General features: G+C 40.9%; 2 protein-coding genes across 2 annotated transcripts; both read left to right on the plus strand.

The window, feature by feature from the left end:
* The first annotated feature begins 17,864 nt into the window (after positions 1-17,864).
* LOC139367210 (insulin-induced gene 1 protein-like) lies at positions 17,865-30,747 on the plus strand. Its single transcript, XM_071105402.1, has 6 exons — positions 17,865-18,208; positions 18,407-18,754; positions 19,629-19,753; positions 20,796-20,962; positions 26,069-26,168; positions 28,364-30,747. Exons 2-6 carry the CDS (start codon positions 18,421-18,423, stop codon positions 28,391-28,393), a joined length of 756 nt encoding a protein of 251 aa, XP_070961503.1. The 5' UTR covers positions 17,865-18,208; positions 18,407-18,420; the 3' UTR covers positions 28,394-30,747.
* Positions 30,748-54,278: 23,531 nt separating this feature from the next.
* On the plus strand, positions 54,279-57,159 carry LOC139367211 (homeobox protein engrailed-2a-like). Its single transcript, XM_071105403.1, has 2 exons — positions 54,279-54,828; positions 56,649-57,159. The coding sequence occupies exons 1-2, from the start codon at positions 54,345-54,347 to the stop codon at positions 56,963-56,965; spliced, it is 801 nt and encodes a 266-aa protein (XP_070961504.1). The 5' UTR covers positions 54,279-54,344; the 3' UTR covers positions 56,966-57,159.
* Positions 57,160-60,948: the final 3,789 nt, after the last annotated feature.

Consider the following 60,948-nt stretch of genomic DNA (forward strand, 5'->3'; position numbering starts at 1 on the left):
CAGGAAAACAACCTCTCACTCAACATCAACAAAACAAAAGGAGATGATCGTGGACTTCAGGAAACAGCCGAGGGAGCACCTCCTATCCTCATCAACGGGACAGCAGTGGAGAAGGTGGAAAGTTTTAAGTTCCTCGGCATACACATCACGGACAAACTGAAATGGCCCACCCACACAGACAGTGTGGTGAAGAAGGTGCAACAGTGCCTCTTCAACCTCAGAAGGTTGAAGAAATTTGGCTTGTCACCTAAAACCCTCACAAATGTTTACAGATGCACAATTGGGAGCATCCTGTCGTGCTGTATCACCGCCTGGTACGGCAACTGCACCGCCCACAACCGCAGGGCTCTCAAGAGGGTGGTGCGGTCTGCACAACGCATCACCGGGGGAAAACTACATGCCATCCAATACACCTACAGCACCGGGGAGGCCAAAAAGATCATCAAGGACAACAACCATTCGAGCCACTGCCTGTTCACCCCGATATCATTCAGAAGGTGAGGTCAGTACAGGTGCATCAAAGCTGGGACCCGAGAGACTGAAAACAGCTTCTATCTCAAGGTCATCAGACTGTTAAACAGCCATCACTAACACAGAGAGCCTGCTGCCTACATACAGACTTGAAATCATTGGCCACTTTAATAAATGGAACACTAGCCACTTTAATAATGCCACTTTAATAATGGTTACATATCTTGCATTACTCATTTCATATGTATATACTGTATTTTATACCATCTATTGCATCTTGCCTATGCCGCTCTGTCATTGTGCATCCATATATTTATATGTATATATTCTAATTATATTCCTTTACTTATATTTGTGTGTATTAGGTAGTTGTTGTGGAATTGTTAGATTACATGTTAGATATTGCTGCACTGTCGTAACTAGAAGCACAAGCATTTCGCTACACTCGCAATAACATCTGCTAACCATGTGTATGTGACCAATAACATTTGATTTGATTTGATTCATTTACACATTAAAATACAAGTTATTATACACAACAATACACGAAAAGCAAAACACAATCATAAATAACAGACACATCCCCTCAGTAAAAAAGTTCCCTAACTACCGTCTGAAATGCCCAAGCGGCACCAACTCCTCCAATTTTAAAGTGTATTGGAGATCATTTCACATGCAAGATGCAAGGAAACCAAAGATGGATCTACTGAACTCTTCAGACACCTAACCAACCCTGTGAATGTGTTTGATAACTTGTCATTTTAAATCTTAACAGTGGTGTTAAGTAAGTCGGAAGTTTGTGGATCTGGGCTTAGTGAACAAAAAGAGCGTAATGATGTGATCTACGTGACTTCAAAGAGGTCCAGCCAATCTTTGGATAAAGAATACAGTGATGAGTAATAAATTGCCTTCTGTGATAAAATGAATGGTGCTATGAAAAATTGCATCCAGGGGTTTAAGAGTAAAGGCAGCTTCTTTTTGATAAATAGTATCACCATAATCAAGAACAGAGATTGCAATCTGGCTCTGAGGTGAAATATGCAGTTGTTTTTAGCATCTCGCTCATTGATGTTGAAGTACAAAGGGGTGGAGGATTGTGTCCCTGCCACACCCCCAAGCTCCAGGGCTGCAGCCTGCACCATTGCAGTCTGGATGGAATACACTGTTTATCATAAAAATCCTCTCACAAGACAAAATGGTAGAGAGCAAAATGAGCAGGTCAGTGAGATCTGAAGAACAATGTGTTGGGGGGGGATGATGGGGGTTTCGATAATAGATTATGAGTGAAGAGGAGGGGGAGAGTGTGTGGGGGAGTGAAGAGGGAGCTTTGAAATGATTGTCAATTCTATTGATTTAAACAGAAGAATAGCTAGCTCCTATGTTGTCTGGCTGCTTTGGAAATGTACAACATTTTTAAATATTATCCACTCAAATTAACCTCAGCAAACCTGCATCCATAGACACAATTTTATAATATAATAATATGCCATTTAGCAAACATTTTTATCCAAAGCAACTTACAGTACTGTGTGAATACATTTTAGTATGTGTCACACCCTGACCATTGTTTGCTTTGTATGTTTCTATGTTTTGGTTGGTCAGGGTGTGAGCTGGGTGGGCATTCTATGTTACATGTCTAGTTTGTCTAGTTCTATGTTTGGCCTGATATGGTTCTCAATCAGAGGCAGGTGTTCGTCATTGTCTCTGATTGGGAACCATATGTAGGTAGCCTGTTTGGTGTTGGGTTTTGTGGGTGATTGTCCTTAGTGTCCTTATGTCCGTTTTATGTTGTGTGTATGTGCACCAGTATTAGGCTGTTTCGGTTTTCGTTCCGTTTATTGTTTTGTAGTTTTTGTATTGGATTCGTGTTGCTTCAGTTTCATTAAACATGGATCGCAATAGCCACGCCGCATTTTGGTCTGACTCTCCTTCACACCTAGAAAACCGTGACAGTATGTGTGGCCCCAGAGGGAATCTAACCCATAACACCATCCTTGCAGGAGCCATACTGTCACGTCTACTCCCCCACTCCAGTGCTCGAGTCGCCGGTCTACTAACCACCGGTCCTGGCAACCATCATTACGCACACCTGGACCTGATTATCACCTTGATTACTCTCCTTTTATTTAGCCCTCAGTAGCCTCAGTCATCAGGCAGTATTGGTTTTGGTCACATTCATTACGCTTCTCCTGTTTTGTTTAACTGCCTTTTCTTATCATTAAATTCACCTTCTGCACCTGCTTCCTGACTCCCAGTGTATACGTTACAGAATACTGCCTCTCCATATGTAAGCACCAGAAGAAAAAGACATCTCCCAGACTGTCGGCAAACAGGGACACCTACTCCACCAACACCATGATCAGCTGGCGCACCTGGGTGCGACTATGGATGAGGTCCTCTGCATCCTCCACCACCTTCGAGAGGATTCATCTCCAACTAGCAGAGGGCCTCCTACCACGGGTCATACCAGAGAGCCAGCCCCCCAGCCTATCAGCAGTCCGCCCAGGTCAGCGATGCCTGACTGTCCCTCCCGGACAAGTATGACAGGACTCCACCCAAATGCCGTGTTATCCTACTCCAATGCTCCCCTATTTCACCCATCAGACGGGAGCCCCCACCACAAGATGTCCAAGTTTGCCACTGTCATTTCCCTGCTGACCGGGCAGGTGTTAGAGTGGGCTATGGCCGTCTGGGAGAAAGGAGAGGAAGAGCTGGGTTCTTACAAGAGGTTAATGGCTCTGTTCAGTGCGGTCTTTGACCATCCACCGAAGGGCAGGGAGGGAGGTGAGCAACTTCTCCAACTCCGGCAGGGTGCCCAGACCACTGCGGAGTACGTCCTCACCTTCCAGACCATGGAAGGTGAGGGCGGATGGAATGAGCCAACACTCTGCACCCTATTCCGAAGAGGACTGTGCAAGGAGGTCCAGACTGAGTTGGCGTGCCGGGACAACAACCTTTCCTTGGACGCGTTCCTCGCAATGGCAATCCATCAGGACAACCTTCTTCAGGAGAGCCGGCGCCACCCTTGCCTCTTGCCCTCCTCCTTTGGCCGCTCTGAGGCAGAGCCTGAACCCATGGAGGTAGGGGCCCCACACCTCCCCTCGGGAGACCGACAGAGCCAGAGACAGCTGGGGCTTGGTTCCTATTGCAGCCTGCAGGGGCACCAGCTGCAGTGGTATCTGTCCCAATCTGAAGTCCATAGGGGCAGAGGGGCGGTCCATCTCCCAGGGCAGGCATGAGTATTCCATCATTATTGCTTTCCGACAAACTGTTCCTGGTTTCCATTTCACTGGCTGTCCCTCGGTGTGTTGACTCTACAGCCCTAGTGAATTCCGGTGCCACGGGGAATTTCATAGACAAATCCTCGCTTCCTCCATGAACATCACCTAGTACCCGCTCTTCTCTCCTCTTCTGGTCCAAGCCCTCAACCATTGGGATCCGGCACAATCACGCACAACACAGCACCACTCACCCTTACCATGGGACCCAGGCACCAAGAAAGCCTTCCCTTCCTCATCATCACCGTACCCATAAACAAAGTCATCCTCGGCCTCCCGTGGCTCCAACGTCATGACCTCACCATCTCCTGGTCAAGGATGAAAATTACCCTGTGGTTCCAGGTCAGTTGAGAGACATTTGGTTGCCCTCCAGCTTGACATCCCAGAGGTTTACCAGGATCTCCGGGAGGTTTTCTCCAAGACCCGCACCACCTGTCTCCCTCCTCATCGCCCCTGGAACTGTGTCCTCAACCTGCTTGCATGCTCCGCGCAGCCACCTCTGTCGGTGGCTGAAACCGAGGCCATGGAGGAGTACATCCAGGAGGTTCTCCAACAGGGTTTTCATCCACTCATCCATCTCCTCTGCATCGGCAGGCTTCTTCTTTGTGGCCAAGAAGGACGGAGGTCTACGTCCATGCATAGATTAGACGCCTCAATTCCATCACCACCAAGTACCACCACCCTCTCCCGTTGGTGCCGGCCGCTATCGAACAGTCCCGCGGGGCCAGTTTTTTACTAAACTGGACCTGCGGATTGCCTACAATCTGATCCGCATCCGAGAGTGGGATGAATGGAAATGGAAAACCTCGTGCCTTCAGCACGATGTCTGAGCACTATGAGTACTTGGTGATACCTTATGGATTAGCCAATGCTCCGTCGGTGTTCCAGGTGTTTGTGAACGAGGTGTTCCGGGACATGCTCAGGCACCAGGTGGTCGTGTATATCGACAACATCCAAGTCTAGATTGGGATGCCTCCTGGAGAACCGCCTGTATGTCAAAGCGGAGAAGTGCCAGTTCCATCAGGTCACTGTCTCCTTTTTGGGGTACCGGATCAGCCCGCAGGTTAGTGAGGATGGATGAAATGAAGGCCGAGGCAGTCCGGTAATGGCCAGTCCCAACCACCGTAAAGAGGTTACAATGGTTTTTGGGGCTTGCCAACTTCTACCGCCACTTCATTAAGAGCTCCCTCCTCTCACCTCAAGGGCGGTCCCCATAAGTCGGTGTAGAGACATTCAGCCTATGACGCATTCCACCTACTGAAGGGGCATTTCACCCCGCCCTGTTACTGAAACCCCCAGATCCTACGCTGCCCTTCGTGGTGGAGCTGGATGCCTCAGAAGTTGGCGTGGGGGCCGTCCTGTCAAGGTCCCGTCAAGGTAACCCACAGAAATTGTATCCATGTGCATACTACTGTATCCATGTGCATACTACTAAAAAAAACTGTCTCCTACAGAGAGGAAGGCGGTGAGGTTGGCATTAGAGAAGTGGAGACACTGGCTGGAGGGAACCAAGGACCCATTTCTCATCCTTAACAACATCGGAACCTGGAGTACATACAGACGGCGAGGCGGCTGAAACCTATGTTCTCACGGGGGTAAGGTTCGGCTGTTGACCTGGGTGCACACATCCCTCGCCGATGGACACCCAGGTATCACCCGAACCATTCACTCTCTCTCCACAAAATACTGGTAGTCCACCTTTGCGCAGGACGTTGCCCGCTATGTCAACTCCTGCTTCATATGTGCTCAAACCAAATCTCCCCAGCACGCTTTAGCAGGGAAATTCTTTCCTCGCGCTCCCCTGCCGGAAGCTGAATACCGTTTTTTTGGTGCCCTTCAAAGTCCTCCGGAGGGTCAACGAGGTAACATATCGATTACAACTCCCCACCAACTACCGGATCTAACCCTCTTTTCATGTTTCCCTCCTCGGGCCGGTGGTTCCTGGTCCCCTGGCTGGTGCCGTCCCATACAACACCCCTCCGCCTCCTCGGGACATCAATGGGAACACCCCCACAACATCAGGTCACTCCTGGACTCCCAATGACGTAGGGGTCGGCTCCAGTAACTGGTGAACTGGGAGGGGTACAGCCCAGACGAGTGCTGTCGGGTCCCGACGGCCGACATCCTGGACCCCAACATTGTCCGGGATTTCCATCTCTGCCGACGGACCGGCCCGCTCCTCGCCCTCGGGGCCGTCCTCTTGGCCGACATCGTCCTGCGTTTGGGGCCGCGCGTAAAGGAACGGGATACTGTAATGCCTACTCCCATGCGTGACATCGCGCTTCTACTAACCACCGGTCCTGGCAACCATCATTATGCACACCTGCTCCCCATCGTTACACACACCTGGACCTTATTATCACCTTAATTACTCTCCATTTATTTAGCCCTCAGTAGCCTCAGTCATCAGGCAGTATTGGTTTTGGTCACGTTCAGTGCACTTCTCCTGTTTTGTTTATCTGCCTTTCATTATCATTAAACTAACCTACACCTGCTTCCTGACTCCCAGCGTATACACACAGGACCACATGTACCTATGTCATACTGGAACCTTACTTCAGCACAGGGCAGTAAAGAGACTTGTATAAATGGCCTGAGGCAGTAACACAGTATTATACATATGGGATGTTGCTCTAATTTCATCTGGTTCCTTAAAAAAATTAAGTAAATGGAAACTGATTTCAAGTCTTAATCTTGTATCTGCAAGGACAGATGAGGATGTCTTCCTTAGCTTGTTAAATTACCTATATGTAATCAAAATACTGTTTTAGTGGAATACAACATAGTTTGTTGCATATTGAAACCATGCAAACACGAACTAAACTTCAGTAGAAACCATGATCACACAGTTGCAACGCTAACTCTATCCTTCCAACCCTTATCAGGCAAATGTGTGGCTCCACTTTTCTCCCTGCTGTTTTCCCCCCACTGTTAACACTGTTTTAACCGGTCAAGTGGAAAAAACATGACCACAGAAGGCAGGTCAAGTTTACTCTTTAAAGTTATGTTTCTCTCTCACTGGCACTCACTGGCACTGCGAATGTGCTGCCTCAGGTAAAGGTGGTGTGATCTTAATGATGTTCATGTAGAACACTGCTCTGTGGTTATAGGTGGTCAGGGGAACAGTTTTCTTATCTGAAGACAGAGGTCTATTTTCTTAACAAAGTCTCTTTGCACAAATTAAAGCGTAATCTTTGTTATCACTAAAACATTGTCTAAGCTCCAGTTTAAAAGCAGTCACAACCCTAATCATCTCAAATCTAGAAAACAGTGGCAAAGCAACATCATTAACAAAAACATTTAATATTTATATCTTAGAAACACACACCCCTTACACACAATTGAACACACTCACATACAAACACACACACACACACACACAATCAATGAATGGGGACTCGTGTTGTGAAAACCTGTCTGTGATTGGTCAGCCCTGACACCTGAGGAGACTGCTGGGATCTGATTGGCTGATAATCATGGGACCTTCAGATCCTGTTTATTCAAAAAGATAGGTTACATTAGGTTAAAAATACGGAGCAGGAAATAAGAGTAACCACATAATGAAAATAATGTGCAGAAAAAGCACATTAATTCTGTTTGAATTCAGACTAAACAAATACAACAAGGGAAAATCTAAACTATTTTACAATGAAAACTATGTTACTATGTTTAGACTGTGAAAATCCTCTTTCTGTGCAGTTTTATGCATTCCCATCTTAGAGATAACTACGAAGTCTGTATTGAGTGGAAGGAAAAAATATAAGAAAATGTATCCATAAAGAGACAAACAAGGAGGGTTGTTGAGCGGCTGCAAGGGACAAGTCAGGCATGGAAAACGTTGTGGTGATAAGAACAACAGTTATCACTCTGAGCCAATGATGAGGGATATAAATAACTACTCTCATCACAAGTATGCTGTCCCATGCTTGTGTTGAGAGTGTAAAAGCAGAATATTATCTGGGTGTCCGTCCCAATAGGCACCCTATTCAATATATAGTGCAGTATTTTTTGTATCGTATATCCTGATGCCTAATCACCTTACTCTTATAGATATCTACCTCTTACTCCAGCATCCCTGCACATTGTAAATATGGTACTGGAATTGACTGACCCTGTATATACAGTGCCTTCAGAAAGTATTCACACCACGTGACTTTTTCCACATTTTGTTGTTACAGCCTGAATTTAAAATTGATTTAAAAAATACAAAATGTCACTGGCATCCACAAATAACCCCATTATGTCCAAGTGGAATTATGTTTTTTTTTACATTTTTACAAATTAATAAAAAATGAAAAGCTGAAATGTCTTGAGTCAATAAGTATTCAACCCCTTTGTTATGGCAAGCCTAAATAAGTTCAGGAGTAAATATTGGCTTAACAAGTCACATATTAAGTTGCATGGACTCCCTCTGTGTGGAATAATAGTGTTTAACACAATTGACTACCTCATCTCTGTACCCCACACATACAGATAATTGTAAGGTTCCACAGTCAAGCAGTGGATTTCAAACACAGATTCAACCACAAAGAACAGGGAGGTTTCCCAATGCCTCGCAAGAAGGGAACCTATTGGAAGATTAGTAGATGAAAATATATACATAAAATGCAGACACTGAATATCCCTTTGAGCACGGTGAAGTTATTAATTACACTTTGGATGGTGTATCAATACACCCAGTCACTACAAAGATACAGGCATCCTTCCTAACTTAGTTGCCAGAGATGAAGAAAAACACTCAGGGATTTCACCATTAGGCCAATGGTGACCTTAAAACAGTTACAGAGTTTAATGGCTGTGATAGGAGAAAACTGAGGATGGATCAACAGCGTTGTAGTTACTCTACAATACTAACCTAATAGACAGAGTGAAAAGAAGGAAGCTTATACAGAATAAAACATGTTCCAAAACATGCATCCTGTTTGCAACAAGGCACTAAAGTAATACTTCAAAAAATGTGGCAAAGCAATTCACTTTTTGTCGTGAAAACAAAGTGTTATGTTTGGGGCAGATCCAAAACAACACATTACTGAGTAACACTCTTTATATTTTAAAGTATATTGGTGGCTGCATCATGTTATGGGTATGCTTGAAATCGTCAAGGACTGGGGAGTTTAACAGGATAAAAAAAATCTATGAAATGGCAAAATCATAGAGGAAAACCTGGTTCAGTCTGATCTCCACCAGACACTGGGTGATGAATTCACCTTTCAGCAGGACAATAACCTAAAACCTAAAAGTCCAAATCTACGCTGGAGTTGCTTACCAAGAACACAGTGAATGTGCCTAAGCGGTGGAGTTACAGTTTTGACCTAAATCTACTTGAAAATCTATGGCAAGACCTGAAAATGGTTGTCAAGCAATGATTAACAACAAATTCGACAGAGCTTGAAGAATTTTGAAAATAAGAATAGACAAATGTTGCACAATCAGGGTGTGGAAAGCTCTTAGAGACTTACCCAGAAAGACTCACAGCAATTCAGCTGTAATTGCTGCCAAAGGTGCTTCTACAAAGTATTGGCTCAGGGGTGTGAAAACTTATGTAAATGACATACAGTTGTAGTCGGAAGTTTACATACACTTAGGTTGGAGTCTTTAAAACTGGTTTTTCAACCACTCCAAAAATTTCTTGTTAACAAACTATAGTTTTGGCAAGTCGGTTAGGACATCTACTTAGTGCATGACACAAGTAATTTTGCCAACAGTTGTTTACAGACAGATTATTTCACTTATAATTCACTGTATCACAATTCCAGTGGGTCAGAAGTTTACATACACTACGTTGACTGTGCCTTTAAACAGCTTGGAAAATTCCAGAAAATTATGTCATTGCATTAGAAGCTTCTGATAGGCTAATTGACATTATTTGAGTTAATTGGAGGTGTACCTGTGGATGTATTTCAAGGCCTACCTTCAAACTCAGTGCCTCTTTGCTTGACATCATGGGAAAATCCAAAGAAATCAGCCAAGACCTCAGAAAGAAAATGTGGACCTCCACAAGTCTGGTTTATCCTTGGGAGCAATTTCCAAATGCCTGAAGGTACCACGTTCATCTGTACAAACAATAGCATGTAAGTATAAACACCATGGAACCAAGCAGCCTCTGGTCTGATGAAACAAAAATATTTGGAGGAAAAAGGGGGAGGCTTGCAAGCCGAAGAACACCATCCCAACCGTGAAGCACGGGGGTGTCAGCATCATGTTGTGGGGTGCTTTGCTGCTGGAGGGATTGGTGCACTTCACAAAATAGATGGCATCATGAGGACGGAAAATGATGTGGATATATTGAAGCAACATCAAGACATCAGTCAGGAAGTTAAAGCTTGGTCGCAAATGGGTCTTCCAAATGGACAATGACCTCAAGCACACTTCTAAAGTTGTGGCAAAATGGCTTAAGGACAATAAAGTCAAGGTATTGGAGTGGCCATCACAAAGCCCTGACCTCAATCCTATATAAAATGTGTGGGCAGAACTGAAAAAGTGTGTGCGAGCAAGGAGGCTGACTCAGTGGCACCAGCTCTGTCAGGAGAAATGGGCCAAAATTCACCCAACTTATTGTGGGAAGCTTGTGGAAGGCTACCTGAAACGTTTGACCCAAGTTAAACAAGACAATGCTACCAAATATTAAATGAGTGCATGTAAACTTCTGACCCACTGGGAATGTGATGAAAGAAATTAAAGCTGAAATAAATCATTCTCTCTACTATTATTCTGACATTTCAGATTCTTAAAATAAAGTGATGATCCTAACTGACCTAAAACAGGGAATTTTTACTAAGATTAAATGTCAGGAATTGTGAAACTGAGTTTAAATGTAGTTGGCTAAGGTGTATGTAAACTTCCGACTTCAACTGTATTTCCTTATTTAATTTTCAATAAATTAGCAAAAATTTCAGGAGGGATATCACTTTTATTGCTTATCATATATCTGATTCCCTCCTCAGATTTGCATATTTATATAGCTATGCCTACTATAAAGGTATGAGACTGCAATCTGCCTCTGAGGTGAAATATGCCGTTTTTTTTCATCTCTCTCTTTGATGTTGAAGGACAAAGGGGTGGAGGATTGTGTCCCTGCCACACCCCCAGGCTCCAGGGCTGCAGCCTGCACCATGCCCTTTGTTAGTCTGGATGGAATACACTGTTTATTATAAAAATCCTCTCACAAGACAAAATGGTAGAGAGGAAAATGTATGCAGTACTGTCCTTGAGCTGTTCTTTCCTACTAATGTTCTGTATTATGTAATGTTTCATGTTTGTGTGGACTCCAGGAAGAGTAGCTGCTGCTTTTGCAACAGCTAATGGGGATTCTATTAAAATACCAAATACTCCCAAAAAATGAACAGGTCAGTGAGATCTGAAGAGCCATGTGTTGGGGTGATGATGGGGGGGGTTTGGATAGTAGATTATGAGTGAAGATGAGGGAGAGAGTGTGTGTGGGAGTGAAGAGGGAGCTTTGAACTGATTGTCAATTCTATTGATTTAAACAGAAGACTAGCTAACTCCTATGTTGTCTGGCTGCTTTGGAAATGTATGAACAATTGAAAAATGATTCACTCAAATTAACCTCAGCAAACCTGCCTCCATAGACATAATTTTATAATATAATAATATGCCATTTAGCAGACATTTTTATACTAAGCAACTTACTGTGTGTATACATTTTTGTATGGTTGGCACCAGCAGGAATCTAACACACAACACTATCCTTGCAAGAGCCATACTCTACCAACTAAGCTACACGGGACCATATGATTAAGGCAGCCCCCCCGCACCTATCTGATTCAGAGGGGTTGGGTTAAATGCAGAAGACCCATTTCAGTTGAATGCATTCAGTTGTAAACTGACTAGGTATCCCCCCCCCCCCCCCCTTTCCCATGTATGTCATACTGGAACCTTAATTCAACGCAGGAGAGTAAAGAGACTTGTATAAATGGGCTGAGGCAGTAACACAGTATTATACATAAGGGATGTTGCTCTAATTTCATCTGGTTCCGTACAAAAATTAAGTGAATGAGAAATGAGAACTGATTTCAAGTCTTAATCTCTTATCTGCAGGGGCAGATGAGGATGTCCCCTTCATAGTTGGTTAAATGACCAAAATGTAAATGTAAAAAGATACTGTTTTAGTGGAATACAACATAGTTTGTTGCATATTGAAAGCATGCAAACACTAACTAAACTTCAGTAGAAACCATGATCACACAGTTGCAACGCTAACTCTATCCTTACAACCCTTATCAGGAAAATGTGTGGCTCCACTTTTCTCCCTGCTGTTTTCCCCCCACTGTTAACACTGTTTTAACCGGTCAAGTGGAAAAAACATGACCACAGAAGGCAGGTCAAGTTTACTCTTTAACGTTATGTTTCTCTCTCACTGACACTCTTTCGCAAGAGCTGTCAGGAGTCAAACAGTTCACCTCATGAGTAGATGGAGCCACAAGTTCAATATTCACATGGGATGCATCCCAAATGGCACATTATCCCCTACATAGCACTATATAGGGAATAGTGGGCCATTTCTTATCTGAAGACATAGAGGTCTATTTTCTTAACAAAGTTTCTTTGCACAAATTAAAGCGTAATCTTTGTTATCACTAAAACATTGTCTAAGCTCCAGTTTAAAAACAGTCTCAAATTGAGAAAACAGTGGCAAAGCAACATTAAGAACAAAACCATTATATATTTTTTATCTTAGAAACACACACCCCTTACACACCCCTTACACACACACACGCACACACACACACACCACACACACACATGCCCACACACAAACACACACATGCACAAATGCAAACACACGTTAAGGAATGTGACTCATGCACTGTGAAGGCTTGTCTGTGATTGGTCAACCATGACACCTGAGGAGACAGCCGGGAGCTGATTGGCTGATGATCATGGGACCTTCAGATCCTGTTTATTCAAAAGGACAGGTTACATTAGGTTATAATAACACGGAGCAGGAAATAAGAGTAAACACACAATGAAAACAATGTGCAGAAAAAGATAAAAGCACATTCATTCTGTTTGAATTCAGACTGAAGGAATACAAAAAGGGAAAATCTAAACTAATTTACACCATGTTACTATGTTTAGACAGTGAATATCCTCTTTTTGTGCAATCCCATCTTAGAGATAACTATGAAGTCTGTATCGAGTCGAAGAAAAAAAGATAAGAAAATGTATCCATAATAAAAAAAGGAAGGAGGGTTGTTCAGAGGGCGTAAAGGACAAGTCAGGCATGGAAAACATTGTGGTGATAAGAGAAACAGTTATCACTCTGAACCAATGATGAGGGATATAAATAACTACTGTCAACACAGGTATGCCGTCCCATGCTTGTGTTGAGAGTGTTAAAGCAGAATATTATCAGGGTTGCGTCCCAACAGGCACCCTATATAGCGCAGTACTTAAAATAAAATTAAATATATACCTTGCCTAGTCCTTACCTTACCCCTATACATATCTACCTCGATCACTACAGCATCCCTGCACATTGTAACTGACTGACCATGTGTATACAGTGCTTTCAGAACGTATTCACACCCCTTGACTTTTTCAACATTTTGTTGTGTTACAACCTTATTGTCACTGGCATACACACATTACCACATAACGTCTAAGTGGAAATATGTTTGTCAAACAACACATTACTGAGTACTCTCCATATTTTCAAGTATATTGGTGGCTGCATCGTTAAGGACTGGGGAGTCTTACAGGATAAAAAATCCACAGAATGACAAAATCCTAGAGGAAAATCTGGTTAAATCTGCTTTCCACCAGTCACTGGGAGATAAATTCACCTTTCAGCAACAATAACCTAAAACACAAGGCCAAATCTACGCTGGAGTTGCTTACCAAGAACACAGTGAATGTGCCTGAGTGGCCGAGTTACAGTTTTGGCTTAAATCTACTTGAAAATCTATGGCAAGACCTGAAAATGGTTGTCTTGCAATGATCAACAACCAGCTTGAAGAATTTAGAAAATAACAAAATGGACAAATGTTGCACAATCAGGGTGTGGAAAGCTCTTGGAGACTTACCCAGAAAGACTGACAGCTGTAATTGCTACCAAAGGTGTTTCTACAAAGTATTGACTCAGGGGTGTGAATACCTATGTTAATGACATATTTCCTTATTTAATTTTCAATAAATTAGCAAAAATGTCAAGAGGGATATCGCTTTTATTGCTTATCATACATCTGATTCCCTCCTCAGATTGGCATATTTATATAGCTATGCCTACTATAAAGGCATGGTGCAATCTGCCTGAGGTGAAATATGCTGTTTTTTTATTTCTCTCTTTGATATTGAAGGACAAAGGGGTGGAGGATTGTGTCCCTGCCACACCCCCAGGCTCCAGGGCTGCAGCCTGCACCATGCCCTTTGTTAGTCTGGATGGAATACACTGTTTATTATTTAAAAAATCCTCTCACAAGACAAAATGGTAGAGCGCAAAAGGAGCAGGTCAGTGAGATCTGAAGAGCCATGTGTTGGGGGGGATGATGGGGGTTTGGATAATAGATTATGAGTGAAGATGAGGGGGAGAGTGTGTGTGGGAGTGAAGAGGGAGCTTTGAAATGATTGTCAATTCTACTGATTCAAACAGAAGAATTGCTAGCTCCTATGTTGTCTGGCTGCTTTGGAAATGTATGAACATTTGAAAAATGATCAACTCATAAATAGCCTCAGCAAACCTGCATCCATAGACATAATTGTATAATATAATAATATGCACTTTCGCTACAATAGAGCCATACTCTACCAACTGAGCTACACAGGAACACATGTATGTCATACTTCAACCTGACTTCAACGCATGGCAGTTAAGAGACTTGTATAAATGTGCTGAGGCAGTAACACAGTAATGTACATCAGGGACATGGCTCTAATTTCATCTGGTCCCATTAAAACATTTAACCGTAAATGACAAATGAAAACTGATTTCAAGTCTTAATCTCTTTTCTGCAAGGACGGATGAGGATGTCTGCCTTCATAATGCCATGCAGGATTGAGGAAAAAAATTGTCAAGTGCTCGTTTGATAGATCAATTTACGGTTGGCGCTAACAGTCTTGCTCTCTTTCTAATATGATGCTATTTCATTCCTCTTTTTCGGTCTAACAGCAATCTATGGCACGCTTGATCTGCTTTTCATTTGATGTGTCATGACATTCTGCTTTAAGTTCTGATGAAGGGGAGACCTCCTAGGCGAGAGAGAGAGAGAGAGAGAGAGAGAGAGAGAGAGAGAGAGAGAGAGATAGATGCTATTATGTCAAATCATTTTAATGGTTATTATCAGGGCATTAACATACGTTTTTTAAATTTCAGTATCCACATAGTAAATGTACTTGTTAAAGTCAACATGCTTTAAAGTGTTGTAATTCCTCAGCCTCACATACTGTAATGAAATAGTATTCTGGTAAAATATTCTTGTGGTAAAAATAAATGGTGGTATTTCCCTTAATCACAGGGAAAAAGGACAAATTATTTATTTGTGAGAACAAGCACATACTCCTTCCTAGCGTGGAGCAACAATGGAGGAACAATGTACCCATATGTCGTCCATAGGAAGACATTGGCGTTATTGGGCTACTCTGACGCTTGGTTCACCTTTGGGGGCGGTTTCTGTTCACGTCCTAACCTTCTCTCTTTGACTTCCTTCCCCTTTCTCAAACTGTGCAGCCTTGCCAACCAGGTTTCAACCCAACTTGTAAAAAAGGGGAGGAAAGACTTTGAAAGTACTCAAATACTGAACAACCACAGCAAATTTTCCAGTGTAAAAAAAAAGTGTTGAGTCTGTCGACCCTTATAGTGTAAAGCCTTATTCAAATATTTCCCAGAGTGCCTTGACAATCGAGTAAATTGGGTTACCACCCATGACTGTATTTGTTTGTGACAGAAACATCATTGTTGCATTCATCCATGTTTTTGTACAATGGACTTCACCAAGTGGGATCCTATGTGAATATGGTATCATTAAACAATATATATATATATATTATATATATTTAACACCAACAACTGAGATTATTTTACACCACTGAGTGTTAATTTAACTCTTTACAGTGTTGATTTAACTCTTGAATCAACACTAGAAATGTTACACTGAAAAATCAACACTAGTTAACACTGGCCAATTTGCTTTGGGCTATGAAAGGGACACATCTGCAGGCTTCCATACATTTCAAGAACCGTTTAGAATTCTGAAGAACTGTAGATGCCATGTCAAGAACCCCACACTTAACTCAAAGGTTACGGTAACATACTGTACTTTAAATAAAGTAACTTACAGGTAACTGGCTGACCGTAAACTATCTTAAAAACTACTGGATTATTTTACTGTGTCATGTTATATTTGACATAGTGTGAGTGCTTGTCTGCAACAGGGCCTTTTGCATATTTTTGGGTGGGGGACTCTTGAACTTTTGAAAAATATTGTTATTGTTCATAACACACACACAGGAGCAGAACTGTCATTACGCTTTGAAACTGCTGTCATAATTTATCTGGCATTAAATCCTTAGGAGAAATTCCCAAATGTTTTAAATAAGTCACATCTATTTTTTTTGAAATCTCAATTCACACATTAGAGATAATTTTATGCCAAATCAATTTGCAAGTGAAAGTGTATTAGATGAAATTAAGATGTTTAGCCAAGGGATTAACCAAAATAGTTCAGTGGATTTATCCAAATTATCAGCCAAGAAGTTAAAAAATATGGCTAGTGTTTGCTCACTAGCTGCTGGCACTTTGTCGAATGCAATACCACGGGTGAATCATTGTTTTCATGCAAATTGGCTACCGAAATTAAGAGTGTGACTTCTTAACCTAGAGCTAATTTGGCAGGCAAAAAGCACATACTGCATTAATGAGATCGGATGTATTTTCAATTAAGTTGAATTAAAATCATTTTTAAAGTAATTGTTTACTGTATATGTCTCCAGGAAGTTTTCTGTGTTGTTTTTGTGATTTTATGTACTGCGGATACACAGAATGAGTTAATCATCAGGATGCTTATTTGCACTTAGGCACTGTTGAGGGGATTAGGGTTCTGGTTGCCATCTAAATATCAGCTTCAAAGCACCTTCTGAAACATACAGTAAATGGATTTCTTTGTTTCTGACAAGATTGTTACTGTGTGTATTCTGACAACAATGGAGTCACTGTTGATAGACACACCAAACAAAGGAAACATATACACATATTTCAAATCAAATCAAACTTTATTTGTCACATGTGCCAAATACAACAAGTGTAGACCTTACTGTGAAATGCTTACTTACAAGCCCTTAACTAAGAGTGCAGTTTCCATCTACCATGAGAATTTATTTGATAGAATTCTGTTATTAGCATTGAACATGTACACTGAGTAAACAAAACATTAAGAATCCCTGCTCTTTCGATGAAATAGACTGACCAGTTGAATCTAAGTGTAAGCTCCGATACCTTATTGATGTCACTTGTTAAATCCACTTCAATCAGTGTAGAGTAAGGGGAGGAGACAGGATTAAAGAAAGATTTTTAAATCTTGAGACAACTGAGACATGGATTGGTTATGCGTGCCATTCAGAGGGTGAATGGGCAAGACAAAATATTTAAATGCCTTTGAAAGGGATATGGTAGTGTGTGCCAAACGCACAGGTTTGTGTCAAGAACTCCAACGCTGCTGGGTTTTTCACACTCAATCGTTTCCTGTGTGTATCAAAAAAATAGTCCACCACCCAAAGGACATCCAGCCAAATTGACACAACTGTGGGAAGCATTGCAGTCAACATGAGCCAGCATCCCTATGGAACGCTTGACGTGTCCCTAATGTTTGGTATACTCAAGTGTATATTTGGACAAGGCAAATTCTCCAGTGTCTGGCTGACCTGGTTTTTTACCAATCTGCCTGGAAGGTTTGTACTGGAGTGGATCTTTAAAAGATCACCTGCAAGAATTGATGTCGGGCCTTTACGAACTATCACACTAACTAAACCTGCCTGTTGAAGTAGACCTGTGTAAAATGTACAACCTGCTTAATCGGAATGACTTTTGAATACGTTTGTTTCGTTTTCAATTGTATGTTTGCTCACTTTGTTTGAAGTAATTCACTGTTCACTGGTTTACGTATCCTACTCCACCCTTCCACGAATACAGACAGACAGCACGAACGCAAGCGCCAGACTCTTGTGGCTGTCCTGAACGAGGGGGCGGTGGGGTGTCGTTGCGTCATATCACCCGCCTCGCTCCCATTGGCCGACACTACTCACCCGACACAGCTGTGATTGTTTTCTGCAGAGGAAGTCTGTCTCTGCTGTTAGGAATGATATAGAAGCTTTTTCTCTCTCTCACCCAAACGATGATGTGACCAAACACCGTGATAACAGTCTGAGAGCAGCAAAACGCACAGCATTGTCGAATGAACAAAATCGGGTCTCGCTCGATCAGACAGTGTGAACGTCTGAAGAACAAGGTAAGAAGAGAAATTATATCTGCTTTGCTATTGTCAATTTATAGGATAATCATAGCGAGATTGTGGCAAATCAGCTTGAGAAAAGCATGGGCTACAAAGGTCAGTCTGCTCTATACACAAACAGTCTTAGATTAGATCCAATTTAATGAGGCATACCTGTGTTAGCTACAATCTAATAACGCATCTGTTGTTCTCCAGCGCTGAAGTGCCAAATGCCAAGACTAGAAGAACACTGCTGGAGACGCTCTTGTACATCGAGGGTGGAATCTAAGAATTATTATAGGGAAAACTGGGTCGCATCGAAGGCTGAAGAAATGATGTCAATTATCACATCAGTGCTTAGCAATGTATACGGCTCGCTGCACAGTGTGCAAACAGCAAACTTAATCAGACGGGGTCTAGTCCTTTTCACCGTGGGAGTATTTCTTGCATTGGTGCTCAACTTGCTACAGGTTCAAAGAAATGTGACTTTGTTTCCCGAAGAGGTGATGGCAACTTTGTTTTCATCGGCGTGGTGGATTCCCCCTTGCTGCGGCACGGCAGCTGGTGAGTTGTTACTTTTCCTATAGTTTATCATTCTGTCTGAGTGAATGAGATTGCTATGTAGGCCTACTTCTAATTTGGAGAAAGGAATGTGAATTGGGCTTTTAGGGGGGAGCTTGTGTGTTTCATGATGCCATTATAGGCTACCAACTATAACCTGGACTACATAATCATTTACAGTTTTTTTCCATCATTATCATTGTTATTATCCATTATGTAAGTGTTCTCGCAGCCACGAGGCCATATAATGATGAGTGTTTTGTCTGGGAAAACCATACAGTAGTATTTATATTGCCCTCCAATGCTCCAATAGGCTTCCCTAGAAACAGCCGGACATAGAGAGTCATTATGGGTGTGCTGCGTTTTCATTGGCTGCTTTCATAACGGGTGAGCTGTGGAGGCGGTCCATAATTGGCTGTTGCCTCGAACATGCCACTATCGAAAAAGAGAAACAAGGAAGTCGTGTGCACTGTGCAGTCAGAATTAAATAAATTATTTTCACCACCAACCCGTCTCCCATGTTCTTGAGAAGTAGGCTACATCGGTTCACACTTAAAATAAATACGAATGTAAAAAATGTTGGAGACAATTGATCCAACGTTTTTATTTCAGTGATATACTACAATGTTCCAGACTTATCTTTTATCACTCGGTTGCAGACATGTTTGTGCAAGGACTGATAAGAGATAAATAATCATGTGTGCCTGAAAGTGAAACTAGAAAGCAATCATGTTGTTTGTTTCATTTCTGCCATTTTTTACCCCCAAATTGAAACTCAAAGAAATTCAGAATGTTCAAGCCCTTAAAACAACATGAGCCAGTTTGATTTGTATGTAGACTATTCAGTGATGTACTAACTCAAATGTCCTTTCTGCAGCTGTTGTTGGCCTGCTATACCCCTGCATCGACAGCCATCTCGGAGAGCCCCACAAGTTCAAAAGGGAATGGGCCAGTGTCATGAGATGCATTGCAGTATTTGTTGGCATCAACCACGCCAGTGCTGTATCCTTTCTATAACAATGTCACAATGTACACACTCTCATGTTATCTTCAATCTAGAGACGGACTGACACATATGATGACACCAGTGATGTTTAGCACGTCCAGAGCTTAAACAAGGATGTTGTGGACTAATTAATGTGGAATACATAGATGAGTAACATTCTGTGATTAGTTTGATATACACTCCTTTTGGGGGCCATAAGCAAGATTTGGTCGGGAGGCCCCCCCCCCACCTTGCAGGCAAAACGTTTTAATGCCCCCTCTTGGCAAAGCATTTTGTTTATTTTTTTGTGCACAAATGTATTTTCTGAAATTCTTCACATTTTGCCATTACGTATTCCATGTTCATATGATATCTGTGTGAGATGGACAATAACAAAAAAATCTATGGGGGCCCCTGGAGGTCAGGGCCCCTGAGCACATGCCCTGCATGCCCGGTCGTTAATTTGGTGATGATTAGGCATACTGCAAGGTTTAGATAGCTGGCTAGACTACTTTACCTAGCAATTGAGTGACTGGCATAACAAGTGGAAAACTGCTGATGCGCTACCAAATTTTTGTAAGTTGAGACCCCGATGGGGTTCCTTTTTTTAGGTTGAGGGCCCCCATGCGACCTCTGGGCCAAACGCGCAGCATGTAGTCTGCGTATAGGAAGAGGCGTCACTGTACACTCCATTGTTGTTTTGCTACTTTTACAGCCTTGAAGGCAGTTCATCTAGTGTCAGTGGGACAGTGGATGGAAGTCCCAACTGCATTCCTGCTTGTTTTGACTCCTTGACATACTTTCTAAGTATGTATGGAACTTAGTTGCTTCAAACATACACTGCTTGTGCCACCCACACTAACGCTTTGCTGCAACAGTCAAACAAATACAATCTTTTTTTTAAATGCATTTTGAAACGTATTTTAAGGGATTCTTTACTGAGCAGATACTGAGAGAGGATCACAGATAGGGAGAGGTTGTGTCAAAGGGCAGTAAGCTAGATTGGAACCTATGCAAACAAATAGTCTTATTTTTGCCCTTAACTGCTCCATCTCACAGAAACTAGACTTTGCCAATAATGTCCAGCTGTCCCTGACCCTGGCTGCCCTTTCCCTGGGACTATGGTGGACCTTTGACCGCTCGAGGAGTGGCTTCGGCCTGGGCATTGGGACGGCATTCCTTGCCACCGTTATCACACAGCTGCTGGTCTACAACGGTGTATATCAGTAAGTCAAATCATGCTTTTATTTTTCCATGTTACTCTTAAGAGCCAATTTATGCTTGATCCGAAAATGTGGTCAGAGACTCCGTATGGATGGTGTGATGCAATTACGGCGCCTCCGGAGTCACGCAGAGACCAAATTGAGCTCTGTGCTGCATCGCTGTGCACCTCCCAAATGTTGTAACAATGCAGAGGGCTCCGTATATACAGCTGAAGTCAGACGTTTACATACACCTTAGCCAAATACATTTAAACTCAGTTTTTCACAATTCCTGACATTTAATCCTAGTAAAAATGTCCTGTCTTATGTCAGTTAGAATCACCACTTTATTTTAAGAATGTGAAATGTCAAAGTAATTGTAGAGAGTGATTTATTTCAGCTTTTATTCCTTTCATCAGTGGGTCAGAAGTTTACATACACTCAATTAGTATTTGGTAGCATTGCCTTTAAATTGTTTAACCTCTCTAGGGTACGTGGGACGCTAATGTCCCACCTGACCAACATCCAGTGAAAGTGCAGGGCGCCAAATTCAAACAACAGAAATCTTAAAGATAAACTTGTTGTTAATCCCACCACAATGTCTGATTTCAAAAAAGCTTTACGACAACAGCATACCATGCGATTATGTTAGGTCAGTGCCTAGTCACAAAAAAAGCAATTTTTCCAGCCAAAGAGAGGAGTCACAAAAAGCAGAAATAGAGATCAAATTAATCACTAACCTTTGATCTTCATCAGATGGCACTCAAAGGACTTCATGTTACACAATACATATGTTTTGTTTGATAAAGTTCATTATTATTTCCAAAAATCTCTGTTTACATTAGTGCGTTGTTATGTTTTGCCTCCAAAACATCTGGTGAAAGTGCAGAGAGCTACGTCAATTTACAGAAACTCATCATAAATGTTGATGAAAATACAACTTATGCATGGAAATAAAGATATACTTCTCCTTAATGCAACCACTGTGTCAGATTTCAAAAAAGCTTTAAGGAAAAAGCACACCATGGAATAATCTGAGTACAGCGCTCAGACCAAAACAAGCAATACAGATACACGCCATGTTATGGAGTCAACAAAAGTCAGAAATAGCATTATAAATATTCACTTACCTTTGATGATCTTCATCAGAATGCACTCCCAGGAATCCCAGTTCCATAATAAATGTTAGTTTTGTTCGATTAATTCAATCATTTATATCCAAATACCTCCTTTTTGTTTGCGCATTTAGTACAGTAACCAAATGCGCAAGCACTAGGTCCAGACAAAGTCAAAAAAGTTATATTACAGTTCGTAGGAACATGTCAAACGATGTATATAATCAATCTTTAGGATGTTTTTATCAGAAATCTTCAATAATGTTTCAACCGGAGAATTCCTTTGTCTTTAGAAATTAATGGGAACGGAGCTAACTCTCACGGGTGCGCGCCTGACTGAGCACATGGCCTTCTGGCAGACCCATGACTCAATCAGCTCTCATTCTCTCCCACTTCACAGTAGAAGCCTGAAACAACGTTCTAAAGACTGTTGACATCTAGTGGAAGCATTAGGAAGTGCAATATGACCCCACAGACACTGTATATTGGATAGGCTAAGACATGAAAACTTACAAACCTCAGATTTCCCACTTCCTGGTTGGATTTTTTTCTCTGGTTTTTGCCTGCCATATGAGTTCTGTTATACTCACATACATCATTTAAACAGTTTTAGAAACTTCAGAGTGTTTATCCAAATCTACTAATAATATGCATATCCTTGCATCTGGGCCTGAGTAGCAGGCAGTTTACTCTGGGCACGCTTTTCATCCGGACGTGAAAATACTGCTCCCTACCCCAAATAAGTTAACTTGGGTCAAACGTTTCGGGTAGCCTTCCACAAGCTTCCCACAATAAGTTGGGTGAATTTTGGCCCATTCCTCCTGACAGAGCTGGTGTAACTGAGTCAGGTTTGTAGGCCTCCTTGCTCGCATGCTTTTTCAGTTCTTCCCACAAATTTTCTATAGGATTGAGGTCAGGGCTTTATAATGGCCACTCCAATACCTTGACTTTGTTGTCCTTAAGCCATTTTGCCACAACTTTGGAAGTATGGTTGGGGTCATTGTCCATTTGGAAGACCCATTTGCGACAAAGCTTTAACTTCCTGACTGATGTCTTGAGATGTTGCTTCAATTTATCCACATCATTTTCCATCCTCATGTTGCCATCTATTTTGTGAAGTGCACCAGTACATCCTGCAGCAAAGAACCACCACAACATGATGCTGCCACCCCCGTGCTTCACAGTTGGCTTACAAGCATCCCCCTTTTTCTTCCAAACATAACGATGGTCATTATGACCAAACAGTTCTATTTTTGTTTCATCAGACCAGAGGACATTTCTCCAAAAAGTATGATCTTTGTCCCCATGTGCAGCTGCAAACAGTAGTCTGGCTTTTTTTATGGCGGTTTTGGAGCAGTGGCTTCTTCCTTGCTGAGCGGCCTTTCAGGTTAAGTTAATATAGGACTCGTTTTACTGTGGATATAGATACTTTTGTACCTGTTTCCTCCGGCATCTTCACAAGGTCCTTTGCTGTTCTGGGATTGATTTGCACTTTTTGCACCAAAGTACATTTATCTCTAAGAGCGGTATGACGGCTGCGTGGTCCCGTAGTGTTTATACTTGCGTACTATTGTTTGTACAGATGAACGTGGTACCTTCAGGCATCTGGAAATTGCTCCCAAGGATGAACCAGACTTGTGGATGTCTACAATTTATTTTCTGAGGTCTTGACTGATTTCTTTAGATTTTCTCATGGTGTCAAGCAAAGAGCAAGAGGCACTGAGTTTGAAGGCAGGCCTTGAAATGCATCCACAGGTACACCTCCAATTGACTCAAATGATGTCAATTAGCCTATCAGGAGCTTCTAAAGCCATGACACAATTTTCTGGAATTTTCCAAGCTGTTTAAAGGCACAGTCAACTTAGTGCATGTAAACTTCTGACCCACTGGAATTGTGATACAGAGAATTATATGTTAAATAATCTGTAAACAATTGTTGGCAAAATTACTTGTGTCATGCACAAAGTAGATGTCCTAACCGACTTGCCAAAACTATAGTTTGTTTACAAGAAATTTGTGGGGTGGTTGAAAAACAAGTTTTAATGACTCCAACCTAAGTGCATGTAAACTTCCGACTTCAACTGTACCTCCTCATTGAAATGATTGGTTAATGGTAGGTGGGGGCGAAAGGTCCTGTATATAAACACGGAAACTCACTTCCTTGACAACTTCCTTCACAACAGCTCTGCGAAGCACAGTAAGTATGAATGCTCTGACTTCTGCAGAGGCCTTATCACAGTAAATGCTGCACGGCCAATGCAGACGTCAGATTGACCATGCAGCACGAACTGTAAAAAATGCATGGATAGGATATTTTGGTGAGATGATAATAATAATATATGCCGTTTAGGAGACTCTCTTATTCAAGGAATACATTTTTCATATGGGTGGCACCAATAGGGAATGAATCCATATTCCCGACGTAGCAAGTGCCATGCTCTAACAACTGAGCTACACAGGACCATATTATTATGTTATTATACAACGGGTGGGTCTAATCCTGAATGCTGATTGATTAAAACCGCATTCCAGCCGGTGTCTATTCCACAAGTTGCCACAGGCATTTTAATTTACTCTGTTCCATCTGACTGCGAAATCCATTGTCTCATCAGCCCAGCCAGGCAATTTCTAAATTTGATCTCCACTATAAAATGCATCAAGACATTATCTCACATTTCTATTAGACTAACATTTAGTTTTCAACAGCGGAGATTTGTATAAACCTTGCTGTCTGTCTCTCCAACATTTGCAACATTGTTTCAATATTTAAATTCGATCTGCTGCTGACCTATAGTAATGAACGTGTCAGGACGAGACAGGCAGAGTCAAACAGTCAATCATGAATCAGCTGGCATAATTTTTATGGATTTATACAGACACTGTCAATTGATAAAAGGTAAGACAAACCCCAGCTAATTTGCAGTCTTTCCAGCTTCAGTTTGAAGTGATTGTGAACCTATGACTGTGTTGTTGGCTAGCTCCTCTGAACAACATTGTCCTGACGAGTGAGCACATCTTCTATTCCAGGTGAAATCGCTCCTCATTAGCTCATTGTTATGGATGTATCCAAAAACAAATCACTAGAAAACTGCTTATGCAAATGCAGCTACTTTGCTGTTATTCTGTCTGCACTTTTTGACTTGACTGTAAGTTAGCCGTAGTTGGCTAGGTAGCAAGCAAGGCATAAGAACGTTGCCAGCCAGTATGGCAATGGAACATTTAGAAAGAACGACTGGGTCGCGTCCATAGATACAGAACAGCAGCCTTAGATTTGTGTCGGGACTATATCTTGTGGAAGGATTAAATAGTATGAATAAATTAATCAAAATAATGTTTTTAATGAAAATATGTCAATCATTATTTCAATATGTTGGTAACCCGTTGTATAAAAGTGATAATACCCTCAAAGCCAGTATTTGGAGGATATATTGGCACGGTTTGCAACAACACCTACCTTTTCGTGGACATTATGGTATCATTTACTTACCTCATAGTTTGAGAATAGCCAGTGAATCAAATGAGGTGTCTTTTAAAAAAAGATATCTGCTTTGTGAATGACGTATTTAAGTATATTTTCTGGAACTGGTCCCAGTCACTTGATTCCATCAAAGAGGATCTGACCGATGAAATGAAAGCAATTCTTTTGGAGTCCCCCATGCCTCTATGCCCAATTATTGGCCCTCCTACCTGCCTCCTGTGGAACCTCTTCAACAATGTCCTGGGAAGGAGGAGCACTCTGTTGCTTCAGTGAGGGTTCTTACAAAGAGCTGAGTTCAAAAGGCCTCCTCAGCTTCTGTTGAGTGAAGGGAAGAGGGAGAGAGATGAGATGGAGAGGCAAGATGATTTTATATTTTTTTACCAAACTTTAATAATGCTGCTTTTCCCCCTTCCCGAGATCTGTGTTTAACTTGTCTTTCCTGTTTTAGGACTCGACACGTGTCTTATTTGAGGCTAGATTTGACTAATGGGGCAGATATTTCATTTAATCTGATGTATTTTTCTCCCTCTCCTGTAGATACACATATCCAGACTTTCTGTATGTGCGCTCTTGGCTTCCATGCATATTCTTCTCAGGGGGAGTGACTGCAGGAAACATAGGACGCCAGCTAGCCATGGTAAGTCCTGCCCCCCCCCCCCCCCCCACTTTCTTAGTCAAATTCTTCTGAATTGTAAAGCACATGAACACATTGACATGTTCATGTGGTACAAACTTTTGTGAGAGGAAAAAGCCTGACACCACAGTGTCGGCTATAATGCCTTTGCCAGGTGTACTGCCGAAGTCGGCCCTTATTCTGTGTAGAATCCTTCACGGTCATGTCCGTTATTCAGTTTGACTCAATTAAAGTGTGAAAACAGATTGCATGTTGTTTTGTTTTTCACAGTAGCGAGCCAGTCTTCGAGCCAGTCCTAGAGCCAAATGTGTATCAAAGGATCATTTTCAGCTTGTTGTTTTTGTTTGATGTGGTTTGAAATGTTGGCAGTTGGCACTAGCCCTTGCTTGCTCTTCCTTTCTTTTTTTTCTCACTCTTGATTGCTCTCTCTCTGTGAGATGGATTAAGACTGTTTAACTTTCATTCAGTCTTTTCAAACTTGCATCTTCATGTTTCTCGATTAACCAGCGATTGAACTGTTGAGCCGCTGACTAATACTTTTTGATATCTGACACACACAAACTTTAAAAAATGGCTCCACCCAGCTTTTTGTGCTTCAGAGAGTTTGAAATGGCTGAAATAATGTCTTAATGAGTAACATTATTGAAAGTGCTAAAAGCAATGTGCTGTTCCTTTTAGTCCTTCATCAGTAGCCTATAGCTGTTTATGGAGCCAGTTATACTGTATATAACTGATTGTATAAGGGAAAGTAAATTAACTGAACAGAGCCCCTGTTCTAAGTTTTGGGATGTATGTTCTACATATGCTTAGCACATGAGTGAGTGCTCTGACTGGATGTTCTAAATCGAGAGGAACGGGTGAGAGGGAGCACTTTTTCTTCCAGACTGTATACAGTTAAGGGAGGCCTAGAGGAAGGAATATCACATTTTACTACAACCCCAACGTAGGAGAATCTTCTCACAGCTATGCCTATACATAGGACCCCATGGTCCACTGTAGAATAGTCCTATAGTCTACCATAAAGGACTCGGAACTGAGCCTTAGGTAAAAGTCATCAATAATGTTCTTCTCTAATCCCCATTGTGGATGATACACTGAGTGTACAAAACGGAACGCCCGGATAGCATGGACCCATAACAAGGAAAGGTTGAAGGGCAGCACCATGGGAGTTAGTCGTAACAGTATGTCTGTGTCCCAAATGGCACCCTGATCAAAAGTAAGGTGCACGGTGCCCTTTGGGACGCCGACATCACCACTATACCTCCTATATTTTCCAAGATAGAATAAAACGACATATTAGTGGTCAAAATTCAGAATAAAATAGCATCTACACTGAGTGGACAAAACATTAGGAACATGCTCTTTCCGTGACAAACTGACCATGATCCCTTATTGATGTCACCTGATAAATCCACTTAAACCAGTGTAGTTGAAGGGGAGGAGACAGGATAAAGAAGGATTTTTAAGCCTTGACAATTGAGACATGAATTGTGTATGTGTGCCATTCAGACAGTGAATGGGCAACATAAAATATTTAACTGCCTTTGAATGGGATATGGTAGTAGGTGCCAGGCGCACCAGTTTGAGTGTGTCAAGAACTGCAACACTGCTGGGGTTTTCACACTCAACAGTTTCCTGTGTGTGTCAAGAATAGCCCACCCAAAAGACATCCAGCCAACTTGACACAACTGTGGGAAGCATTGGAGTCCACATGGGCCAGCATCCCTGTGGAATACTTTCGACACCTTGTAGGGGCCATGCCACAAGGAATTGAGGCTGTTCTGAGGGCAAAAGGTGGTGCAACTCAATCTTAGGAAGGTGTTCCTAATGGTTTTGTACACTCAGTGTACAATTAAACAATAAGGCCCGAGGAGGTGTGGTATATGGCTAATATACAGGCAACGCAGATTGTCTGGATACAGCCCTTAGCAATGGTATATTGGTCATATACCACAAACCCCAGAGGTGCCTTATTGCTATTATGAACTGCTTACCGACGTAATTAGAACAGTAAAAAGTTATGTTTTGTCATACCCCTGGTATACGGTCTGATATACCATGACTTTCAGCCAATCAGTATTCAGGGTTCGAACCACCTGGTTTATAATATTAAAATATATGCAATTTAGAAGATGCTTTTATTGATTGAGACATTGTACATGATATTTGAACATGGGGTTTCCCCTCTCTCCCTTCAGGGTGGTGTTGAGAAACTGCACAACGACTGAACAGAGATCAGCTGAAGAGGAGCGAGAAGAACGGCAACCAATACGGAGAACCAGCATAATGGAACCAAGTCCGATATCATGGGGAGAGACATTTCAGTTTGAAAGAAAACAGACTCTTTTTTTTTTTTTTTACTACTTTTCTGTGCATTATAACAAAGAGCTAGCCAGAATCTCCTTTACCTAATGTGCCATGACTTCTGTACCTCCTGGTGGCCAAAATACCTTTCCCCATCCCTGTTCGGGTCCAGATAGCAAAGTTAGCCACTAGGCTCTCCGTGTTAGGGTCCAGATAGCATTAGGTTATCAGTTAGTTGCTAGACTATTCCTGTTAGGGTCCAAATAGCATTAGGCTAGCAGTTAGCCTCTATGCTATCCCTATTAGGGTCCATGTAGCATTAGGCTAGCTTCTAGCCACTAGCTCTTCACTCACTATGTCAGGACAGTATTTGACCTTCCAGTTCTTCGAAATGAAAAGTTAACTGGTTTCAGAGTGAACTATTTGCTTTTTGCTGGTGTGTGAGTGCACGCGTGCGTGTGGATGTGTGCAGGTCCTAACAGAAAAGACGAGGAAAAAAATGTGGAGCTAAATGTTAGCTTTTTTGTTATGACCGAGTACAAAATTATCATGAAAGGGAAATGTTTCAGAGCTGTGCAAAAATGTCTGAAACTCACAGAGACAGCGACCAGCAGTATGTCACTGATGACATGTATTGTATGTTCCCAATATTGTATGTAATTCACCAAAATAAGTATTTATCTCTGAGAAATTAGAATGCCAACACCTATAACTCCCAAACCAAATACATGAGATCGCAGATGATGTGACCATGTTTTGAACGAATGTACCATGATGCTACAATAAGTTAGCATATTCATAGTTGCAGTAAAATAAGTAATGATAAGAAAAGGCACCTGAATATGATCTGGTGTGAAGCTCACCGTTTGGCTGACTTCCTGGACATGGTGTGCCACCTGGACTTGACCTATGAACCCTCAGATTAGTATATGAATGGTTGATTTTCCATTTAAAGTTTTCCAGACTAGGCATTAAAGTTTGGGAACATACATTAAGAGAAGGAGAGAGCACAGGACATTTTTATTACGGCCTAGAGGATTTGCAATCTGTGATTGCCCTTGTATTATACAATTGAGTGCTTTTGTCACTACCATACCAGTTTAGTTGTATTACTTGTACATAATTATATATTGCTTACATGTATAATCTCTTCCCTTTATAATCAGACCGGTATTACCACACTTTACCTATTTTGTTCGATAGTTGGGGGTCTAGAGGAATAAAAGTGCAATCACATATATACCTGAGCCGATTATTCTTCCGTATTTATTATTTCTGTAAATGGTTAAGAGGTGAAACTCTGGAATTATATGCAGTGTGGATATAGAAAATGAGCAGGAAAATTAGCAATAACAGCAGTGTTTGTAAAAAAAAAAAAAAAAATAAAGTGTCAGAGATTACTTGCCTTCTTAGACTGTATACCAATGACTATTCTCACCGTGAGGAGAAGACAAAAAAACCATTGTGTCAAACCGTTTGTAAAAAATCTCGTAGTAGTCCAACATTCGTAAATGGGACGGCGGATGTATATATTATTCTTTTTTGTTGGTGATGTATAGATCACGGAGGGGTTGGTTGGTACACCTGGTTCAGTTTGAATCTTTGCTCAAGTTCAGGTGTGTGTCCCAAATGACACCCTATTCCCTATAAACGATGTGGGCACTTCCATGGGGCAGAAGTCAGCGTGTTGTTTTGATTTTGGATGGCCAGATTGCTAGCGCAAATGACAAACTGCCATGTGGGGAATCGTAAGTGGCTCGTTTCAGGCTCTTTTTACCTTGTTCTTTAATATGTGTTTTGATTGATTTCATGTCAGTGCTAATATGGCCAAAATATGCCAGCTAGCTAACCAACAACTGTAACGGTGTACTCCAGAGACGACAAGTGCTCATTGTGCAAATATATTTATGTTTTCAATAAACATTGTAGAAGAAATATAGCTTACATCTTGTCAACAATATAAGCCAACCCGATCTGCTTTGCCCCATACTTGCGCACTCGTAGGTTTTGTCGCTAAACAACCAACCCGTCTACGTAGTGCACTACTGAACAGCGCCCTTATGGCCCTGGTCAAAAGTAGTGCACTATATAGGGAATAAGGTTCCATTTGGCAAGCAGTCCAGGTGTGCTGCTGGGAGAAAAGATAGCTTTATTATTGGGGTGGTTGAAGCACCTATTATTTCAATATGTAGAGAGTGAGTGTGTGTTTCTCTTATGTCAGCTGTGTATAATTTGTATTACCTTGAATCCAAGTGGAAAAATAAAAAAGAAACTCCTAGTGATGTGTGTGCTTCTACTTTGTTGAGCCCACATATCTTAGCAGAAGGAAACTAGACAGATACAATATGCTTTGTGTGCACTAATCTTTTGAGCCCAATGCATGCAGTATTTGTATGAGAGTTTACCCCTTTGGTAACGTTACCATCAGAAAATGTAATTGATACAAACAGACAAGGTATGTGACATAAATAAAATAAAAACACCTTCCTAATATTGAGTTGCACCCCCTTTTGCCCTCAGAACAGCCTCAATTCGTCGGGGCATGGGCCCTACAAGGTGTCGAAAGTGTTCCACAAAGATGCTGGCTCATGTTGACTCCAATGCTTCCCACAGTTGTGTCAAGCTGGCTGGATACCCTTTGGGTGGTGGATCATTCTTGATACACATGAGAAACTGTTGAGTGTGGAAAAACCCAGCAGTGTTGCAGTTCTTCATACACTCAAACCGGTGTGTCTGGCACCTCCTGCCATAACCTGTTCAAAGGCACTTAAATATTTTGTGTGGCCCATTCACCGTCTGAATAGCACGCATACACAATCCATGTCTCGATTGTCAAAGCTTAAAAATCCTTCTTTAAACCTGTTGTGACTAGGGGGCAGTATTTTCATTTTTGGAAAAATAACGTACCCAAAGTAAATTAGATATTTTGTTAGGACAAGATGCTAGAATATGCATATGACAGCTTATAGAATAGAAAACACTCTAAAGTTTCCAAAACTGTAAAAATATTGTCTGTGAGTATAACAGAACTGATATTGCAGGAGAATGCCTGAGAAAAATCCAATCCGGAAGTGCCTCGTGTTTTGAAAGCTCTGCATTCCAATGCGTCCCTATTGAGCAGTGAATGGGCTATCAACCAGATTACTTTTTCTACGTATTTCCCAAGGTGTCTACAGCATTGTGACGTAGTTTTACGCATTTATGTTGAAGAATACCCGTAAGCGGCTACATTGTGTAAGTGGTCACCTGATGGCTCTCAGTGACTCTCGCGTAAAATACAGAGGTAGCCATTTTTCCAATCGGTTCTACTGAAAAACCAATTGTCCCGGTGGATATATTATCGAATAGATATTTGAAAAACACCTTGAGGATTGATTATAAACAACATTTGCCATGTTTCTGTCGATATTATGGAGCTAATTTGGAATATTTTTCGGCGTTTTCGGTCGATTTCTCAGCCAAACGTGAAGAACAAACGGAGCTATTTCGCCTACAAAAATAATATTTTTGGAAAAAATTAACATTGGCTATCTAACTGGGAGTCTGTTGAGTGAAAACATCCGAAGCTCATCAAAGATAAACAATTTAATTTGATTGCTTTTCTGATTTGTGACCAAGTTACCTGCTGCTATCTGGACATAATGCTATGCTAGGCTATCAATAAACTTACACAAATAATTGTCTTGCTTTGGCTGTAAAGCATATTTTGAAAATCTGAGATGACAGGGTGATTAACAAAAGGCTAAGCTGTGTCTCAGTATATTTCACTTGTGATTTTCATGAATAGGAAGATGTTCTAGTAATATGTATGTCCGTTGCGTTATGCTAATTAGTGTCAGTTGATGATTACGCTCCCGGATCCGGGATGGGGAGTATCAAGAGGTTTTAACCTGTCTCCTCCCCTTCGTCTACTCTGATTTAAGTGGATTTAACAGACATCAATAAGGGATCATAGCTTTCACCTGGATTCACCTGGTCAGACCACTAATAAGTCCGGGATCCTTGGGACATCCCTACCTCATTGAAGTTGAAATGTAAAATGTTAAGGGTTAGGGTTATGGTTAAGGTAAAGGTAGGGTAGGGTAGGTGTTAAGGTAAGTGTTCAGATTTGAGCTAATGCTTAAGTGTAATAAGAGTTGCTGAGTAACATAGTGAGTCATCTATCTCTGGTTGTACAAAGACAAGAAGTGTTATAGGGAGAAACTATTGTATGGTTAGATTATAATAATCACAAAGTGCAGGATTTTTTTCTCTTCCATTTGAATCCTCACTGCCCTAATTCTCACTTGACCTGGCGTTGAACTCCACATATGTGTACAAAACTGGATGACAACAATAATTCCTGCCACTTAATTACTGAGTCAAGATGACCTCTACAGCAATGGTTTTCAGATGTGCTGCTCTATTGGAAGCTTGGTTAGCCCGGCTTGTTATTGTTGCGTCTATGGCAGGGGAAGCTGAATAGAGCAAGACAGAATTTTGTCTGAGGCCCTGTCAGTCTCAATTCTCATTATAATGTACTCTGCTTTTTCCCCCTTTTCTCCACCCCCCTATCAAACCTCCGAAACCCGCCACCCTTCCTGAACCTACAGTATATACCCTTGCCTGTCACTAGGATCACTATCATAAGGGGGAACACCCTCTCCCCTCCCCAATCTGCCGCCCCCCTCCTGACACGCCTTTCTGGAGAGCAGTCTTCTATTTATACCTAGCAGGGGACTGACAGTTAACCTTTTGCACTGGGGACATTTCTGGGAATGAGTCCAATTTTCGATCTGAATTCGGCCCTCGTTCTGAGAGCGTCAGGTCTCTCCCAACAGGGCAGCGATCTAGCGCCACGGCTACGCTCCCCCTCTTATTAACGTCTCCTCCTCCACTCAGGCAGAATAATTGGCGAAGCCTCAACCCCTTTCATTTACACCAAGAGCTGACTGAAGGACTCCATTAGACAACTGCTCTCTACCAACACAAATCTCTCTCCTCTGCCTACAGTGCCTTGCGAAAGTATTCGGCCCCCTTGAACTTTACGACCTTTTGCCACATTTCAGGCTTCAAACATAAAGATATAAAACTGTATTTTTTTGTGAAGAATCAACAACAAGTGGGACACAATCATGAAGTGGAACGACATTTATTGGATATTTCAAACTTTTTTAACAAATCAAAAACTGAAAAATTGGGCGTGCAAAATTATTCAGCCCCCTTAAGTTAATACTTTGTAGCGCCACCTTTTGCTGCGATTACAGCTGTAAGTCGCTTGGGGTATGTCTCTATCAGTTTTGCACATCGAGAGACTGACATTTTTTCCCATTCCTCCTTGCAAAACAGCTCGAGCTCAGTGAGGTTGGATGGAGAGCATTTGTGAACAGCAGTTTTCAGTTCTTTCCACAGATTCTCAATTGGATTCAGGTCTGGACTTTGACTTGGCCATTCTAACACCTGGATATGTTTATTTTTGAACCATTCTATTGTAGATTTTGCTTTATGTTTTGGATCATTGTCTTGTTGGAAGACAAATCTCCGTCCCAGTCTCAGGTCTTTTGCAGACTCCATCAGGTTTTCTTCCAGAATGGTCCTGTATTTGGCTCCATCCATCTTCCCATCAATTTTAACCATCTTCCCTGTCCCTGCTGAAGAAAAGCAGGCCCAAACCATGATGCTGCCACCACCATGTTTGACAGTGGGGATGGTGTGTTCAGCTGTGTTGCTTTTACGCCAAACATAACGTTTTGCATTATTGCCAAAAAGTTCAATTTTGGTTTCATCTGACCAGAGCACCTTCTTCCACATGTTTGGTGTGTCTCCCAGGTGGCTTGTGGCAAACTTTAAACGACACTTTTTATGGATATCTTTAAGAAATGGCTTTCTTCTTGCCACTCTTCCATAAAGGCCAGATTTGTGCAATATACGACTGATTGTTGTCCTATGGACAGAGTCTCCCACCTCAGCTGTAGATCTCTGCAGTTCATCCAGAGTGATCATGGGCCTCTTGGCTGCATCTCTGATCAGTCTTCTCCTTGTATGAGCTGAAAGTTTAGAGGGACGGCCAGGTCTTGGTAGATTTGCAGTCTGATACTCCTTCCATTTCAATATTATCGCTTGCACAGTGCTCCTTGGGATGTTTAAAGCTTGGGAAATCTTTTTGTATCCAAATCCGGCTTTAAACTTCTTCACAACAGTATCTCAGACCTGCCTGGTGTGTTCCTTGTTCTTCATGATGCTCTCTGCGCTTTTAACGGACCTCTGAGACTATCACAGTGCAGGTGCATTTATACGGAGACTTGATTACACACAGGTCGATTGTATTTATCATCATTAGTCATTTAGGTCAACATTGGATCATTCAGAGATCCTCACTGAACTTCTGGAGAGAGTTTGCTGCACTGAAAGTAAAGGGGCTGAATAATTTTGCACGCCCAATTTTTCAGTTTTTGATTTGTTAAAAAAGTTTTAAATATCCAATAAATGTCGTTCCACTTCATGATTGTGTCCCACTTGTTGTTGATTCTTCACAAAAAAAATACAGTTTTATATCTTTATGTTTGAAGCCTGAAATGTGGCAAAAGGTCGCAAAGTTCAAGGGGGCCGAATACTTTCGCAAGGCACTGTACAATGGCTTGCGAAAGTATTCACCCCCCTTGGCATTTTTCCTATTTTGTTGCCTGACAACCTGGAATTAAAATAGATTTTCTGGGGAGTTTGTATCATTTGATTTAAACAACATGCCTACTACTTTGGAGATGCAAAATATTTTTTATTGCGAAATAAGACAAAAAACAATAACTTGAGCGTGCATAACTATTTGCGTCTGGGCTTTGACTAGGCCATTCCAAGACATTTAAATGTGTCCCCTTAAACCACTTGAGTGTTGCTTTAGCAGGGTCATTGTCCTGCTGGAAGGTAAACCTCCATCCCAGTCTCAAATCTCTGGAAGAATGAAACAGGTTTCCCTCAAGAATTTTCCTGTATTTAGCGCCATCCTTCAATTCTGACCAGTTTCCCAGTCCCTGCCGATGAAGAACATGCCCACAACATGATGCTGCCACCACCATGCTTCACTGTGGGGATGGCGTTCTCGGGGTGATGAGAGGTGTCGGGTTTGCGCCAGACATAGCGTTTTCCTTGATGGCCAAAAAGCTACATTTTAGTCTCACTTGACCAGAGGATCTTCTTCCATATGTTCGGGGAGTCTCCCACATGCCTTTTGGCAAGCACCACAGCAAAACACCACAGCAAAACACCACAGCAAAACACCACAGCAAAACACCACAGCAAACACCACAGCAAAACGTGTTTGCTTATTTTTTTCTTTAAGCAATGGCTTTTTTCTGTGGAGTGTACGGCTTAAAGTGGTCCTATGGACAGATACTCCAATCTCAGCTGTAGAGCTTTGCAGCTCCTTCAGGGTTATCTTTTGTCTCTTTGTTGCCTCTGATTAATGCCCTCCTTGCCTGGTCTGAGTTTTGGTGGGGGGCCCTCTCTTAGCAGGTTTGTTATGGTCCCACATTCTTTCAATTTTTTAATAATGGATTTAATTGTGCTCCGTGGGATGTTCAAAGATTCAGATATTTTTTTATAACCCAACCCTGATCTACACCTCTCCACAACGTTGTCCCTGACCTGTTTAGGGAGCTTCTTGGTCTTCATGGTGCCGCTTGCTTGGTGGTGCCCCTTGCTTAGTGATGTTGCAGACTCTGGGGCCTTTCAGAACAGGTGTAGATATACTGAGATCATGTGACAGATCATGTGACACTTAAATTGCATGCAGGTGGACTTTATTTAACAAATTATTTGACTTCTGAAGGTAATTGGTTACACCAGATCTTATTTAGGGGCTTCATAACAAGGGGGTGAATACATATGCACGCACACTTTTCCGTTTTTTATTTTGTATAATTTTTGGAAACTTTTCATTTCACTTAACTTCACCAACTTGGACTATTTTGTGTATGGCCATTACATGAAATCCAAATAAAAATCCATTTAAATTACAGGTTGTAATGCAACAAAATAGGAACAACGCCAAGGGGGATTAATACTTTTGCAAGACACTGTATCTATTTCCTCTGCCTCTCTTCTCTCTCTCGCTCTCGCTCTCTCTCTCTCTCTCTCTCTCTCTCTCTGTGACCTACTTGTTGTGTGTATGTATTTACATGTATGTTTAACTGATAGATGTGCACACACACTACATGTTAAGTGTATATAAATTGTAAAGTATTTTGTCTGTAATGTCTTTTTCGTTATATGTCAGACCCCAGTAAGACTAGCTGTCGCCATTGGCGCCGGTTGATGGGGTATCCTAATAAATCAAATCCAAATCTCTCCTCTGCCTCACGTCCGCTCATACATAAAGGAGTTAGAAAACAACACCGGTCCTGACGCAGTGCCCTGAGGGCCAACTTGCCCCGATACTTGACAGTTGGCCTATACATACATATGGTACCTTATTACGCTCCATCTACCTCAGGTGGGGGTCAAAAGCCTATCGTATGTAATCTCAATCTTCTCTGGGGGAGGCCTTAATGTTGTAGTTGTAATGATTGTGTACCTGATTATGTACAGTGAACATGAGTCATCATTTTTCAGTTTCAGCCAACTCCCGATGAATGCACATCAGCAAGATGCACAGTCCAAATTTCAACAACAACAAACAATTCACTGGCCCTGCAGGCATTCATGACACTCCCAAGCCATCACATAAGGAACACCAGACATTACAAAGAAAAGAACTGGTGGTGGTAACAGAGGAAAAAAAGAATAGGCTATAAAATGTCAACCGTCTGACTGAAACAAACAAGGGCGCCCGTCCCAAATGGCACCCTATTCCCAATGTAGTGCGCTACTTTTGACCAGGGCCTCTGGTCAAAAGAAGTGCACTATGCAGGCTATAGGGTGCCATTTTGGGACTCCGACACGGTCTTCACTACAGGACAGATTCTCCTCGGGGGCAGTCGTCTGCTGAGAGACGTGGCGAAGCTCCCGCGCTGCCTATTTGATCTGATATCCAGACAGGATCCCCAGACAGTCCAGGAAGGGTTAGTGAAGTCATTATATGTACCCCTCATCAACATGAAACTGGCACATACCCACCCCACAGCCATATCTAATTCAACTGGGTGACTGGATAGATCAACACACTACACCATAAAGGATATTTTATTTACGGCTGTTAGCAGGTAAAAACCCCCGGGAAGACCTTTGGGATGTTATTTTTTTACTTGGGACAAACACATTGGGTTAACTTTCATGCCAGTAGATGTTATATGTTATGCAAAGTGTGAAAAATGTGATGATTTTAAGATGTTTTAACAGCAAAGGAGAACAATCCTATACGTTCTATTATGGAGATTCTGAAGAGACATTTCTTAGAATGTAGGCTATAGTATAATTTGTGGTGCAGCTGATGCTCTGTGTGTGTATGTGTGTGTGTGTGTGTGTGTGTGTGTGTGTGTGTGTGTGTGTGTGTGTGTGTGTGTGTGTGTGTGTGTGTGTGTGTGTGTGTGTGTGTGTGTGTTTCCCAGAGCACACAGGAGTGGCTGTGCCCCCTCACCTGGAGTTGACTCAGCGGGGGTGGAACCCAGCAGTGGGGCCTGTCCTGTCTCCCCCTTAACTGATGATACACACATATAACTCTCCCAGGCCTTGTCCCAGCAACAGCTTTGATTATCTCCTTTAGCGCTGCTTCTCTCTCTGGGAGTACTAAGTGCTTCTAACTGACACTGGTCCCGCTAGATGGGAGTTTTTCTCCAAATCATTTTTTGGATGTTTTCAAATTAAAGACATGTATTAGTGGCCTACATTTCAAAGATGGAGATGAAGACATTTCTCCTTCTGCTCTCTGAAAAATTAGACCTTAAAAGCATATGGGGGCGTGTGTGTGTGTGTGTGTGTGGTGTGTGTGTGTGTGTGTGTGTGTGTGTGTGTGTGTGTGTGTGTGTGTGTGTGTGTGTGTGTGTGTGTGTGTGTGTGTGTGTGTGTGTGTGTGTGAGAGAGAGAGAGAGAGATGGAGAGAGAGAGCAATATATGAGAGAGAGAGAGAGAGAGAGATGGAGAGAGAGCGATATATGGGAGAGAGAGATGGAAGAGAGATGGAGAGAGAGAGATGAAGAGAGAGAGAGGGACTGAGAGAGAGAGAGAGAGAGAAAGAGATGGAGAGAGGGACCGAGAGAAAGATATGGAAGAGAGATGAAGAGAGAGAGAGAGAGAGAGAGAGAGAGAGAGAGAGAGATATGGAAAAGAGATGGAGAGAGAGAGAGCCCGAGAGAGATGTGGAAGAGAATATTGGCCTATGTGCCCTACATTTCCAGACTATCGACTATATTAGACCAAAGACCAAACATTATGATATAAAAGGACACAACCTGAGAACAGGACAACAAGGCAAGATGCAATAACAATTCAGTGGTAATTGCTTTTGTAACCACCAGATGACAGTATTTATCCTCAGTTTGTCTGGACATCATTGACTTGACAGCTGTGGACCCCTAGTGGTAAGGCTGACAATATCAACCACTCTCTTGGCTGGAGTCAACTGTCAATAAATAGTTGGTGGGAAGATTACAACTTGGACAAGAATGACTGACTTGTTTCTTAACCAAATGCACACACACACACACACACACACAAAGATACTGGACATCTGTTCAAATTAAGAGAACATAGACATATACTATTGAATCACATGAACAGATGAAGAGGACTGCAGAAGAAAAGGGCAACAGGATTCCATTCTATCCCAGAGCAGAGTACTTGACTACCGAGGTTAGTCATTTAGCAGTGTGTGCTACTGAAACTAGCGTGATACCCTCAGGAAATGTAAATATCTAGCCGTGATCCGTGTGTATATGTTACCATCTAAAAGACAGATTTATAGGTTGACAAGTACTTGGGAATTGAATTGGAACCTGATTTGGATGAACGAATGAAAAGATAGACAGTGTCCTGTTATTTCAGTGTCTCTAACTGGTATTACTCCTTTACATATAAGGTTGTGTGTGTGTGTGTGTGTGCGTGTGTGCATGTGTGTTTGTTTGAACTGCCAGCAGCCCATTTTCAGTCAGTGAGTGCACATGCAGTGGCATAAAAAGTCATACTAAAAAGCACAGCTTGACAGAAAACACCACTAATGGCTCCAGGGAACTCCATTTTTTACAATTAACTGTCACAATTCAAGAGGAATACAAATGCATTCAAGGGAACACCCAAACAGTGCCTGTGTCCCGAACAGCAACCTATTCCTATTTAATGCACTACTTCTGACCAAAGCCCCTTAGAGATATAAGGAAAAGGATGCCATTTGGGACAGTCGGTGAGTCACACACATCTCAAAAAGGTCAAATGTAAGAATTTGAAGAACAGCAAATGTCCTCGTCTCTGTCTTTTAATAAAACAGCATGGTGGGCCGTTCAGGTCTACTGAGTCTACATTACACTAGATCTACACTATATATACAAAAGTATGTGGATACTCCTTCAAATTCGTCTATTTCAGCCACACTCATTGCTGACAGGAGTATAAATTGAGAATACAGCCATGCAATCTCCATAGACAAACTGTCAGGAGAATGGCCTTACCAAAGAGCTAAGTAACTTTATTTCAATGTGACAGCATCATAGGATGTTCAGTTCATCCTCGATTGCAACACTCACTACCGAGTTCCAAACTGCCTCTGAAAGCAACATCAGAACAAGAACTGTTCGTCGGGAGCTTTATTAAATGGGTTGCCATGGCCGAGCAGCTGCACACAAGTCTAAGATCACCATGCGCAATGCCAAGCATCGTCTGGAGTGGTGTAAAGCTTGCTGCCATTGGACTCTGGAGCAGTGGAAACGTATTCTCTGGAGTAATGAATCACTCTTCACCATCTGGCAGTACGTCGGACGAATCTGGATTTGGCTGATGCCAGGATGAAGGTACCTGCCCCAATGCATAGTGCCAACTGTAAAGTTTGGTGTAGGAGGAATAATGGTCTGGGGCTGTTTTCCATGGTTCGGTCTAGGCCCCTTAGTTCCAGTGAAGGGAAATCTTAACGCTACAGCATACAATGACATTCTAGACGATTCTGTGCTTCCAACTTTGTGGCAACAGTTTGGGGAAGGCTCTTTCCTGTTTCAGCATGAGAATGCCCACATGCACAAAGCAAGGACCATACAGAAATGGTTTGTCGAGATTGGTGTGGAAGAACTTGACTGACCTGCACAGAGCCCAAACCTCCACCCCATCGAACACCTTTGGGATGAATTAGAACGTTGACTGTGAGCCAGGCCTATCGCCCAACATCAGTGTCTGACCTCACTAATGCTCTTGTGGCTGAATGAAATAAAGTCCCCGGAGCAATGTTCCAACATCTAGTGGAAAGCCTTCCCAGAAGAGTGGAGGCTGTTATAGCAGCAAAAAGGGGACCAACTCCATCTTAATGCCCATGAATTTGGAATTAGATATTTGAGCAGGTGTCCAAATACTTTTGGTAATGTATTGTATTTCCCAAATGACACCCTATTCTCTATACAGTGTGCTACTTTGACCAGGACCCATAGGGCTCTGGTCAAAAGTAGTGCACTATTAAGGGAATAAGGTGCCATTTGGGACACAACCCAGAGCATAGTCACTTCTGTCCTGCCTCTCTCTCTCAGTACCTCTCTCCTTCACTCTCCATGCCAGCATGGAATAATGAATTACAGCGGATGCCAAAGAGGAGCTGACTGAAATGGCTGCAAATGGACTCCATTTTAGGTCAAATGACCTACGGCAGATCCCATTCAAATTGTAGTCGTTAATGTTGTACCCTCTCCTATTCTCCACATATCCTTGTCAATGTGATACGGTTGCGGTCAAATATATTGGCACCATTTGCACTTTTCTACCGTCAATTTGCCCCACTCTTCAGCAGCAACCTGCTCTTTCATTTTTGAGGGCTGCCCTCCACCAACTGCTGTTTTCTTATCTCGCCATAGGTTATGGATGTGATTCAGATATGGACTCTTCGCTGGCCAGTCCAGCAGCTTGAACCATTTCAGAGTGCTTTGATGTGTGTTTGGGGTTGTTGTCCTTCTGGAAGACCCACAACCTTTAACAGAGACACCATTTTTGGACACCAAAACACCTTGATAATCCGCTGATTTCACGATGTCTTGCAAACTTTCAAGGCCCCCCCAGTACCAGAGGTAGCAAAGCAACACAGTATTATCGAACCTCACTTATGTTTGATTGTAGGGAGGGTGTTTTTTGTGGATCACATTGCCGGTAGAGAGCTGCAGCAAGCTCATTGATGGTTAAAAGAAGCATTTGTCTGCAGTCAACTTGCCCAAAAGCTGTATAACCAAGTACTAGCTCTGGGCTGCCAATTAATTTTGTCCATGACATTTCTTTTTATTTTCTAAATTAAAATTGTAAACAGAAATGTACTAAAATAAAATTGGTTCTGCAATGTTGAATGTTGAAAATCCAACAGCAAGGTGTGGACGCCAAAAGTTTTCTTCAATTTAAAAATATTTTCAGAGAAATAGGGAATTATCTAAGAAACGGTGCCAAAACTGTATGTACTTTGATAGTTTTCTTCCATTTGAAAATATTTTAAGAGAAATAGGGAATTATCTAAGAAAAGTGCAAAAACTGTATGTACTTTGTGACAACTGCTGGTGTAAAAAGGGCTTTATAAAATACATTTGATTAATATCTGACCCACTGTTTTGACTATCATTCATTTAGTTAGTCCTGTAAAAGTGTTGCAGTTGGCTTGTGATGATCAATGCCCCCTGGACCTTGAACTGAACCGTGCAGAGGCCAATTCAGAATACTGCGTCTATAAATGTCTGATTGCAATATCCCGACAGCAGAAGTGATAGAACAAAAATATTTAAACACTATGGTAAAAGCAGACAATTGATATCCAAGCATTCAACGTATGAGGAATATATAACTACTACAGCATGTGCTGTGAGTAAGAATATACAGGAAAATCTACCACAAGTGAATAGCATAGAATATAAATGTAAATATCAACCATGTATTTTAACTCAACATACCCTTTACAATTGGAATAGGAAAGAGAACAAGAATACATGGAGATTAAGGGCTTTGCCTTCTCTGCCTTTATCCCATGTTCTGTGTGCAGTACTGTATGCTGCTTCTGACGCTTTTCTCTTCCCTCCACAGGACAAAATTGAGTTGACACGATAAACCTCAGGTGATGCCACATTATGCATCTCATCCCAACAAATCCTTTAGAGTGCAAATGAAACACAAAGCGCACACACACATCCCATATTACGGTGTGGATTAGCGTATGGTAAACCGGCCCAGCATATTACAACCTAATCGAGTTGAGACATGGCGTTGCATTGGTAAATAGAATCCATCAAGGTGCACCTTTTTGTTGCAGGGTTTTAAAATAAATAAGTTCAGACAATGACATTGATGTAGGGTAACTACCCCTCTGGGGTAACTGTCCCCCCTGTAATGCTCACAAAAAAAAAACACTTTATGTCACCAAAGAAATGTGCAACAAATGTTAATAGTCTCATAAACAATGTTTTTTGTCACTAACAAAGGGGTTCTGAGGTAAATTGATCTAATATTTCATAATTTAGAAAAAGTTATATAAATAATCTAATTAAGTTAGATCTATAAAAGTTTTATATATATACAGTACCAGTCAAAAGTTTGGATACACCTACTCATTCCAGGGTTTTTCTTTATTTTTTTCTATATTGTAGAATAATAGTGAAGACATCAAAACTATGAAATAACACATTTGGAATCATGTAGTAACCAAAGAAGTGTATATTTTATATTTGAGATTCTTCAAAGTAGGTACACTTTGCCTTGATGACAGCTTTGCACACTCTTGGCATTCTCTCAACCAGCTTCATGAGGTAGTCACCTGGAATGCATTTCAATTAGTTACCTCTGCTGCAGAGGATAAGTTCATTAGAGTTAACTGCACCTCAGATTGCAGTCCAAATAAATGCTTTACAGAGTTCAAGTAACAGACACATCTCAACATCAACTGTTCAGAGACTGCGTTAATCAGGCCTTCATGGTCGTATTGCTGCAAAGAAACTTTTAAAGGACACCAATAAGAAGAAAAGACTGGCTTGGGCCAAGAAACACTAGCAATGGACATTAGACCGGTGGAAATCTGTCCTTTCATCTGATGAGTCAAAATTTTAGATTTTTGGTTCCAACCACCGTGTCTTTGTGAGACGCAGAGTAGGTGAACGGCTGATCTCTGCATTTGTGGTTCCCACCGTGAAGCATGGAGGAGGAGGTGTGATGGTGTGAGGTGCTTTGCTGGTGACACTGTCAGTGATTTATTTAGAATTCAAGGCACACTTAACCAGCATGGCTACCACAGCATTCTGCAGCGATACGCCATCCCAGCAGCCAACAAGTGCTCAGCATATGTGGGAACTCCTTCAAGACTGTTAGAAAAGCATTCCAAGTGAAGCTGGTTGAGAATACCAAGAGTGTGCAAAGCTGTCATCAAGGAAAAGGGTGGCACCTTTGAAGAATCTCAAATATAAATCATTAGGGGAGCCAAAAGATAAATAATCCACTTGTTTACAGATTTTTTTAAAGTAATCTGTTTTTAATAAAGCAATAACATTTAAGGTGAGTGTGTCGGGGACAACTAATCGTGAATCATATCCAGTTAGGTCGGTACTTGTGAAAAACACCCCTTTTGTGAAAACAACATTTCATTATATAAGTAAAAAAGTGTCAACTGTAACCACTTACATCTCATCCTAGTTTATTTGGCTTAGCATGAACATCATTCACATACCTCATTTTTACCAAACTGCTTTTTGTGTAACCAATTGCAAATATTTATCAGGAAGCCCTAGTTACCCCACTTTACCCTAAATATAAACCCCAAAATGAATGTAACTATCAAACACAAAAACACAGTTATCATGTGATTGGGCTTCCACAATCGAAATAAGAAGAAATAAGGAGAAGAAATTTACCACAAGAAAAAAAGACAAGAAAATCTTGTCTAAATTCATAATGCAGTGAAATGTTATTGGTCATCAATATAACGAACTAACTCCAGGCAAGCATGCACTAGCGCAGAAAGTTAGCAAAATATGCAATAAACCAAAATTCATCCTATACCCTATATTAGAATTATTACATCTCCATTCGTTCAATACTAATTACATATTAACATATTCGAGGTACAGGATGCAAGAACAGAGCGCCAGACGAAAAAAGTGCAGGTGCATTGCCCCGATCAACTTGAGAAACACCTGTTGAGACAGATATATAAGTGTCATGGATGTGAAGGTGGGTGTTCGGTGGCTCATATGACCACGATAGAGATTAAGTGAATGCATATATACATTAAATTATCAGACGAATTTGACCTAATACGAATACTTTTCAACTTTATTTTGCCATGTGTGTAATGGATGAGAAATCTTACTCACTTGAGTTCTCACCCTATAAGTTAAAAAAAAATGTAGAAACAAGTTCAGAATCACTTCCGTATCGATTGTGTTAGTAACAAAACCTTTTTTCAAAATTGTTTACTTTTGGACCCCAAAGGCAACTAACGTTCAATAATGTCTCTGCCTTTTCTTGCATATCTTATAAACAATTAAGGTCAACGTGATAGATTTGTAAAATATTTATGTTATGCTCTTAAGACGTTATGCCCTGCCCTGTAAAGTCATTTTGAGTTATAGTTTATTTAAAGCGTGACCGTCTTTAAATAAAATTAGGCTACCGTATATGTACAAAATGTAAGAATTAAAATGTAGGCTACTTAGTGCAAAATCTAACCGATTTAACGGAGGCCTATAGTATTATCACGAAAAACATATTTAAAGTTACTCAAGAGTTATAGGCCCTACATCAGACAATAATGTTCCCACTTCTGACACCCGTGTATAGCCTAATGAAACATTGTTGAATTGAGGTCATTTACTAATACCGCCTGTCGATTTAAAAGTCACCGTCACCATATTTCACCTTAGGGGGTAAAAACAATTCGGGTAGAGAGGGGTGAAAGGTGCTTCATCGACACATGCATGCTTTCATGAGATCCTGCAGCACTATTTTGGCAAGTTACAACTGGGGACAGTGCAGGGGCATGATGCCACACAAGAAGAGGGGTCAAATAACCTCTCATAACGATTGACCTCTTCCCTAAGTTAAAAGTAAACTGGACCTAAAAGCATATTGCAACTGGCCACTCACATTTGTAACTGAATGAAACATTCGATTTACAGAGTCCTTGGCCAAAACAGATGTAAGGTAAGGGTCAAATTGTCCATTTATGCTATTTTTACTTTATGATTCCACAGTGCTGTAACAGTAACCTTTACACATAATTTAGGCTAATTCATGATTTTGAGTTTAGGCCTAAAAAAGTGTATAGGCCTATAGCCAATCTGAGATTAATGCAAAAAAATATAAGCCTATATCTAACATTCGAATGGATTCGAATGGATGATGAATAAACATTATCGACAACCTTCGACACTCTTAACGCATAATAATTTCACAAAGTTGATTTTACAACCGTTTACACCATTTTAGAAACTTGAGAAGTTGTAGTTAACAATGGGCTACATTGAGTTTATAGTCTTGTGGAAGTGGTTGGGTTTGGAGTAACAAGTGCTTCCCACCTGTCGAGGTCCCTGGTAATTGACTGCAGACCTCCTCAGACAGGTGCAGGGGGCATTTCGATCATCTAAAACGCGCGAGGCATCCGGGATACTGCAGTAAAACAGGCAAATATTCAAGGCCCGTATACGCTTGGGTGGGGGCCTGTCATATACGTTACAGAAGTTGGATCAGGAACCATACCTCTACTTTATTGTTACTGGGCTTTTGTGCGGTTGACCTTTCAGCATGTTTACATTAAATAGGTATATTGTTTGGCCTGACGAGGTTTTATTAATGAGCAGATTTGCATTGCCAATTGCCTGAAAGTGCCCCCTCCCCCTGCAGGGTATTTGTTCTGTATGACTGAGAATATAAACCCATTAACCTCACGGAAATAGCCTACAAGTGGCGTTCATTCTTTACTGTCACAAGTAAGACGTCGTGACACGTGAAACGTCTGGCTGACCGGCTGTATAAACGTACATGTGCATGCGCGCTTTGATGTTCATCAACAGGATAAGGTTGCCGATGTATAGCCTATATGCTACCATTGGTGAATAAAAACGTCAACACGGCAAAGCTCCAACATTAGACTGGTGGTAAAATGGTCCTACAATATTAAGTCCAATATATTTGTATTTATTTTTTAAGTTAAATTAGTATAGCAATTTATAGCAATAACTCGAGCGAATCCAATAACTTTCGTTGAGTTTTGAAAGCAGGCTTAAGACTGGCCTCTACAAGGGAAATTTGTAACGAACACAAAAATATATATATTCTCTTCTGGACAAAACCAGTCTTTTACCCATTCTTTTTTTGTAAGGTCTTTGACATGCAAATAGGCTATACTGTGGACTTCTAGGACACTTTTTTTCGACATAACTTTTATAGCCCATACAAGGTTTTTCCTTAAAGACTATGCGTTATATGTGGAATTCAAACTATTAACTGAAAAGTTTTACATAGACTGAATTACCGAACTGCACATCAATAAAAAATATATATATATTCTGAGTCAGAACAAAAAAACACAATATGCTAATTGCATGTAAAGTGTCAAAATTGATGTTACCTGCATTTGACACAGACATTGTGTCAACATTAAACTTTGATTAGTAAACGTTATCCTATATTTGTACATTATAGGCATATTTGTGTTATGTTACATTGATTGAATGCAACATTGTTTATAACTGAAATAAGCTCCGTTTGTTTTAGAAATGGACTATCTATCAAAAGTTATTGGTTCAGTTGACATAAATAGAAATCCGGATGACAAAGACAGCTCAGCCTTCTAAACTTCTGGAACACATTTTTTTATTAAATCTTTTCAAAAATCTTCACAATATATCTTAGAAGAATATCAAATTAGACCAGAAATCATAGCCGGATGCTTTTGCAAACAATCGGAAATTTAAGCATGTGGTATTTTCGTTGACTAGGCCTAATGATTGACAGCAGAAAACATTCATCATCAATTAAAGAAAAATGCGTTTGATCTCCGTTGTATCTATTGTAATTAGGTCGTAGCCTATAGAACGGAATTTGATGGTCAGACATTTTGGGAATTGGTTTTAGGCCCACCTATACACAATAGGCCAAATCACCACCATGCTCTTTGTTTTTCTTGTGATTAGATACGAGACTTTAATAGTGGGTCTAAACTTCTAGAAATGTAGCTGCAGACAAACATTTAAATGGACGACACTGACTTAACCAAAGTTATAAATAGTTTTTCTCCCAATTCTTCTGCATCTTAAACTCAAGCAACACCAAATACAATATGTAGATGGTTGCAATAAACAACGGACTGGCGTTCAATTAGCTTTATCTGATCAAGACCTTGATTGCGTTCGGGGGATGCAGCAGTGGTTCTTCTGGGCTGCGGTAAACTCGATTAGGACCTCTATGGCGAAATCCGAAGGGATCCCTAAAGAGCAATCCCAATTCAAAGGAGATTTATCTACGCCAGGGCGATCAAGTGGATTTAAGAGTTATTAAACCTACAAATGGTCTCCACCCAAAACTTTCAAGTGGCCATTCGCTAGGCAAGACCTCGACGGTGACACGGTCAGATTAGCTTGAAGAAACATTTATCCTAAAACAAAGGATGGGGATTGGACACCATTAAATCGAGTCCCATCACATACACACAAACTTTGATGAACTTTAAGTTAAAGGTCCAATGCATACGTTTTTATCTCAATATCAAATCATTTCTGGGTAACAATAAAGTACCTGTGATTGTTTTCAATTAAAATTGTTTTAAAAAAGAGCTTCTTATAGCAAAGAGCAATTTCTCAAGCAAGAATGTTGCTAGGACTGTCTGTGAGTGGTCTGAGTGGGGAGAGGAAAACTGAAAACTAGCTGTTATTGGTAGAGAGGCAGGCCAAAACTCCATCCAACCAAAACAGGCTGACATTTCAGGCAGTCTTTTCAAACAGCTCTAACACTAACAGCTCTAACACTACTAACAGAATTTTCACAATTTCACAGTATTTTTCCAACCTCATAGTGTGGAAATATAAAACACAGGGATATCACGTTTTTGACTCCACTGGGCCTTTAGGAATAGGGAACAATAAAGACAGGGAAGGTTTTGGGCTAGGTTTGATGATGTGTGGATTTGATCTGTACATTGACTGTGATATGACTGTTCTGTTCGTGAGTGACCCAGGATGACAAAAAGCTGCTCTCACCGAGACAAAACCACAGAAATTATACAAAATCGTCAAAATGGGGGAGATGTGCTCTCACGTTTTGAAAGGGCACATGCAGGAAGCTGGCGGATTTGGGCCGACCCCTGGAGACAGAGCTGATATCTTAGCGACCCCATTCGACGAGAGGGGCGGTGGCCGGGGTGGGAGAGGGGGGGATGCGAATAAGGCACATCTGCAACGGTCTCAGAGCCCTATGATCTGTGAGCTGGCACAGACTGTGCACGGTGTCCATTCACAAATCCTTCCCTGCGCGTCACCTTTTGCAGTGGGGGTTCTCAATCCATGGCAGTGAGTTCTTATGACGTCTCAGAAAAGCCAAAAGAAAAACACAGGACAAATAGGGTTAGGGACTCTAGGACGGTTTGCAGTAGGCCTATACGCATACGCACACGTAGGCCTAGGCTAACCAATGTCTATTTCAAAGGTATCAGTGGGGAAAACGCTTGTACGCACAATTGGTAGGCATATGAAATGTATCAACACTGAATTTGGATCAAATCAAAGATATTGATCATTTGGAATAATTGATCATTTGGAATCAAAAAGGTTTACGAAAAATCTATCGAACGAACAAAGGGGGCTTATGGTGCAGGGACGAGTACCCTTCCCTGAATTTAGTCAGTGTCACTAGCCGGCTACCACCCGGTCACTCATCCCTGCACCTTAGAGGCTGCTGCCCTATGTACATAGACATGGAACACTGGTCACTTTAATAATGGAACACTGGTCACTTTACATATGTATATGTGATGGGATGCATAAACATTATGGACAGTATGTGGATAGTATGTTAACATTCTTAAAGTGACCAGTGTTCCATTATTAAACACCGAACTCCGACATTGCTCGTCCAAATATGTCTATATTCTTTAATTCCATTACTTTACTTTTAGATGTGTGTGTATTGTTAGGTATTACTGCACTGTTGGAGCTAGGAACATATGCATTTAGCTACACTCGCAATAACATTTGCTAAACATGTGTATGCGACCAATACAATTTAATTTATTGTGTGTGACGTAATTGTATGTCACAGCATCTTCCAAAGTGGACAGTCTTGAACAGTCTTGGACTGAAATAAACTAACTGTTACTTCTCTGTTCATGTATAGGCTAGTCTACATTAAACATTTGCATAACATTTATTAGTCATTTAGCAGGCACACTGCAGGTTTGTATATCGACTGGTTTCGAGGAACATTTGACAGGTTTGGGTTGTATGCATGCATGGCCTTAAGGATGATCAATATTTCCACCTCCCCTGAAGGTGCACATAATTTATAAACGAAAACATACATTTTACATAACCATAACTGAGTTATTGGTTAAAACATTAATAGAAGCAGCATTTCTGTCCAATTTTAACTGAATTGGTTAGGATACGAAATGTGAACGTTCATAATAAACTACGGATTGCATTTTATTTATCGTGTTAATAACCTCTTGAATCAGACTCAATTGTTTTTTAACGTGGCTATACTTACAATCATAGGAAAAAGTGGCGTAGAATTGTCAGGTTACCATACGCATGAAGGCCTATACCCATAAACTACATAACTGATATTACCATCGTTCTTTGCCAACTATCGCAAGAGGTGTTTTGAAGAGTAAATCCCTAGGAATTCGTTGAAAATGTAGGCCTACTGCTTTGGGTAAATATCTGATTTCATTCGTCGCGCCAGTGTCCAGGGAAAAGTAGACCTATAGGGTTGCTGTCAGGGCGCGATGTTTTTTTCTTGGGGATTAGACCGGTGCAGAAGTGCGAATACCCAATACATGTTTAGTAAATCATATAAGGGTATAACGACCGTTGAGGCATTGACCACCAGCGGAATGATACACAATGTGCACAACAACAACAACAACAACACATGATAAACAGAATGATGTCACATTCAGGCAGAATAAAAATGTCAATGTAGCAAAACCCTTTACGCATCTCACTACGTTTTAAAGGGGGCGTTATTGCCAAACTGACGCAATGGTAAAGCATACATCTAATATAGGCATACCATCGTAAAACTAAATGATAAGCACAATGCATAAATGCATAACGAGGGCATATTGCATTCAGAGATATCGGTAAAGACTGTCCTAAGAAGGTTGTGAATAAATGCAAGTTTATTATCTTGTATTAATAGGCCTATAATGTATCTAAATGTATAATTTATTCACGCATTTAACACCGCAATAAGAGAATATAGGCTATGGATCCACACCAAATTAGTCAAATTCGTTACAAGAATAAACTATAGGCTACAATTACAAGACAGGCCTACAGCGAAAACAGATTATGGGTCACGAAAAGCTGTTGGAAATTATACAACAATAAGGCATACAATGTATGTGTATTTGTTCCTTTTAAATTCATCCAAATTTGAGTTTAACCTAACCTTTAGGTAACATAAACCAAATAACAGGATATCGAGACAACGCGGTCTTCTTAAAACATGAAAGTGTGCAGCATAGCCTACAAGGTGCACAGTGGAAGAAAACGTAAGGTATGCTGGCCTCTATGTTAATATTTCAAGAAAAGTCTCTTAACCGGGTGCATGTGACACCACAATAGAAGACGCCTACCAATTAATGGATATACTATGCCATATTGTCCAATATAATCAATAAAAAACAACGTAGCCCTTCAATAGCATATTGACACGTATATGCCATTGCGGTCTATAGGAGCCGGCAAAACTAGAACTCGATTTCCTCAATCTTCTGCAACAAGAAAACCAACATAGAGGCCCATTGAAGCATCCTGTTTATTATTGGCTGTGGTTTGATCTGTATGACTCTTGACTCGAAATCGTGTGATTTCCTCCAAGCCAGCCCTGTTTTGCTGTGTCTGGCAGCGAGAGACGCGAGAAGCGGGGAGGGGGGGGGGGGGGGGGTTAGAGGCCATGCCTCGGTGGTAACGGGTCTGTCTGGCCGCCATTGTTTCCTGCTCATTTATTTGTGCTCTGGATAATCTGGACATCCCTCACAAGTGAGAAACAATCACAGCTTGAGAGTGGCCTATCTAATTACATCCTTTACTCAGAACTTTCACTATCAGCAGGAGATATAAGACGGTCACTGCATGGTGCATGATGGTGCAGAGAGCGCCGCCGCTTTCAACCATGTGGCACCGCTAGAAAATGAATGACGTATGGAGATCGCTCTATGGTGGAAATGTAGGAATTTATTAACCGCTTTCAAAAGCACCAGAGTTAGGTTATTGGTCAAAATGACATAGAAGTAATGTAGCCCATCATTAATATAGCGGGCTCGGGTGATTTGGCCGTTTTGCACGAGCCAATAGTGCAAAACGGCCAAATCACCCGAGCCCGCTATATTAATGATGGGCTACACAATGTGGAAGAAAACGTTTGTATGCCTGTTCTAAGTTTATTCTCTGTTGAGCTGACAAACTTTAATTTTAAACGTACACAAAGTGAAAACAAATAGTAATGCAATAGGTCAAACACGAAATAGGGCACAGTCCGCCATATGACTTGGAAAAGCTATTTACCGCAGGACAATACCTAAAAAGATGCAGCCTAATTATAGGGTCTTAGTATACCACAGAGGAACTGTCATTCTAAAAACGCACTATTGCAGAGTTATTCCACCGTTCCCCAGCACTCTTTGGGGGAATGAATAGTCTATGAATGTTCGGATGCACCATTGATAATGACCTACACAAAGTTGATATAGGCAATGCACCCTTTACGTTTTGGGGAGACTGAGTTGAAATTATAGACCAACTTTGTCCTCTTAATTTTGTAATGCCAAATTTTTAACATTTCTATGCCACCTATAGGCCTATAAAGAATTCGAAATTAGACACTTCACGATTACCTTGATAAGAATTTACATCGGATATTGCCCACTGGCCCAGGAGAGGTTGAAAAAACAATTCCATAATTCACAGTTTTTTTTGTTAACCTAAATTTGACAAACGCTACTATGTCCTCCTTCACTCGCGCGCTCCAGTCCTTCAGTGATGCCCTTTTACGCAGTGCGTAGCCTACAGTGCATTTCAGATCAAATAGCAATTTAACTTTGGCGACTATTGCAAGGCACACCCTGAATCCTGATTTAAGAGAAAATAGTAAAGGAGTTGGTCAGAAAAGTTACTCCCAAGTTTTGTCTTTGGCGCGACTCTATGTCATGTGCACCGTGAATACAACAGTTTGTTTGCATCACTGATTTATTTTAAAGGGCTACGGACCCATTTTTGCTTCGAACCTCTCGTTTCTAGACCTCAGACTATCGAGCGCAACTAACCAAGGACTCAACACTATCTGCACTTTAAATAATTATGGAGGGAACATGAGGAGATGAGAAGGAGTTGGAGATTGCATGACTGGCTATGATTGCATGACTAGCTATGAGATTGCATGAATTGTCAATTTACTATGGCGATTTAGAAACTGGGACGGCCAATGCCCTGTCATTGACATGATGCATGCAAGACGAGTCAGCAATAGCCCCATTAAATATCACTCCTCAAAATGAAGAGCTCTATAAAGTAAAAAAGGTACACAACGTCCCAAATAGAAAACGCGCGAGTTAAAAAATAACTTAAAACCCCCAAACCCAGTAGCCCACTAGTTCGAATCTGCTTCGATGCGAGCTATAAACTACAGACTCCGGTATCCCCCACCCAATTCTGGTTGCAGAGACTATTCTTAGTAGCCTGGTTGGTTAGGAAACAGCTTCGACAACTACTAGGCTATTCATCTGTCAAACAAAATAGTTGTATAATGCAAACTTCACACCGCAGGCTATTAACCGACTCTCCATATTTTACCCAATCTTACAATAACATTTTTAGAATGAGTCTATTTCAATATTATTCTTCTTAAGAAATGGCGCTTGACCGTTTCCAGATTCTGCATGCATTACGCATGCAATACGCGTGAATTGAAAACAGTAACCTTCAACTACAACACAAAGTCACCAATATAATAGTCAAATCAAACATAAGATATATTTAGGGTAGGTATTTCGTTTTATTTCAGAACGCTTTTCCTTTAAAAAGGCGAGGCTGAACGTTTGTCGATTCGCTCACTAGTCACTGTCATGTGGTAAAATATCTCCCAGTCTATTGGTCCAAGGCACGTGTCGAGGATAACTGCTGCAACGTCACTTGGGGGCTCGTATTGAAAATAAGAACAAAACTCAAGAGTGAATGTGTTTCAGGATCAGTTAGAAGCCTCTTTATTTACCCTTAGTTTAGTCATTGAAGCACTTTTATTGGATAGACTGAAAACGGATAGTACCAAGTTGGATGGCCAAATGACAAATGGTGTCTTTACAGTGCAACAATATAGGATAGCCAAGTTTGGGAATATATGACCAAAACGATGTTTTTGTCTGTGGGCACTATCGCAAAGGGTTGCATGGTGTCCTGCACACTCAACAAGATTTGAGTTTATTTTTTAAACCTTTATTCAAACATTTAAAAAGCTACGCGTGACATAGAAGTGGATTGCGCTCATTTCGGTGCGGGAGAGCAATAAAGGGGTTAAAGAAAGAACATTGGAAAGTGTATCAGTATGGAAGAAAATGATCATAGCAACAGAAATGAGGAACGTCAAGTGTCGGCGGATGAGTCAAACAGAGCGATACTTCCCCTATTACAAGCGCCGGGAAACATTCAGCAGATCCCGCATCGAGTCACCAATTTCTTCATCGATAATATCTTACGGCCGGACTTTGGGCGGAAAAAAGAAGGCAACACAGAGCAAGAAGAAAATAGTCACGTTACCAGAGAGAACCATAGTCCGGCTGTTCCAAGAACGGAGCAAGTGGGGAGTACTGTGCCAACGGAAGGAACTTCCACTCCTCATCCAGGCGGCGTGGCCAATAAGGCTGAAATAGTGACCGAAGAGCCCCTGAAACCCCGCGGAGAGAATGGAGATCAGTGCCTAAGCTCGGACTCGGATAGTTCTCAAGCCAGCTCAAATGTACCATCCAAACAGCCTATGCTCTGGCCAGCTTGGGTGTACTGCACCAGATACTCAGACAGGCCATCATCAGGTAGGCTACGATTCTTTTCCCTCGTCTTTGTATCCTGAAATGCCCCAACCCGTTGTAACACTGACCTCAAACGCCTCGACCGAGTTCTATATGGAAAGGAGGGCAAACAGTGTACGCCTCTTTTACGACATGAAAATTGAAAATATAAGGTTTAACCTTGCAAAATATTCTAAATATGTCCGTGCAAACATAAAAATAACAATAAAAACATTACATACGATAGATATCATTATCCACGAAAGCTATATAGGGAACAATTTCAAAACGAATTAAGGCGCCAAAAATAGCATCTTGCACTGGTTTAAAGCTGAAATGTTTAAACGCAGGGGTATTGGAAGTCTACACATTAATGTAGCCTAAGGGTGCGGGATAAATAGCCTAGTAACATGAATGGATGAATTAATCGAATTGTAAATAAATATATATTTCAAAATAGGCTATCAGCCAACAACATTGTTGAAGTCATTTTGGAATAGCCTCCCACGAATTGTATTTTATTTAAGTGTTTAGATTATAACCCCATAATAAGAATATGCTAGCTTTGGGCTAGATCATAGCCAATTAACTACTAGGTTACTATTACTAGTTTATTATTTATTAGTTTATTATTTACTATAAACATCTGCGCGCATATAACCAAAGCAATAATCGTCCTCCATAGAATTCTTGAATGTCCCAAAAAATATGTTTAACGACTTAATAGCATACTTTTCCTCGATAATTCTGTCGTGCAAATCCACTGTTTTTGTTTATGCATGAGTTTTCGCAATGGAGCTGCCTTGGTCTCTAAATATTTAGCCTATTTAGCACAGAAAACATGAACGTTTCCATCACTATTCTATATAGTACTTATTCCAAAAATCGTATTGTACAAAATGTTCTCATGCATTACGTAACGTTCGTTGCATGGAGTGCACTATTATTCGATGGCATCCCCATTGGCTGCCTATCTTAAAACGTTTTACGTCGTTTTATCATTTCCAGCGAGCTCCAACTGTATTAAATAGTATTTATTTGATTGTCGACCAGGCCTACTTACCCAAACAGACACCACTTTTTCATCAAATCGTTTGGGCTGACGATCTTGTAGGCCTAGGACTCAAAACAATTAAGCCCAAATAAAACCATCAATGCTGAGGTCAATGTTTATTTTTATTAAACAAATATTCAAATACAACCAATCATGTTTACCCACCAAAAGTGTAAACTTGGAATAGTATTTTGCAACAGCCAAAGACCGAATTCAGAAACCTGCTACGATGTATTCCACTAGATAACATCAACAAGCCTATAGGCTATTGCCTCTACTGTATATGAAAGTAGAAAGGCGGTCTTAGAAATCAATTATTTACGAAAAATATATTTTATATTATTCAGTATTTCAATTTCAGACGGGCATTCCAGTTGTGTTGATATATTTCAGGCCTTCTCAGCAATTCCTCCAATGACCATAACAAACTCCGAAATACTCCATCAGTAGCCTATTATCTCTTCCAATGCATGGTTGTAGTCTAAGTAGCCTATAGAAGTGCGGAACTACGGTTTAATTTCTAACTATTTTGACAATTATTGTGTAATATGGATTAGTGTGCGTTGAAATTACCAAATGACACTCAAATTCATATTTTGCATTACGTAGCAAATGGGTTATTTATTGGCCTACCTACAGTGCAATAATTAATACATAAGTAGGGCCTAAATTAACGAATTCATTACTACAGTCATAGTAACTGGGACACTTACAGCCTAGGCTACACTAAGCTTTCACATTTCATATTATGATTGGTTTTGGCTAATAATATATATATTTTTAAACACAGGACCGAGATCTCGAAAACCAAAGAAGAAAACCGCCAGCAAAGAGGACAAGCGACCAAGGACGGCCTTCACAGCTGAACAGCTTCAAAGACTAAAAACCGAGTTTCAAACGAACCGGTATTTGACCGAACAGAGGCGACAGGCCTTGGCCCAAGAACTCGGTCTTAACGAATCTCAAATCAAAATCTGGTTCCAGAACAAAAGGGCAAAAATCAAGAAGGCCACGGGCGCAAAAAACACCCTAGCCCTGCACCTGATGGCACAGGGACTGTACAATCATGCTACGACGTCAAAAGATGACAAATCAGACAGCGATTGATTTCGAGATACAGATAACAATGCAATAATTTCACCGAATAAAGGGCCAGTGTATAGAATATACCAGCATAAATTGATCAATATATATAGATATTTCTGCAATATCATGTCTAAGAAAATATGTTGTAAAAAATGTATGTTTTCAATCTCTTGTAACGTGTGTCGTTTTTCTTCCAGGAAAAGTACAAATGCTTCTTATACGCTTCCTTTTATATTGCTATTCATTTTCGATTTTTACATTATAGCGCTTTAAACTGGCACTTGACGTTGAGATCTGTCAGTGAAGTGAAAAACAACCTGCTTAAGTCCAAAGAATATTTTCTGCTGCATCCAGGCAACTGTGAATCTTAATACATTTGCTGACAAGATATTTTATTTCCATGGTAGTTATGGTTTTATTGGGGTTGAGTTTAGTGTAAAAAGGACATAGCAAGGGTTTTTGAGTGTCAGTGCTGTGCAGACTTAATTGAAAAGTAGATGGATTTTGATACTATTTTTTCGAAAATTCGTATTATCACAGAAGTGATTGATTAGCACTGTTTTGGTTAGCAGACAAAACACCTAAATTGCTAATACGTAGGATAGCCTAAAGCAAGTTCATTTCCATAAACAATTAGCGTGTTCTGTGTTATATCAATGCACCCGAGGCCTCTATACATAGTTTTTGAAGAGCAATATAAATCATATTTTGTAGCAAAATGTTTTGAATTATTATAATGCTGCCTATAACGCGAGAGACAACTCTGTAGCATAATGACAATGATGACAAAACGTTTCGTGCACTCTTGGCTGAAAGTATTATAGGTCTATTTTATCAAAAGTAGACACAAGGTATCGGAACATATGGTCTATATACATCCCATGGAACTCTTTCTCTATATACATTTTTATTTCATATACATATCCATATATATAATTAAACAGGCGAAATCGTTAGTGACTGTATAACAATTGTTGAAAATCTCTTTTATTGTTGTTGAAAGGACTTCATATGTGTATTTATATAGATTATATTGAGAGAAGAAGAAAAATCTATCCAATGACCGGTGTTGCTTTAGAGTAGACTTCTGAGGTTTTTACACGGCTTCTTTATCTTGCAATAACTTCTTTTCGTGAATGAAATTGGTTTATGGGGCCTTTGCATGAAAGCTGCAATTTGTTATACTTGGGCAAATAACTGTGTTTATAAACTTTTTTTTTTTTTTGTCGACGAGAGTATGATCGAGCTAAGTTTTAGACTGTATCCATACCAAATTGTGGACTTTTGCCTTTTAATTGTTTTGTTGTGTATATGGGAAAAGTGTGTGTGAATTAAAACCCACCAAACTGAACACACTTTGCCTTAAAGTTCAAGTGAGAACTTTTTATGAAACAGAACTGTGCCGAATCAGAGAAGCAGTAGCCTATCACTTCAAAATGCCGTCTATTGATTCAAGATTATTGCCTTTATGAAAAACTGCTGGTATGACATACAGAATATATTCATCAGCGAATATCTATCTATAGGCCTAGGCTAATATGTTTAAATGAAATTACAACACGGAGTTGTATTATTATACAATGTTATTTTTAATTATTTTATGTTCAAAGTATTCTTTGGTATAATGTACATCATTTGTATCATGTATGTATTCATTGTGTAATTAACTTCCTCCTGAAAAACTGGAAAAGAAAAGTAAATAAACCTCAATGATAATACACTTAAAACCTCTCTGACGTCATCATTTTTTCTATCATCCAGAGTCCAGGATAACTTAACCATGGAAACAGAATTAATTCATTCTATTTATATGAACGCCTGTGAGACATGGCCATCTCTATGCAAACACAGAAAAATCGGAAAGAAAACCTTGACCCTCCACTGACAAATGGTTAGTGCTATCCGGGATTCTTGTGATGGCCCTACCCTAAACCCTAACCCTAGCCACTCTCCTTACATCAAACATTGCCCACAACCTGAACCTATTCCTCACCCCGAACCTTAACCCTTACCTAACTGTTTTACATTTCAACTTCAATGGTGTGAGGTCAGAGTTGTTCCAAGGAGTCCATTTGGATGGCGTCATTGTTTTGGCAACACCACTGGGAAAATCACCAATATCATTTGTAGTAACCTTTCGACCAAAAAGGTCAATGACAAAATGCACCAAAAAGCTCAAATCTAGAATATTTACATGATTTGGATTTTGCCATCATTTGTTGCAACTATTACTACCCCGGAGAGGTTAGGTCCAGCCCAGAAGGGTGCATTCGTTTAAGTGGTGAGCTGTTATTAGACCTAGTACTCCCCTTCCCCAGACCATTGACATTACAGTTATCTTATCAATAAGACTACTAGATAAATAAAATGGAATAATGACACACAACATTTTTTTCATTTACAATGGTTAACAATAAAATAGCATTATCACAACAAAGCTGGTACAAGGTTGGCTTAAGTTCCAAGTAGGCCTTATAACTGTGATGTTTGCTCATGAAAAATCGTAAAGTGAATTTCCATCCAATAGCTTTACGTTCCCAGGTTTGTGTTGTCATCACACAGGTCAGGTTAGTCCATAAAAAGGTGACAAACATACAACTTTAAAGACACAGACATCACATTTGAGTATGTCTTCATTTTTATTATGAGAAGGACAATCACAACATTACACAAAATGGCAAATCATATTTTTCTCATCACTTTGACAAAACATTTTTTACAAAATAAAGATGGATCAAATGTGTTGGATATAATTTGAGATAAATGTTTCTATGTTTCCATATTCTTCCTCATACTACTCCCAGCCTACGACTGGTTCAACTCGTTCAATCATCACAATATATAACCGCCATTGGACTATTCCTCCATTTGGACTGTTGGGGGATACTTGATTAAGACAATAGATATACTGTGGATATATTTTTTTAAATATAAAAAAAAACATGTTGTACATACTTACAGAGAGCTTCTATGACTTACCCAAATAACATACAGCCAGCAAAACGTAATACTAAACAGGCTTGCTTTATACTGTTTAGATTTTTTCCCCCGTAAACGATACATGGCAGTTGTATGTTTCCATATCTACCAAACTATGTAGAATGTTTATCTGAAGGATTACATTCGGGCATATAATCAGCAAACTGTGATAGGTCATTGTTAACGACATCTTAAATTCAAAGAAACAATAATATGTTATTTACATTGAGGGCTCTCATAATCTGCGTGTGTAGATAGATACCTTCGCTCTACAGATCCGTCAACAACTGAAAATGTTGGCAAAACTTTCAAAACAAAATGCACCAGGCAGTGGTACAAGTGGTGGACAGTGACCATTTCCAGGCATTTAAACATTTTTTCCCCTCTTTCATTTGTTACAATGATTTATCTGCATGTCCATACTTGTGGCACTAGTTTTTGAACAAAACGCCTAGAGCAGTCAGTGACTGGCATGATGGAAGAAAGGACAGTGTCTCGCTTGCAGACTGGTCAGTCCTCACTGCTTCTGAAAGGAGTCTGTGGTTCTGTGGCCAGGTGGGAAAGGAAAGGAGAATGAAGAAGAGAGTGAGACAGAAAGAGGAAGGAGAAGGAAAGAGAGACCAATGAAGGTCAAATCCTCTGTCATGGCTGCAGGTGGCTCATTCCCACCCCACAGTAACCCATTCTCAATAGGCAGTACTTTCTCACCCACAAACTCAAACTCACTCCCCCATTTCTTTCTCCCTCTCTCTGTTCTTCCCCTCCCTCCCTCTCTCCCTACATTCTTCCCTCCCTCCCTCCCTCCCTCCCTCCCTCCCTCCCTCCGTTATTTCCCTCCCTCCCTCTCGTCCACACACACCCACACACTTCTGCAGCTTTTCGATGGGAACCTCTGTCAATTTCCAAAGTTTCAAACCCAACATCAAAACCCCATCACACTTCAAAAAACAAAATATCTGCTAAGCCCCAAAACCATTGCTTGTCGTGTGAAGGTTAAATGTAAGCATATAAAATGTTTTAGAAAC

The sequence above is a fragment of the Oncorhynchus clarkii genome, chromosome 15 (assembly GCF_045791955.1).
Source record: "Oncorhynchus clarkii lewisi isolate Uvic-CL-2024 chromosome 15, UVic_Ocla_1.0, whole genome shotgun sequence".
NCBI classification, from domain to species: Eukaryota; Metazoa; Chordata; class Actinopteri; order Salmoniformes; family Salmonidae; genus Oncorhynchus; species Oncorhynchus clarkii.

Excerpts from the sequence above, each read along its gene's own strand:
- LOC139367210 (XM_071105402.1), top strand. The coding sequence starts at position 18,421 with ATGCCAAGACTAGAAGAACACTGCTGGAGACGCTCTTGTACATCGAGG. Across the intron at positions 18,755-19,628 it reads TTGCTGCGGCACGGCAGCTG|CTGTTGTTGGCCTGCTATAC; the intron begins GTGAGTTGTTAC and ends TCCTTTCTGCAG. Across the intron at positions 19,754-20,795 it reads GCATCAACCACGCCAGTGCT|AAACTAGACTTTGCCAATAA; the intron begins GTATCCTTTCTA and ends TCCATCTCACAG.
- LOC139367211 (XM_071105403.1), top strand. The coding sequence starts at position 54,345 with ATGGAAGAAAATGATCATAGCAACAGAAATGAGGAACGTCAAGTGTCG. Across the intron at positions 54,829-56,648 it reads CTCAGACAGGCCATCATCAG|GACCGAGATCTCGAAAACCA; the intron begins GTAGGCTACGAT and ends TTTTAAACACAG.